This window comes from Elgaria multicarinata, chromosome 4 (genome assembly GCF_023053635.1).
Source record: "Elgaria multicarinata webbii isolate HBS135686 ecotype San Diego chromosome 4, rElgMul1.1.pri, whole genome shotgun sequence".
Lineage (NCBI taxonomy): Eukaryota > Metazoa > Chordata > Lepidosauria > Squamata > Anguidae > Elgaria > Elgaria multicarinata.
The window spans coordinates 128986507-129058595 of NC_086174.1; the positions used below are offsets into that span (position 1 = coordinate 128986507).

Consider the following 72089-nt stretch of genomic DNA (forward strand, 5'->3'; position numbering starts at 1 on the left):
CAACACGGAAAAGTGCCTGAATAACCGCCTGCCAGATCAAATGCACTTTCTCTCTGCAGACGGAACATTAGCTTCAGCCCACTTAGTCATGCCATCCTCATATAATCTGCAGTACGGTCCTGCGGTAAGAAATGAATGGGGAACCAAAGACATTAAACTGAGGCTGCAATCCTACACGCACTTACCTGCGATAAGTCCCATTGAACTCAATAGAGGTTACTTCTGAATAGACCAGTATAGAATTGTATGATGATGTTCATCAGACAAGCGTTTTATCGCTCACTCGCTACTGCCCACTTATGGATGTATGTGTGTGTCCTTAGATGATGACATCTGACTCTCATGGGCCTCCCACTCCTTCCGCTCATTAGGGGGACCATATGGAAAGGAGGACAGGGCACCTGTGTCTTTCACAGTTGTATAGGAAAGGGAATTTCAGCAGTTGTCATTTGTAGGCATACAGTGCCTGGTGAAATTCCCTCTTCATCACAACAGTTAAAGCTGCAGGAGTATAGCTAGACTGATCAGATACAAAAGAGGGCAGGGCTCCTGCAGCTTTAACTGTTGTGATGAAGAGGGAATTTTACCAGGTGCTGCATGCATACCAATGACACCTGCTGAAATTCCTTTTTCTCTACAACTGTTCAAGATACAGGAGTCCTCCTTTCCATATGGTCACCCTAATCTCAATGGAAGAGTGAAATAAATAAATAAATAAATTGTTTTTCATCTTAAGCACTAGAGGTGGAATATTGTAAGAGCCTTCAGGGACCCAGGGAAATGCACAGCTCAGTTTGGTTTTATTAAAACAACCTTAGTATCAACAAGTATTTATAGCAAGAATCTTTCATGGCTGTCCGACCATGACTAGGGCCACAGCTAGACCTAAGGTTTATCCTGGGATCATCCAGGGTTCACCCCTGCCTGAGCACTGGATCCCCTGTGTGTTACCTAGATGAACAGGTTTGATCCAAGGACGATCCAGGGATAAACCTTAGGTCTAGCTATGGCCTAGCAAGAGGTAAAAAGGAGATATTTATACATGGAGCTTGAAACTCATGACGAAAAGCAGTACTCTTTCCTAGCATCATGTGTGTTTTATGAATTCCTAGGACATACTTCACACTCCCACATGTACTGGACTGGAAATGTCACCCTTGTTTCCATTTTAGATGGGCCAGGCAATACACAGGCAGACATTCATCTGGCCAGTGTAAAGGAGCCTGTGAACAGGCTGCTGGCTACACTCCCCCCTCTTTTTGTTGGCCATTTTCCTAGATGCCTTTGCACAATTCAGTGTCCTCCACCGACCTCCTCCTCCTCCTCTTCCTCTTGCTTCACCTCAAGCTATGAATTAAGAAAGGCCGTTGGTGTTTGGGTATCATATTACTGATTCAACAACTTGCATACCTTTCCTCTGAATCGCTCTTCCTGAGTCCGTCTGCACCAGCGGCTGCTCCCACTTATGTAAAACAACCCACAAAACACAAAACAGAGCAGCAGCACCGGGCCCTATAATGCTAGGCATGGTAAGAAAAAAAAAAGCGATCTCATTCAGCTTCAGGCCTACAAATATTGACTGGGAAGCAAAATCCATTGAAAGGAATGAGGTTCACTTCCAGGCAAATATGGTTAGGATCTGACTGTAAATAATCAATGTATTTCTCTCTCTCTCTCTCTCTCTCAAGCAGGAAACTCTAATGCCTGCTCTCTCTACACAACAGCAGAATGATGTGACTGAACCACTTCAGGTGCAGCAAGGCAATGCCGTTTTTAATGTTTCTAAACCGAAAGTTTCTATCTTAAGGCTTTCCTTCCAGTTCTAAACTGCAAGAGGTCATTGTTACCAATTAAAAGTTAGTCAGGAAATATGTGAAATCATCATCTTTAATTAAACAAAATTCTTCTACTCCAGGTAGGGTGACCATATGGAAAAGAGGACAGGGTTCCTGTATCTTTAACAGTTGTATTGAAAAGGGGATTTCAGCAGGAGACATTTGTATGCATAAAGCACCTGGTGAAATTCCCTCTTCATCACAACAGTTAAAGCTGCAGGAGCCCTGTGTAGCATGACCAGATACAGAAGAGGGCAGGGCTCCTGCAGCTTTAACTGTTGTGAAGAAGAGGGAATTTCACCAAGTGCTGCATGCATACAACTGACACCTGCTGAAATCCCCTTTTCTATGCAACTGTTAAAGATACAGGAGCCCTATTCTCCTTTCCAGATGGTCACCCTAACTTTGGGTCCCTCTTTCTCTCTCCCTTTACTCTTGCTTTGTTTCCTCCTGGTTCTTGTTCCATAAGCTCACCTTTCCTTCTTTGTCACAGAGTTATCACTCCTTCCTGCATTTCTGGGCTAGATAGACCCTTGGTCTGAACCAGCGTGGCTCTTCTTATGTTCTTAAGAACAGACCTGTGGCATTATATGTTATGGTTCTTTGTGCATTGAAAGGAGAATAAGAAGGAGAAGTGGAGTTCAAGAAAGGACAGGCCCTTTTCTATAAAAAAGGCACTTCAATTTCTACTTCAACATGGCTGGTGGCCTTACTCTCTGCAAGACCAAGCTAGCTTTCTTTTTCTAGTCAATTTGACACTTCAAAAAACTAGGAGAAGGCTATCAATGGCTACTAGCACTGATGGTTATGTGCCTCCTCCAGTATCCAAGGCAGTAAGCCTGTGTGCACCAGTTTCTGGGGAACATGGGTGGGAGGGTGCTATTGCACCGTGTCCTGCTACATTGGTCCCTGGTTGACAGTTGGTTGGCCACTGTGTGAATAGAGTGCTGGACTAGATGGACCCTCAGTCTGAACCAGCATGGAACTTCTTATGTTCTTACGTTCTAGCAATACATCGCCTCTATAGAGCTGACACCTGTTTTCAAGGAAATACACCCATATTGTTGACAACAGAACTTCAACAGATATGGCTTAGCCACAGCATGTAGATGCAATGATGGAAGAGCTTCTAGAATTGTTAAAAGTCCAGAAATTCTACCAGCGAGAAATGTGCCAACTAGCTCTAGGGCCCATAGACCATATGTTGTACAGTCCTGCTCAAGCATGTCTACGGCTGAAAATGTCTAGAGCATACAAATGGCTGTCCCATTTTACAAGCCTAGCCCCAATCCTTATAAAGATGTATTTTGAATATAGGCAGGACTATATAAAATGGATCTCAGGAGCTTTGAACCACACAATAAGATTCTCCAAATGTGTAGGACATACCTGACTCTTTGTTATTTCAAACTCTGTTTCATAACCCTTCCTTTATTTATTCTGTACATCATCCTATCATGTTGGCATGGTAACTGCCTAAAATTGGTAACAGACTGAGCTTTTATTGCAGTTTAATCAAAAAGTTTTCAGTACGCCACAATGCTCTGAGTATGGAAGCTAAAAATATTTCTTTCCTTAGAGCATAAACAACTGTAGCATGCTGTACTCACAATGCAAGAGAAAAAAAGGCTGAATTTGTTTCCAAACAAAACCCCAAGTTTGCCTGAAATTTAGCAGCCCAAGATGATCTCCTGCATGCTTGCTCTTGATTATATTTGTTTCTCAATAGTCTGAAGCAATTTTACTTTTTATTTTATTTATTATACTTTTTACTTATTTTTATCTGGCCTTGCCTCTAAGGAGCTCAGGACATAGCTCCTCCCCACCCCCATTTTATCTTTAAAACAATCCTGAGAGGTAGGTTAGGCTGAGATAGTATAGCTGGCTCTTGGTCACTGTGGCCACAGCTAGACCTAAGGTTTATCCTGGGATCATCCAGGGTTCGCCCCTGCCTGTTCACTGGATCCCCTGTGTGAACAGGTTTGACCCCTGGACGTTCCAGGGATAAACCTTAGGGCTAGCTATGGCCACAGTGTGCTTCATGGCTGAGTGAGAATTTGAACTTGGGTCTCTTTGGTCCTGTTCAGATACTAACCACTACACCACAGTGGCTCTGCTGAAATGGAAAGACAATTGCTGAGGAATATTGCTTAAAATTCAGAGGTTTCAGAGGTGACTTGGCCGCTATCACTTGTGCCTTAGTAACATCTGGATAAGATTACTATACATTCAGTTAGTTGCCTTTGAAAAGTGTTTAGAAACTACAGGTGGTTCAAAATGCAGCTCCTAGAACATGAACTGGGTCTTTTCAGATAGAACATATTTCTCTAATTCGGTTCAGGGTTGGCACCAAGTGTCAGGCTTCTGGATAGGGCCCACACCCCAGCAGTGGCACTCCGACAAGAGTCCCCTGGAGTTGCTCCTCCATTGCAACCTGAATGTCCACCTGTCTTTTGCTCTAACCCAGACAACAGAGGTGGTGAGAAGAGAAGGCGTAGTTGACAAGCCAGCAAGTGGTATCAATGATGACAAAAAGGATGAGGAGCTGGTGATGATAGCAGCTGGTGACCCATTGAGGGTGTCATGTGGTGTTAGATGCGCTGGAGATCTTTAGTTGGAAAGGCGGGTTGCAATATTTTAATAAATGAATGAAATGAAGTTGCTATTATTCGGGGGGTACTTTTGGCTGATTAAAATTATCTGACTCACATACAGCACAAGCCTACACATTAAAACATAACTCCAACTGCATTCTGTGGGGTACGTGTGTATATAGGATTCCAGCCATCGATGCCATAAGCAATTCTTTCTAAACTTAGGTCCTGAAAAAAGGTGAGTAAGGGAAGTCATGATAGGGACATACAAAATGATGTATAGTGTAAAGTGGATATGGAGACATTTTGCTTCCTCTCTCATCATACTAGAATCCGGGGTCATCCCATGAAGCAGATTGATGGGAGATTCAGGACAGACAAAAGGAAGGACTACTTCACACAGCACATAGTTAAACAAAAGAATTTACTTCCATAAGATTGGTGATGGCTACGAATTTGGATGGCTTAAAGGGGATTGGACTATCAATGGCTACTGGTCTTGTTGGCCAAATGCTACCTCCAATATCAGAGGCAGTATGCCTCTGAGTGCTGGTTGCTGGGGAACACGGACAGGAGGGTGCTGTTGCATGCATGTCCTGCTTGTGGGTTTCCCATGTGAACACAGTGCTGGACTAGGTGGACGCATGGTCTGGCTTTTCTTATGATCCATCAAAGGGTTTTGTGCATTACTAATTTCCAGTTTGAAGTATTTTGGAAAAGGCTTTTGTTGGTTTTATGCATTGTTTTGGTGTTTTCCCCCTTGAAGTTCAGAGTTTTGCAGGCTTGGTTCCTTTGGAAGAGAAAACAATAAAGACCTATGATTATCTATATACAGAAGAAGAGTTACAGCAGAAGGGAGCACCATCAAGTACAGCCAGTACTAATAATATAATGCATTGGTGTGACTTCTCACCATGGTCACCTTTAGTGTCCATCATCATTCTGAACATGATGGACCAGAACAAAGGCCTTTCTAGTCCAGCTTTCTGTTTCAACAGCGGCCAACCAGATGCCTATGGGAGGCCAGCAAGCAGGATATGAACTCAATAGCACCCTCCCACTCGTGTTCCGCAACAACATCTCTCTGGATATGTTGGTCATTGGACTTTCAGGATCGTTCCTATAAAGCAAATGGTGATAGATGGCCATGTTGTGGGGGGACAGCCCAGCTGGAGCAGGCTCTGAGGTTGTATTCACCTGTCTGCTCCCTCCATCTTTCTTCTGGGATCCCTCCCACAGAGCAGTAGGTGGTCCTGAAGAGAAGTAGGATAAAATGCCTGCAGCGAGCTCTGAGATGGTCTTTGTCTGCCTCCCTTTTTCTCCTAGAATCCTGACCACAGTGCAGTTAGTGGTAGTGGCTCTGTGGAGGGGGATGGACAACCCAGCCAGAGCAGGCTCTAAGGTGGTATTCACCTGTTTGCCTCCATCTCTCTTTTTGGTTCCTTCCTTTAAACCTTAGAAAATCAGCTCTCAAAGAATGGTTGTAATATTTAAAAGTTATTTCAGTCACCCACTGAAATCATGAGCATCAGTTCTGTTAAAAACTACCCATAAATTGTGAGTCATTGTCCACCATAGAGGTAATCCTTGGAATAATTGCTTTTAAAGGCATTAACTATGTCTATTCTTCCTATTGATGGTTAAGTCTGCTTATTTACATAAAACTAAATAAAGAATATGGCTGTTCTACAATGTCTGGTGGAGTTAAGGGGATTATTCTGTAAAACAGGAACGCTCTGAAATAATGTTCCCTGCATCTCCCACGTTCCATTCCTTGCCTCTTGGTCACCTGTGCAGGTCACAATGGTGGGCTTGTCTAAAAACCATCTGAATGTTTGTGTAGATTCCATCACACCCCTAGCTGCAGTTTTACACACACACACACACAGCGAGAGAGAGAGAGGAGTGTCATTACTCCTCGTTTATACAGAGTTGCATGAACTTTCCCCATGGGGAATGCATTCTTTCTTTATGCTATCAGAGGTGAATAATTGCAACCGGGGATTCCACCACTCCTTTCCTACAGGCTGATTTGGCCGTCCAAGTTCCTCCCACATGAAATGCTTTCACTGATGCAACCTGCTGCTGAGAAACTTAGCTTGAAGCTAGTCTCTGGATGAACCCTATTAATTAGGCAAGAATACAGAAGGTGCCTTTGAAACTTGTATTCCTGGTTTCTGGGAATGCCATCGCTGTGCCTTTGGTAGGACATGGCTACAATGATATTCTTTTTCATAGGTGTGGCTTCTTGTCATGTGACTTGTTGGTCTTTCTCTATGTTCCCAGCAGAACAACGCTAAACAGCACACAACTGCACAATAATCTGGATGACAGCCGCCAAAACAGTGGGGTAAAAGAACTGATAATTTGTAAGAGTTTGAAAGAAATTATAACAGGATTGAGATATGTCAGTGTACATGTAGGCATAACAAAGTGAAGGTACAAAAATCAGGTTCATAAATTGGCAAGAAATTGCTGAGCGAGATAAGACTTAAGAGGACTCCAGATTTTACACCTGTTTCAGTGCAGCATCTTCAGAACTTTGCTATAGTTACACCACTTGTGCAGTGGGAGAAATGGCGAGGCAATGCTTAAATTATTCCTCTGCCTCAAAGTATCTTTGTTTGTCCTCCAAAATGGATTGACTCAAATCCCAAGCAAGTTTTCAGAAAGCTTCAGGGGTGGTGAGTTGTTGAGATGCTTAAAAAAATTCAACAACTCACCACCCCTGAAGCTTTCCGGACACTTGCCTGGGATTTGAGTCAATGGGTCTACACCTAAGGGTTATCCGAGGAAAATGGAGGGATTGTCCCTGTCTGCTCCCAGGATCCCGTGTGTCATTTGCATGCACAGGGATGATCCCTGGATGATCCCTGGAAAAAAGGCAGGTGTAGGAACAGCCTATCTGTTTTGGAGGACAATCAATTTGTCATCCATTGCTGAACAGCTCTTTTCTCTATAAGCCAAGATGCTCCCATCACGTCTCTCTTTGTTCATGTCACATACAAAATCCCTCCCCTGTTTTACCATTGATTTTCTTTACCAACAGCCTTCCCCAACCTGGTGCTTTCCAGACGTTTTTGGAACACAACTTCCAGCATTCCTTACCACTGGCCATGCTTGGTGGGGCTGGTGGTAATTGGGAGTCCAAAACATCTGGAAAGCACCAGGCTGGGCAAAGCCAGTTCATGCAAGCAATGTTTAAAGAACAGGGTGAGTTTCCAAAGTTTTACCATCAGTGCTCCCCTGCCTTCAACAGCTGCACATCTGGAGGAAGCTTGGGCGGAGATGCTTCAACTGTAGAACGTCTGCTTGTCATGCCGCGGTTTAAAGGCACAGAAAAATGGCCAGGAAAAGTACGCAATTTAATTCAAAGGATGTTCCAGATTCTTTCAGCTGGAACTGCCATTCAGAAATCACTGCCTACCCCACATCCTCCATGGAACTATGAACTCCATGCTCCAAAAATAACAACCCTACTCTCCTAGCAGGAGATGAAAGTGTCAAGACGAGAGCCCCTGATCTTGCCCGAGATTCTTCAGTCTCCCAAATCTCAACTTCTGATTTGACCTTTGAGTGTCTAAGCATACAAAATCTAACACAGAAGTTGAATTGAGTTCAAGGGTTGTGGTTATCCCAAGATAAACTGATCATATAATCAGGTCCATAGATCTTCGCCCCACTTTAAAGCACATGCTACAAGAACCAGCAGGGGACACAGTTTATTAAACGACAAACCATGAAGAAAGCCTTTAGTCCTGACTAGGTCTTTGCCAAAAAGGCCATGCTTTTATTTTTGTTAGAAATATTACAGCATGAGCAGAAATAATAATAATAAAAAAAATACAATGGACAGAAACAGCCTGAACGACCTTCCTTCTCCGTGGCCCAATGCACACACTGTGGTTTCTATCACAGATGAACAGGCTGTACTGATCATATCAACCAGCCCTTTAACCAGTTCTTTGTGACTGTGCAAGCACCTTTTGCAATAGCCACATTGTGGTGGCAGGCCTTTAGCTAGGAATACTGTCATTAGGAGATGGAACGATTGCAAAACAGGCAGAGAACATAAGTGCAGGTAGCGTGATCGGCTTAAAGCAATTCAAAGTGTGATCCTATACACGTTTACTGAGAAATAAGTCCCATTATTTCCAATGGAGTTTACTCCCAGGTAAATGTGTATAAGATTGCAGTCTTAATTGTATTATATATAGATCGACCCTGGGGGGAGGCGGGGGCTAGAAGGCACCGTCCCAGAAGTCCCGGGATGCATCCTCTAGCTCTTCCCCCCAGGGCCGATTTCAGTCTTCTGCTGTACTGAAGCGATTGCTAGATCGACCCTGGGGGGAGGCGGGGGCTGAGAGACGCCATCCCGGAAGTCCAGGAACATGTCTTCTAGTCCCTGCCCCCAACACCGATCTAGCCTTCTGCTGCGCTAGATCGACGCTGGGGGAGGGCTGGAGCACCTGTTCCTGGAAGTCCGGGAACACATCTTCCAGCCCTTTTCCCCAGTGAATTGGGAGCCAGTCCCGGTTGGCCCGGAGACCTTCATTTTCTGGAGGTCTCTGGAGTTTCCTGGTGCATCTGGTGGCCAGATCATTTTGTTTTCTTTGAGAGCGTACCCAGGAAGAAAACAGACCACCTTTCTCTAAGAGGTAGCGCTTCAAGGGAGAGGGTCTGTAACCCCCTTAGGAGGCCCCTTCCTGATGACCCACCCTTCAGAGAAGGGCACTCCATTTTTCTTCTGTACACAGAGAGAAAAGAGAACAATCTAGCTATGGGGGGAGAGACAGCATGGCCAGATTGCGTGCATGCCTCTCTATGTGAATGATATGTGCGTGTATCTATGAATGCGGTATATGTGGGTGTCTGAGAGAGAGTGGGAGGCTGACCTACTTTGGGCTCTGGTTCTGAGTACCCTGATGTGCTTCTGGTGCTAATATGGCCCATTGGGCAAAACAACAGTAACGATTCCCCACCCCTGGGGTAGAGTGATACAAGCATGCTGAGAAAGAATGACAACCCAGTTTGGGAACAGAATTTCTCATGGGAAACAGCATGAGAATATTTCCTGTTTCACAGTTATCCTGTTTGTGACTTTCTGTGTGCTCATTTTTTCTTTCTTTCACATGGATAATGGAATGATGGGTAATGAAATGATGGTCAGTCTTTATCACAGGATGCAGCTACTGCCGAAAGGCATCTGGATTTCATTATCTAAACAAAATGTAGAAGGAAATCAAAATAATAACTCTTTTGTGGTTCCTTATGCTCCCATTCTTAAAGAACGCAGAACGTGCCAAAATCCCTGCAGATGTCTTACGCACATTGAACTTGCTGATAGTTGTATCAACTTATCCCAGCATCTTGTCCTAGCATGCATCTCTGGTAGCTAGCCCGTTGCATCTCGTAGAACATCTGTCTTGCAGTTCCTTTACACGAAGAAGGCTCTTTTATACTTAAAACTTCTGTGTTATAATTGCTGTCTTGTGTTTGGGAAAGAATACCGCCTGATCTCCAACACAGAGAAGTTAACATGACTGGATTTAAGTCATTTTAGTACCATTAACTTCAATGTGTACTTAATTCCATTTATGACATATGAAGAGGCTTGTGGATCTGCCTGTCAGACAGACACGTTAGCTTCTATATTGTTCATTCCAGTCTTTCCATGTTGTCTTTTATCCTTGAGGCATGCTCTGTTAGAAATAAAAGTATGAAATTGGACGAGAGCCATGCTTATTAGTGAACAGAGCTGGTCTAGCCCTCTTTAAGAAAGAGAAAGAAATTCATAGATAAAGCACATGTTTTGCATCTAGAAAGTCTCAGATTCAATTTCTAGCATCTAGAGTAACCAGATACAAAAGAGTATGGGGCTCCTCTACTTCTAATAGCTGTATAGAAGAGGAAACTTTCACTGATGCAGCTTTTCTCACTCCAACAGAAGTGAGAATGCTTTCTACACAATTAGGAATGACACATGAGCTCACTCTTCCTCTGCATCTAGTCACCCTACTTATCTTCTCTCATTAGTAGGACTTGGGCTGGCTGGGAAAAGCTTTGGCCTAAGACCTGGGATAGTCAGGCCCAAGCCAAGTCATTTTTCTACCTGAGGCAAAGGACAAAATGGCGCATCCACCATTCCATGTACAGAAGTGGGCCAGTCTGGCAGCTGAATCTTACTTCAATACTGGCAATGGGACAATGTTCTCCACTACACCTGAGGGCAGCAGGCTAACTTAGAGGCCACACTATATACTGTTCTATCCTCCAATACCTCATAGCTGCTCCCAGTCACTCAGTATTTGTTGCCTGAGCTGGCTGTCTCACTCTGCCTAACAGTAGGGAACAGTACCAGCAGACAGTAATGAACCAGTAGTCTGTTTTGGTATACCTGTTTAAATTAAACCTGTGTTGTAAGGCAGATCATTATGCTATTATACTTCTCGTAACTTGGAAATGTTCCTACTATTTCGCACTAGAGTGCCAACACTGTAAAAGTGATTTTTATCTTGCCCATCTGGGGTGTTGTTTTTATCACTGAATGGAACACTCTTTTTGTATTTGATGATCTTGTCCAATCCAGAAGTCTGGGTAACTACAGTTTATGACAGCTAATTACTGCTTTTCTCAGCTCTAACATATGTTTAGCAGTCACATACGGTATTGAATGGAGTGAACTGCAAGCATATCCCAATCTGGTACCCACATTTAACCTTTTGGCTTTCAAAATATTCGATTCTGAGAGGGTTAATTAAACATATCATGCAAAAGCACACCCTGGTTTGCTTCAAGGTGTACAATCAAAACAACCAGCAAAACCAATCCTAATACACCCATTTTTCTCTGCACTTTTTCTGTGCATTTTCTGTGCACTTTCCCCTAATATACACATTTTGGATGTGTGCATTTTATTTATCAACAAGCTTGCTAAGGACACAATCGTATACTGGCTGGGGGTAGGACCTTTTTCCTGTCTAAACATGTGTAGGATTGTGCCCTAAGATACTTATAACAACTCTAACAAGCTGAATTGGCTTACCTTGAAACACCTTTTCCTTTTCACCTTTTTATGAGAGTATCAAATGTTTTTTTGTTAGCAATGAAAACCCCATTCATTATATAAAACAGCAGCTGGGAAGTAGGTGGTGGCAGAGCTGTTCAAGCTCTGAAGCAAACAGCCTGTTTTCACTAGTGTTGTTGTTTCTTCATATTTATGTCTGATGGTTGCATAAAAGCCACCTTTAATGACATCTGTGCGGAGTGCTTTTAAAATGTCATTCCCCCCCCCTTTGAGACCTTTCCTGTTTAATCTCTGAAAAAAGAACAAGATATTGCTTATTTGAATAGTTGAACAAGCCAGGTTTATTTTCTCCCTGATTATTTGTTTTCTTTCTAGCATCCCTTTAATATCTGAAGTAAATGATCTCTTTAGTATCAGCTGTGAAAGCCATAAAACCTAAAAGGAAAAAAGTAAGAAAAGAAATAATGAGCATCATCAGAGGAGCGCTTTATTGCAAGCTCACTATTGCCCACTTAAGGATGTGCGCACATCCTTTATATGAGGCTGTCGTCCGCCTCCCGCTCCTTTTTCCTTCACAAAATAGATCCCTTTTAATCTGACTTTTTTTAAAAAAACAGAATGTGCCGCGATCTCCTGCTGTGTGCAGGAAAAGCAGCATGATAAAAACAGCCCCTGAATGGGACATGTGGTCTTTGTTTACTTCCTCTTTCCTGGCTGGGAAGTAATGAGGGACAGAAGCGGGGGGCAGAGAAGCGACAGTAAGGACTTGCGATTTCCCCTCATGTGATGCCGCTCAATGTCTCTTTCTAATGAAGCCACACAGTCACTTCAAAAAATATCCAAAGCTATAGTCAATTATCTGTCCTTATTGATGTTTATTTGAAGAACAGAGAACTTGAGGAATGGTACATTTGTGTGTTCAGTTGAGAAGCTAGAGGATTTTATCACTTCATGGCATGCCACATAAAATTCTTGCAAAATGTCCTTCCAAAGACTAGAAAAACAAACTCGCGCTTGGGTTGTCACCTATGCACTGTTCATGGTGCAGAGGCATTGCTCATAAAAAAGGTAGAAAACATATTATAGGTGGAGAGAACCAGCTTCATCAATTTGAAAAGTATGTCTTGAGCATGGGAAGCGCTTCTGAAAAAGACAAGGAGCAATATCAAATACGTTTAATAAATAAATCCCAGCTTATTAAGGGTTAGGGTTTTTTTCTGTAGAAATAAAGGGTTGGATCCAGCATTAGTTGCATTTGGTTCCCATCAAAAGCAGAGGGACTTCAATCAATGAATTTATTTCAGTAGGACCTAAGTACAACTGATTTAAGTTGCAATCCTAATCACACTCACTAGGGCAGGGGTGGGCAACTTGGAGTCCTCCAAATGTTTTGGACTACAACTCCTATCAGCCCTAGACAGCATTGCCAATGGTGAGGGGATTATGGGAATTATAGGCCAACACATCTGCAGGGCCACAAGTTTATTTATTTGTTGCATTTATATCCCACCTTTTTTCCTTCAAGGAACCCAAGGCGGCATACATAATCCTCCTCCTCTCCATTTTTATCCTCACAACAACAACCCTGTGAGGTAGGCTGGGCTGAGAGTCTGTGACCGGCCTAATGTCACCAAGTGAGCTTCCATGGCCAAGTGGGGATTAGAACCCAGATCTCCCAACTCCCAGTCCACTACACCACACTGACACCACATAGTTTCCCTGCACTAGAGAGTAAGCCCCATATACAGCACAATAAAAACTTATGAGTAAAGATGTATAGGATTGTGCTGTTAATATGGAGCGAACCCATAGCGTATAGAATTCTTTTGCTTGTCATACCCCCTCTGAAAACCAGTAGTACTGTGTATGTAAATCAATATCCTTTATTTACTTACACAGTGATTTGCAGTTTTCCAACTCCTTATTTAATAATTAAAATTAATTAACAACGATGCAAGCAGATGTACTTCCTGCCCTTACAACAGATCCTTTATTGATCTGCTTTGCTCCACTTGTGTGGGAAAGACCAGACTGTCCATAATTTGACAGGCTAAAAGGTGTCAAGCTTAACTTGCGGACACTTCTTATTCTGCTACTCAAAGGATTGGCCCTGGAAGAAAGGTGTGGTGCCCCACAGAAGCCACGCACAGGTAGTTTTGCTGACATGTATAAGTTTAGTTTTGTTTCAAAGGGCTGAACACATATCCCATGCTTGAGTGGTACATTGCTCCAAACTAGATTTATTTTACAAAGATGAAAATAGAACATTGGTTGCACGATGGCACAGGTGGAATGGTGGGTTTCATCGCTGATCACTGTGATACGACAGATACAATCCAATAGCCGCCGTGTGTCACTTGCTCAACCACTTCCCACACAGTTCTCACTAATGTGATGGGCATATTTGTAGCGGAAAGACGAGGGGAATGGGATTGCATTTTCCCCCAGTGAAATAACATTTTGGTTTGAAAATTGGGGGAAATTACGTTTTCCCACAAGAGGCATGCTACAAGTGGGGAAAAGATTTACAACAACTGAGTAACAACTCTACATTCATTGCACCATAAAACCATCACCTAGAAAGTCATTAGTTAAGAGAAGCCCCTCTCCTAGGTGACCACAGGAAACAGGGCCAGCCCTACCATTACACAGAGTGAAGCGATCACTTCAGGCAGCAGATACTGGGTGGGGGGGCAGCAGGGAAAGCCTCCTGTCTGTTCCTCCTGGACTCTCCAGCTGTTTCCTTGTGTTGGAAGACAGAGCTGTGTATGCCACACCACCTGTCCTGGCCCCACTAAACTAGCCTGCTGCCTCAGGTGGTGGTGGAGGATGTTGTCCAATCAACAGTATTGAAAAGGCTCAACTGCTAGTCCACCTGGCTTTTCTACGTGGAATGGGGAGACACCACCTTGTCCTTTGGCCTCAGGCAGCAAAGTGTCTTGGGCCAGTCTTGACTGGAAACCATTCAGGATATTCTGGTAAGCAATGAATGGTCCCTCCAGTACAAGCTATTCTAAATCTACACCAAACTGAACAGATGTCAGCTCGCAAATGCAGTTGTGCGTGGCTGTGCAACATAAAGCCATATATTGCCTGTCATTTTGCTAGTACAGCCAATTAGTTCTCTGGCTATTTTAATCTGCATTATATTCTGCTAGGTCACTGTTGCTGTCAGCTCCTGGAGTTAAAATCCTTGGGCTGGCAGCAGATCATTCTTGGAGTCTTTGCAGTTCTGGAACCTACTTGTTTTGGATGTCAGCCAGTGTCACAGTTTGGCAAGGCTGAGAGTGCAGAGTTTGCTATTCACACAGGGTGTTCCCCCCCCCTTTTTCTTTAACTAACTGTTGCATCATTCTGGCAGCACAGCATTCATTACAAGGCCTCTTTCTTTTTCTCTCTCCCCCCCCCCAAAAGGATGAATTTATGACACATACATTGGGAATAAACAATTTAATATTTAGCACTTAATGAATTATTTTGACAATTTAATTTCAAGCTCTTTCTGTGACATCTCTATCGTCACAGAGATCCTCTCCAAAATCACACCGTTAATGAATTGTCGGCTTTGGAACAAGTAGAAATAATAAAGTATTTGTTTATTATTCATTTGTTTGCCATATCCCAATCACACATATGCTGGGCTTGCTCACCCTGTTTCAGGGCCCCTGTCCTGGTAGACGTCTACTTCACACAATCACAAGGAGGGAAATAAATCACCTCCAGTGATCAGATTTCCCCAATTATGCTTGCTGGTGCAGCTTGCTGTGCTGTTTGCACCTGGGTGAAATGGCTTGTTTAGGGAGGAGGGACAGCAACCCTCAAATGGCCCAACAACAGCCCGTGGCTGCGATCATGCAAACTGGGTCGGGGTCTTCATGCACAACCTGCGACAATAGCTGGTGATTCACATCTCTACTGTAGTGTGAATGCAAATGTATGGACTGTGCGATCCATACTTCGTAATGCAAACAGGGGCCACTCAGATATCTGAATGAGCCAAAACACTGGAAGGTGTAAATTGGGGAAATACCATAGTATATTGGTACAGTCTGTGTTAATACAGGTATTTATTTATTTACAATATTTCTATATTGCTCCCTATCCAAGGATTTAGAAGCAGAGAGCAAATAAGATAAAAGAATAAAAACATATTAAAATACATTTTTAAAAGAAACAAAGTGCAAATAAAACCGCAGCTTGTCATTAAGGGAAGGCTTCCCGGAACAACATTTTCAGGAGGCACAAGAAGGATTACAAAGTTGGTGCCTGCCTGACCTCCAGAGGCACAGAATTCCATAGGAAGGGGGCCACCACATTGAAGGCACTTCTGGTGGACTCCAACTGGACCATAGGTCCATATGGGACCACAAGAAACATGTCCTCAGATGACCTCAGTGACTGGGCAGGTTGATAGGGGAGAAGGCGCTGTCTCAGGTATCCTGGTTTCAAGTTGTTTAGGGCTTTGTACACTAGTACTAGAACCTTAAACCTGGCCCAGTAGAAAATAGGCAGCCGTACTCATTTTTCATCCTTGAAGAAGAGTGCACAAGGGGAGAACAAGCTTTTGAAACTTAGTTTTTGCTTACAAAATTCAAAAGAAGTTTTGACAAGATGAGAAGATGCAAAAAAAAAGAGCTTAGAAAGTGCCAGTTCACACTGCTGGTTACAATCATGCACCCACCTTCAGGGTTCCCTCAGTCCCTCTGATCATGTGCAGGTTTCGTGACATGCAGCGTATGGTCCTACATATGGTCACATGCAAATTCGACCTACAACTCTTTCAGAGCAGTTGTGGTCACAGAAATTGGCTGCATTCACATGTACAGTATTGAGGTGTGGTGAAATATAATAATATAAAGGACTCCATATGCTGCAATGGTTAGAGTGTTGGACAGCAACTGGAAAGACTCAGGTTCAAGTCCCATCGCTGGGTGACATTGGGCCAGTCACTAACTCTCAGCCTAACCTATGTCACAGGGTTGTTATGAGGATAAAATGGAAAGGAGGATTATGTCGGCTCCCTTGGGGTCCTTGAAGGAAAGGCAGAATATAAAAGTAAAGTAAATCATCATCATCAAACTTTTTTTTTTTTTAAAGTTCCATTTTTGTCATCTGTTTGGTTACTTTCTTTCTGCCAATCTCCAATAGATCATAATCTCTCTTCCTCACCACTTGTAATAGATCATGAGTCACAGACAAGGGATTTTTGTCTGTGTAAAACTGCTATTGTATGACAACCCTATTTCTATTATATAGTCAATAGCAGCTATACATCTCACTGAAGAAATAACTTTGGTTAATTTATTGGATCATCCCATCATCTTATCTCCCCAGGGCTAATCATATTTTAATAGCACTTCAGAAGAATGTTAATATGTCTTGCATGCCTTCAGAAAGGCTTGTGTACTCTTAATAAAATTTAAATTTTAAAAAGCGGGGGGGGGAATAAAGGTGTTTGTATTAACATCCATCTAGAAGCTTGATTAGGCTTGCTTAATTTTAGAATTTGTTAAGATGCACTGACCTTGCCACCACGGAACATTTCAGCATTCTTGATCATGTAGCTTTACTGAGTTTTGAAAGGATTCCAATCTGTGCTTTCTACTTGGAAGAAAATTGCTTTCACACTTTGTAAAACTAATCAAAAATTCATTTTGCCACCCATCTAGTTTTGATTTGTATTGGTTGCTGGGTGCATTTTTCTCATAAAGAAGTAATAATAGATGGTTTTTCAAACGATGCTTCGTTTTATGAAGATTTTCTTCGATATTTTTTCCCCTGTGGGGTATTCTAAGGTTCTAGTTCTTTTTACTGGCCCTGTAGCCTGACACAGAGATTGAACAGGCGAAGACTTTCCTGGCATGAAGGTTTGGTGGGTGGGGGGAATCACTAAATTAAATCAGGATACTTCTCTTAAGGATAGAGAAGCAGGGCTAATATAAACATGTGGCAACACTAGAACAAGGTTTTCTTCTTCAATTTTTCACACTGTTTCAACAGACAACTTCTCCATGCTGAACTATTTGATACAGCACCTCCACAGGGAATGGAGGTGCTGTATCAAATAGCCCCCCCATTATTATTATTATTATTATTATTACATTTATTTGTATCCTGCCTTTTGCCCAATGCTGAGCCTCAAGGCGGCCTTACAAAGTTTAAAACATACATGGAGGGGGGGGGAAACCCCCATAAAAGTTTAAAATACACAACAAAATTATAAGACATTAACATAGATTGAGGGCAAGATTACTCTCCAAAGGCCAGCTGGAACAAAAAAGTTTTAGCCTGCTTCTGAAAGCCCATCAAGGAGGGAGCCAGCCTAGCTTCCCCGGGAAGAGAGTTCCAGAGCACCGGAGCAGCCACCAAGAAGGCCCTCTCCCATGTTCCCACCAAGCGCGCCTGTGAAGATGGTGGGACTGAAAGAAGAATATTCTGCATCTTAATCAAGTTTGTTTGGTCACGAGTTAAGTTCTATTGAGTTCAGTGGGACTTACTTTCATGTATCCATGTTTAGGATTAAAGTCAATCCACAACCATGTACACTAAAGTAGAGGTGGACAACTTGTATCCCTCCAGAGTTTTGGCCCACAACTTCCATCAGCCCTAATCAGCATAGCCAATAGCGAGGGCTGGGAGTTATAGGTCAAATTATTTGGAGCTCAACAGGGTATGTGTGTGTGTGTGTCATTGCCCCCACCCCCCGCACTGTAGCAATCTGAGCTCACTCTAACCATGAAGTTTTTCACTGAGGCGGGTTGTTCCCAAGGCCAACAAGTAAGTGTAGTTTAGCTACAGCCTATTTACATGGTCATGAACAGGTTCAAGCAAGTTCCTCTATGGAAGTTCTGTAATCTGTAAAGAGAGCTACTCATTGCGTTCCATGATGCACTTTAAGAACAAAAACAAACAAACTAGCACACCATCTGAAATTATCTCCTGGTTAATATAAAGCCTGCCTAGTTTATATCCACTTCTGTTTCCAACTACCAAGGAACCTGTGTGTTTTGCCTAAGGATAAAGTAATTTTGGGGAGAAAACACCAGCTAGATTTTGTTTTTAAAAATGGATGATCTACCATTGCTTGTGTATTTCTTCTCAGCAGCCCTTGGAAAGGGGTCTTAGGTGTAAGCTGAAACCATCTCAGTAGCTTATAAAACCTAATTTGAATGTCTGCAGCCCCCTCCTGCTTTCCATTTTAAGACTGTAATCAAATGCACACTCCATGGATTTATCATCAGCTGTTTTCTTCCCCTCACCCTTTTTCTTTGTTTACTATCTTGCCTGCAGAAGAGTTCTGGAGAACCTGACACAATATTTTGTGACTTTTTGAGTTGGGCTAAAAGCAGTATTTATGCTGATATAGAGTCTAGCTTTTTTTTTTCCTTTGGGACAACACCACTACCTTTAGGAACAATGGGATGACATGTTATTTTTATTTATTAATTATACATATAGCTCACCTTTCATTTTCAAAACCCAAAACCAAAAAAAGAGACCAGCAAAGAAATATAAAGAGTAAATTAGCCAAAGCATCTCCTCTCTGGCCTTGGAGGATGGCTGGTTGCTGATAGAAGGGCCTGAAGGGTCGACAGAAAGGTCCCTGAGCGCCTGTATTCTTCTCCTGTTAAGCTGCAAAACAGCTGGGCTACTGATGGACGTGGAGAGGTATGGAGCCAGGTAGAGGCTAGTCTAAGCTGGCAAATGGAAAAAGGATGCTCCTTAAAATATAAATAACACCAGCTAGCCACAGATTTAAGACCACATTTGTTTCCTGGGAAAAGCAAGGCTTTGCTGCCATTTGACTATGATGTTGCCCAGGAGGAGGGCCTTCTCTACTGTGGCACCCCAGCTGTGGAATGAGCTCCCTAAGGAGATTCGCCTGGCACCTACACTATATTCTTTTAGACGCTAGGTGAAGACCTTATTATTCTCTCAGTATTTTAACTAGGGTGACCTAGTTAAAAGAGAGGAGGACAGGGCTCCTGTATCTTTAACAGTTGCACAGAAAAGGTAATTTCAGCAGGTGTCATTTGTATACATGCAGCACTCTTCATCGCAACAGTTAAAGCTGCAGGAGCTATACTAGAGTGACCAGATACAAAAGAGGGCAAGGCTCCTACAGCTTCAACTGTTGCAATGAAGAGGGAGTTTCACCAGGTTCTCCATATATACTAATGACACCTGCTGAAATTCCCTTTTCTATACAACTGTTAAAGATACAGGAGCCCTGTCCTCCTGTTCATATTGGACACCCTATTTTAACAGTCTATAAATTAATTTTAACTTTGCTGTTTTAACATTTTATTTTAAATTTGCATTTCTGCGCTGCTGCTAATTTTATCCTGGTTGTGTTTTTATATTGTTTTATACTATGAATGGTTTTAATTTTTGTGAACATCCCAGGGAGCTTCAGCTATTGGGTGGTATAGAAATGCAATAAATAAATAAATAAATAAATTTCCCCCCTGTTAGGGCCCCTGTACCTTTTCCAGGTGCATAAGAGAGGAATGTGATCAGGTGAAGCTTTCTCTTAACATCTACTTCCACTAGGGTGACCGTATGAAAAGGAGGACAGGGCTCCTGTATCTTTAACAGTTGTGTAGAAAAGGGAATTTCAGCAGGTGTCATTTGTATATATGGGGAACCTGGTGAAATTTCCCTCTTCTTCACAGGAGTTAAAGCTGCAGGTGCCCTGTCTTCTTTTAAATCTAGTCACTCTAGTATAGCTCCTGTACCTTTAACCGTTGTGATGAAGAGGGAATTTCACCAGGTTCTCCATATATACAAATGACGCCTGCTGAAATTCCCTTCTCTATGCAACTGTTAAAGATACAGGAGCCCTGTCCTCCTTTTCATAGGGTCACCCTAAGTTCCACTATTGGGAACAAAAGGGAGAAGAAACTGTTTCACCTGGCGACCTTCCTCCCACCATAACCACAGGAGGCTTGTGCCCCTGCTGGCAAAGTTTCAATAGTACTTCTAAAAAAGAAAAAAAAAGGAAAGTATTCGGCTCTCTGGAAGCAAGCGACAATTCCCCTTTGACCCGTCCTTTGCCAAAGATCACACGTTTTTTTCAGTGTGGTTATCGCCAGGCAAGTGAAAATGAACCCGTTTCCTCGTCCATTTCAATTCATAAAGCTGGCCAAGAGGCGACGCGGCTCCTCCAAACAAAGCAGCAGCAGCCGCCCCGTCCCAGAAAGGACTCGGGCCAAACGGAAGCGCCTCGAGGTCACCGAGACCCGCAGCCACTGTCCCTGCTAGTAGTAGCGGCCGCCAGAAGCTGCTGGCATATTTCACAGCTTGCGCGGCGGAAGGATATTTTACCTTGTTTACCCTGCAACCGGCTCATTGAGTGAGTGGAAGCAAAAAAAAAAAAAAAAAAAGGCCGGAGGGGTGGGGGAGAGAGAGAAAGAAAGAGAGAGGATTGGCAGGCAGCTCGCGTGATTGATGCTCCCCCGGCTCAATGAGGAGGCGGCTGGGCTCGGGGCGGGCCTTCTCCTTTGGAGCCAGTCGGCGAGGCCGGGGCACTTCGTCAGTCAGCCTTTTGCACTCAGGCTGGGTGTCAATGAGCTGCTACTGAGTAGCGAGACGCGGCGAGAGCGAGAATCCCAGCCACGTAAGTAGCTATTTATACATGCTGGGGAGAGATGATGCCTTGCTGAAAGGGACTGGCTCGGCCATCCCTTTCCTCCCCGTCTCCTTCTACCTCTAGGAATCAAGATCGACGCCTGGAATCATTCAGAGAGAGAGAGAGAGAGAGAGAGAGATCTATTCTGGGCTGCCCTCGTCTAATTCGCATCTCCGGACTCAGCCTGTTGGGGGAACACACACACACGCACACACACAAAGGAAACCCATCGAGAGGAGGCTTTCGCCTTGCAGCGGTGTTTTTGGGGGGGTTGTTTTGGTTTTTTGGTGCGGAGGAGCCCTTTGTGGTTTATTTCTGCTTGCATGTGCATCGCACTCCAAAGATCCGGTGAGGAACGAAGCACGGAAGGAGGACAGCCGGCCCCCCGCGCGATGGAAAGCTGAAGAGCATCGATCGCTTCTCGTGTCCTTGGTTGCACTTTTTTGGTGCGCGCGCGCGCGTGTGTCTGATCAGAGGAAACCAGCTTTGCCACGCGTGGATCTTTGTGCCCCCCCTCGCTCTTCCTAGTGGTGACGGTGCCTTTCATTTTTTTTAAGAGCATCTCCCCTCCCCAAAAGAATCGATAACCAAATAGTGTGCATTCTCCCCCTCTTTTAAATTTCTATTTTCTCTCTCCCCCCCCCTTTTTTTTTTTTGGCGGTGGAGTTTCTTACTGACCCTTTGAAGTTAAATGCGCCCTCGTTATTTTGGGTTGCATTTCTGGATAGCCCTTCCTATCAGGAAAAAGGTCCAGACGCCATCTACAGTTAAAACGTAGGGTTTTTAAAAAATAAAATAAAAATCTTTCCCCCCGTTTCCCTCTTACTGAAGAAGCAGGAAAAGGAAAACCCGAGTCGTCTGCTGCAGCACGTTGCTTTTCGAAGGGAGGGATCAGGAAAACCAAATACTGTTAACCAAACTCTTTTCCGCCTTCCAAATTTTACGGTTTTGATTCTTTATTGTCATTCTGGTAGCGGGGTTTCCTGCGAGGCCACGTTTCGCAAACGTGCACGCTTTTCGTCTGTCCCGCAGTTCGCGTGACTTCGCAGCTCTTGAGCGAAACATTCCCAGCATTCGAACCCGGCGTGGGGGCGGGGGGCGGGGGTTCGCTGGGAAGAACCCCTTCCAATTGACTTCAGCCTCCCTAGCCAAGCCGACTCCCCCTTCTCTCGGCTGTATACATTGGACTGTAATCTCCCATAAACCTGCCCTCACAGCACCCTTTCAGCGACAGCACAAAGGCATCATTGCTGGCCTGTGGCAAGCGACGGATCTTCAGCTAGCCCCGAAGGGTGTAGGGGTGTGTGAGTGATTTGGGGGGGTGGGTTTCTTGGAGGGTTTGGTCTCTCCATCCCCATGAACATACAAAGGTCAACCCCAATCACGATAGCACGCTATGGAAGACCTCGGAATAAAACCCAGGATTTCGAGGAGCTCTCGTCCATAAGACCCACCGAGTCCTGCCAGAGTTTCAGCCCCAACCTAGGCTCCCCGAGCCCGCCAGAGACTCCGAACTTGTCGCATTGCGTTTCTTGCATCGGGAAATACTTATTGTTGGAGCCTCTGGAAGGAGATCACATTTTTCGAGCCGTACATCTGCACAGCGAGGAGGAGCTGGTTTGCAAGGTAACAACTTTCCTGCCGCCGCCCCCCCCCCCCCTTCACACACTCTCTAGCTTTTCTCTGTCTAGCGAGTTTATTTTTATTGGATACTCATGGAGTGAGGAGAGGGAGGCATTGATTTAGGCACTGGTTGGAATTTAATTAAACAAACAAAACAAAAGCCTAGCATAATTAAACGGCTCTCAGCAACTTTCCAGACAATGGCCACGTTATAACAGTGGCCTAGAGCCAAAACCTGGGGGTGGAGGAGGAGGAGGAGGAGGACTGGGGTGGGTGGGAGTTGTACTTAAAGGCTAGATCACAGTGTATATAATCTAATTTCCCCCTCTGTTTTCCCCTTTTTTAACTTTCAAAATGGGAATCCCTTGCTAATTTTAAACTGTTCTCGCAGAATCCTCCAGTTTCCTGCGTGTTTTCTGAGTTGACCATCATTGTCTGCAAACTGGCAAATGCAGGCTGGTAGCTTTGTCTGTAACCCCCTAGACCCGCTTGCTCGGGAGCAAACCCCATTGAACAGACCTGGACTTGCTTCTAAGACAAAATGCGTGGGATTGGGCTGCATAGCTGATACTTAAAAATCTGCTTTGAGTACCCGGCCCCCTTGCAGTGATGGATTGTTTGCAAACACCATTCCCCCCCTTTCTAGCAAGAACTCTAAATCCTTCCGTAATTACATTTGTATTTGTTTGTTCGGAGGGCAAACAAAAGCAGAGCTTGCACTTGATAGATTACTGGCTTCCCAGGCTCTGGCCTCTTCAGCTCTTGCTTGAAGGTGAACTGTGTGGGGAAAGGGAAGTCCACATGTTCGCCCATCAAGGGAAGTGGCTCCCATTCACTCAGAGGCGATACTATTTCCTTTGTTCCGCAACTGCTGTGGTTACTCTTTTCAGTGTTTCTGGTGCGCTAGGCTTGTGCTCCATCCTTTTGAGCTGTACTCCTGGATGATGATGTGGGGGAAAATTCCTATACTTCTACTACCTTTTAAATTCTAGAATTGTTCCAAAATGTGCAATTCTGGGCTTTCAAACAGTAAAATAAATACGTGGTCCTGGGGTTGCATTGGCAGGCTGTGAATCTAACACTGCACACATTGACCCTCTTAAATAATTCAAGTGGTTGGACACAGGCCTGTTGACTAGTGGATGTTTTTATTTAGATTCATATGCAGTGGGAAAATTAAATTACACTCCCTGGTAACTCATAAAGGCTTGCTTTGCAGGGGCAGTATAAGCATACTGGTCACCTGTGAGTCGTGAACCTGAGATCTTAATGAAGATTTAGTTCTATGCAGTTTATACCTGATAATGTCAAAAAGAGCCTCTGACCTTGCAGGACTTATACTGCAAGGTGCCAGAAATGGGAGTAATGGTGCATGTTATTTAAAATGCATGCATTAGTTTTTCAAAATAGATGCAAATCAAAATATTCTTAGCCCCGTGCTGTGGAAGAGTAGTTGAAAGCCAAAGAATTAGATATTTGCTTATGAAGATGCAAAAATCTTGCAGATCTGCTTCTTTGTCTGATTTTTTTCCAGAAATTCTTGATTATATATGTAGTTGTTAACCTTTTCTCCACCTTCTCCTGCAGTCATGGTTGTATTGCATAGCAAATGCACCATGTAACAAAAATGTAGCTCCCATAAGTGTGAACATCTTCACCCATTTACATAAAATTGTAATGTCTTTTAGTTGTTTGGTAGTATTAGGATCTCTTTACCTTTTGTTGGTGCTGTCAAGCATTCCTTGTAATTGTAAGCTGAATGCCATCCTAAGAAATATTTGAACTCCATCACTTGTAAATTTGCAATAATCATTGTGTGCCTTCAAACACCTCCCCTGTCTAGACTCTTCCTGAATAAATTAAATACTGTCCCTACATATAATGCTAATAAACATTTCTGTCTTACTTATCTCTTGTCTTACTATAAAACAGACTTGAGACCATTCTCTCGGCCTGCCTGAAGGCCAGGTAACAAAGGCATGCCAATGAAGCTTTATTTAATTTGACTGGCTCCCCTTAGTGTGCATAATGTCCTTCTAGAATCTAGGTGATTTCTGTTTATTGCTCCTTGCTGGAAAGAGCTAAATTGGCGGACCTTTTAAAGTGTGTTCTGATTCTACATTAAAGTTAAACAAAGACAAGCCTTTGTGATATCAATCCAAAATGACTTCTTTCCCTCCCCCTCCTTTTTTTGGAACAGTCATTAAGGGAAATGTTGGTTGTATAAGGATTGCATATTTTAAGATGATTACATTTTTCAAGCTTATTAAGAGTGAGAAGAGTGGGGATCTCTTCCTACAGTTTCAAACATGATAATTGATATGTTTACCTAGAAGAAGTTGAGCTGTCTCTGAAGCGGGCTGTGCAGAGTGTCAAAACCTACCTGCTGTGTTCTTTTCATTTCAAATAGGCCTGATAACGTGATTGAGTAAAAGAGTTTCAGGTTTTTGCACATTTTTCAATATTCTTTAGTGTCAATAGGAAAATAACTGGGGTGAAGCCCTTCGTGGAATGCTAAAATTTGCACTTACATCTAGAAACTCTTGCTATAGTGCCATTGAACTGACTTAAGGCTGAAATCCTATCCATGTTTACCTAGGTGGAAGACACATTGAATTAGGTAGTGTTTCCTTCCAAATACATAAGCATAGAATCAGGCCGTAAATCTTCAAGGCAAGTGTCATTCTATCTCGGATGATAATGGCTTTAAAGTAGGTTTTGCATGTGTTAAGGACTGCATCAATTAATGCCCATATTGTCAAGCTCTAACCCGGGCAAGTGACAAGTCACATTTATACTTGAAGAGTGCAACATGGGTAGCTTGCGTTCTTCAGAGATAGAATTAATCTGGTTTTGTAACTTTCCGACCTTCATTTTTGAGGGACAAAGGCATCAGAAGGGCACAGAATTTACCAATAATGAAAACCTTTGCTGTGCATTGGTCATGTCTTCTTACTGTAGCACACCCACTATTCTCAATGAAGTCTTCCTCTTGCCTTGAATCCGTGTGTGCCTTCCAACTGTCTCGAGCACTGATTCATTCATAATCACTGGATTAGTGTAACATTTTTTATATTGGGAGTTTCCCAGCATGCTTTTTAGTTTCTTGCTATTCATTCACAAGAACACAGGTGACGTGCCTGCTGTTAAAGAGGCACTCGGCTGTTTAAAAGGGCACTCCTTTAAACTCTGAGCAAAATAATTAGATGCAAGGTCAAGTCCATTAGAACATTTTCTTAGATTATGGGCAGGCAACTGACAGCCCAGGGGCGGCTCAATCTAAGGCCCAAAGAGACTTCTCACCTGTCCAACAACATTGCCTTAGGACCAAAGGGCACCTGTTATGCACTCTTCTCCTATACGAGTGGTCACAAGCACCTCCACTCTTCCCTCATTGTGCATTTCAGACACTTGCTCTGAGATATGGGCAAAAGCCTCTTTATCCTCACTTCTCCCTTCTCATGTGAAAAGCAAGAGAGGCCTTTGCAGATTATCCTTTTGGCACCTCAGCTGCAGACCCTGATGTGCTAGAGACTACACAGAAAACAGCTGAGGTACATAACATTGAGAGTCCTGCCAGCCTCTGTTGGTGTTCAGAAAAGAGAGGATGAAGGGGTGGAAGAGGCCTTTGGCAGTACCTTAGAGCAGCCTTCCTTAACTTCAAGATATTTTGATATTCAGCTCCCATCAGCCCTAGCCAGAATGGCTAGTGGTCAGGAATTCTGGGAGTTGAAATCCAGTGCGTCTGGAGGGTACCAGGCTGGGGAAGACTGGGATGTGTATAAGAAACTTTGGCAAAATCCTTTCCTTTTGTTTTGAAACCAACGGAAGGAAGGGATGCAAGGGCCCTTTAGCCGGTGTCTCGGCTTACGTATCAGTGAGTCAGTAGGTGGGGCCAATATATTAGTTGCTGACCCATGGCCTTAGGTTCATTTTGTCTGACAATCTGAAAGTGAAATTGGCTTCCCTGATTATTTTCAGTGCCAGGGAATAAAGGAAAGGATGTAGAAAATGATTAACCAGCAGCAGGCCGAGATAGCGGCACAAGGTGTCTCTTCGCAAGCGATGTGTTTATAAGAAAAGAAACGTAGTGGGTTCTGCTTGCTTTTCAACACCAATGCTAGAATTGTATTACAAAGGGTTTAAGGCCTAGCACTTTCCTTCAGTGTAACAGCAGTGGCCATCAAATCTCAAAATCAAAACCTAATTAGATGCTGGGCTATCATGTAATTAGATGCTGGGCTATCATGTAATTTGTAACGTTTTTGCTTGTAGGTTGCTGTTGCTGTTCTTTAAACCTTTTATGCATTTCCTCTTATGAGGCAGGAAATCAGTACATCCACCCCACCCACCCCATATACTTCACCTAGCCTACTTGTGGAGGTGGGGGGTAGCTTTCATAAAGAAGAAAGCACTTCGAGGGTGCACAGGGCATAGTTTAAAAGTGACTGACAAAATATGATCATCTTCGATACCGTGGGCTTTATTTATTTCAAATTAGTCTGCCTGCTATATTACATTTCTTTTCTATCTCTCTAACCCTTTCTTTTCTCGCCAATCATACCTCTAGGTGTTCGATATTGGCTGCTACCAAGAATTGCTTGCGCCATGTTTTTGTCTGCCTCCTCATGACAACATCAACCAAATCACTGAAATCATTCTTGGGGAGACAAAAGCGTATGTGTTTTTTGAGAGGAGCTATGGGGACATGCATTCCTTTGTTCGTACCTGCAAGAAGCTGAAGGAGGAGGAGGCAGCCAAACTCTTCTATCAGATAGCATCTGCTGTAGCGCACTGTCACGACGGCGGACTGGTACTGCGGGATCTCAAGCTGCGGAAATTCATCTTCAAGGATGAAGAACGGTGAGGAATTTCTCTCCTCCCCAGTCCCCTTCCCTCACCAGTGAATATGTTTGGATTGCAATTTTTAGTGGGTTGTTTTTTCTGAGGGCTAACACTATTCTATAGTCCTTTTATTAATCCCACCACTGTATGGAAATAAAAGAAACATTCCTGCCTTTTATTAATATGGAGATCAAGGAAAGGGGGCAGTCCTGACTTCTGTTAGGGAGAAGCCACCACCTACCTGAAACTAAGTAGGCCTGGGTGTGGTTAATGTCTGGTTGGGAGACCCATGTCTTTCACCTTGAAAACAACATTTCCTCATTAAATAGCATTTGCACCAGACTATCTTTTTTGAAAAGAGCAGTTTTCTTCTCAGAAATGAAGCTCATGTTACTCCTCTCTCTCTCTCTCTCCATTTTGATTTACTATGTTTCCTCCCTCCTCCTTTTAATTTGGTTTGTGGGGAAGAGTGAATAATATTATGGGTCATAATGTCAACGCCATCCTAACAAGACAGCTGATTTCTAGAAACAGCCTCCTTACTTTTCTTTCCACCAAGTAAAAATATTTGTATGCACCAAACCTTTCCCTGGTTACTAAATGTTCAACATTGTGGCTGCTGTTTGTCATTAAATGTATGGCTTTTGATTTCCAAAGGGGTAGTTTTGTTAGTCTGTTGCAGTGAAAACAGCTTAGTCTTGTGGCATCTTAAAGACTAGCAGATTTATTATGGCATAAGCTGTCATGGACACTGTCCACTTCATCAAGTGCATTGTTGCTCCCTGGTTTACAGCTGGTTGGCCACTGTTTGAACGGAGTGCTGGTCTAGATGGACCCTTGGTCTGATCCAGCAGGGCTCTTCTCATATTCTTATGAAGTGTTACGCTGCCATAATAAATCTGTTTGTCCTAAAGGTACCACATGGCACGCGCGCGCACACACACACACATATATTCTATTCTAATATTTATCTGTTTGAAAATTGATAGCAAGGTTATCAAATAACAAAGAAGGCATGAATAGAAATTTTGGGGTTAGGTTTTTTTTTATGCTGTTTTTGTTTCTTAGTATAGAGATGTCTGAAAGTTTGCACAAAAAGCAGTATACAGTTGTCAATGTACACTACTTTCCACTGCATCATAAACCCTGAATCTACCAGACGTTTGACTAGAACTACCCCATCGCATGAGCCTTGTGCCAAATTGGTCATCAGGTTGCTCCCATTGATTATTAGAAGGTCTGCGAAATCTGGAATTGAAGAGAGTGTCTTCTGATCCAGGGAACTGTTGCATCCTAAAGAAAGGAATCTAAGTTGGGACATAGCATTGTATCCAATTTTAACCCTACTTAGAGTAGACACATTGAAATGAATGGAACTTAAGTTAGTCATTAATTTCAATGGGACTGCTCTAAGTAGGGCTAACATTGGATATAAACCACAGAAGTGGAAAGTCTAGATTCTCTTTGTTGTTACTTGTTTTACCCTGGCTTGGTTTTTCATGGAAATTATTTTATTTAGGTGCTTCAGTTTTGGAACAAAGACCTAAAACATTTAGAGGTTCTGTAGATAGACACACACATACACAAGCCTGCACAGCATTAAGCTTGACTTGAAGGGACCTCTTCTAATTCTTCTTTAATGTAATGAATTGGTACATGTTAAGCTGGATTCTTAAGTGTTGCTAATAATATCTGTGTAGGTAGAGGGACCAGAGGAGGCTGTGGAATGGGAGGACATGGCTTGTTTTTGTGATGGCTCATCGAAATAACAGTTAGAATCCCAAAATGTTCAGAATGTCAGGATAGCGCCCAGGGTGTTTTGACTATTGCTAGTTTTTCTTCCTCAAGTTTACAGGATAATTAAGCAAGCAAATGTGATAGACCCGCATCTACTAATCAGTTTGTTTGGGCCTTGGAAGATTAGAATTCCCTTCCTAGGTTTATTCATTTCCAAGGATATTTACATCATATTGGATATTTACATTTCTGGTGATTGCAGACATAGCACTGTGTTGTGCTAGAATGAGGATTACAAACAAAATATTGTTGACTTTTCAAGGTGACCTGCGAGGGATTTAAAACAAACAAACCAAATGAGAAAAATGGTTGCATTACCACCAGCAGCCCTTTCTCATTAAAGTATATTTCAGAAATACTTTTTTCAAATGCTATGGGTCCATCAGTGCATTTCTTGCACCTGAGTCATTTGTTTGCACAAACTGAATCAGACAATTCAGAGGAAATGTTTGGCTGTTAGAATGGTGAGCTGTTTCCCTGCTTGGCCAATGCTTGATTAATCTTATGCTTTCCCCCTATTTGGGCCTTGAAGCTTCATACATGCCCCATTGTGTGAGAAGGGGAGAAGAGGGATGTGCTTTTGTCATTGTGCACCTTTGTCACTCCTGCTGCCCTGCACACAATCGAGCTAAATGTCTGCAATGGGGAGCCTGTTGTATGTATAGAGGCTACCCATGTGATTTATTTTATTTATTACATTTATATACTGCCCCATAGCCAAAGCTCTCTGAGCGGTTTACAAAAGTTTAAAACAGTGAACATTAAAAAGTATACAAAATTTAAAACCATCAAAAACATAAAAACAACAGTATAAAAACAACAGTATCCATATAAACACAACGGTATCCATATAAAAACAACGGTATCCATTTAAAAACAATAGTTCTGGGGTCCGTTAAAAACAATCAAACTTAGCGTTGTTAAATGCTGTTAAATGCCTGGGAGAAGAGAAAAGTCTTGATCTGGCGCCGAAAAGATAACAACGTTGGCGCCAGGCGAGCCTCATCATGGAGATCATTCCAAAATTGGGGGGCCACCACTGAAAAGGCCCTCTTCCTTGTTGCCATCCTCTGAGCTTCCCTCGGAGTAGGCACTTGGAGGAGGACCTTAGATGTTGAGCGCAGTGTACAGGTAGGTTCATGTCAGGAGAGGCGTTCCATTAGGTATTGTGGTCCCAAGCCATGTAGGGCTTTATAGGTTAAAAACAACAACTTGAATTGGGCTCAGAAGTATATAGGCACATCGTATAGATCGCATCGGAGACGCCCAAGCAGAGATTTTCTCTCTCTCATTTTTTTTTATAGAAAACAAAGCAAACTGTGTTGGTCAGTAAGAAAACAAAATCACAATTCATGGTCAGGCACTACCTTTATTAGGACTGACCAAAATTGTAGGCAAGATCTCAAGGCCTCCATATCTTCATCAGTGGCAGGGAGAAGGCTGACTTGATGTTGAAGTCATGATGTCTCCATGGTCAGAGTCTTAAGAAGGAGTGGAGGAAGAGTGGAGTGGAGTAGTGCAAACCGAAGTGGATTAGACTCTACCAGGTGTCATGTTACACCAAGAGCCATTGGGACAAAAAACATGTTTGACGGTTTTCTAACAAGGGAACTTAAGGAACGCTCTGTCCCTCTTCATCTTCATAGAGTAGTCTGTGTTGGTCAATATAAGTGAAGACAGAACATTTGCTTGGGGTGTTGTTGACATTGTTGTTTTGCTTAATATTTGGAAAATCCCAAGTGCCTGACTGGCTGCATGGATGTGACAGAGTGAAATTGGTGGTGGCAATAAGAAGTGATACTGCACATTTAATTAGTCTGGTCCCCTTCTGAAGTTACATTTGCAATGTGCGTGTGGTAGCTACTTCCCTATGCTGTGAACATAACCTGAAAAGCCCTGTGTCGCATGGGAGAAGCTGAATCAACTCAAAAGGTTTTTAGTTGTTGTTGTTCATTGAAGTACCATTTATTGAGGACTTGAGGTGGGGGGGGATATTTTGTCTCATTTGCAGCTACTTAGATCTCCAGATGTGCCATAGTGTTATTGTTGTTTTCCTTTCACACCTTGTTACAGCTGTGGAGTTGGGATTCCTGGTAGGTGTTGATGTCCAAAGGCCTGGAGTGAAATACATATGAAGGAATCTTCCTATTTCTTCACTGTGTGTGTGTGTGTGTGTGTGTGTGTGTACGTGTGTGGTGGTCATGGGATGATTTATAGGACTTTTGTGAATGGTGCTTTGTGTATTTCTGCTATTCCACATTACTAACTTCCCTCCCACCTTAGTGCTTTTGCAGGCACCCTGTTTCTTGTTGTCAGTACTTTGTCTATATCTGCTCCTCAACCACACAACAGAGAGGAACTTGGGAGTACTAATATAGAAGACTGACAGAATGCTGTCTTCTCACCAGCTGTGTATCCTGGTGTGTTTGTTCTGTCTGATAATACAGCTATATGTGTTCTTTGCTGTGATGTTAGTTGCTGGTGCAGAGGTGAGCCTCAGCCCTATCCTGCAGCATGTTCCTTGGACTCTCCTTGCACTGGTGTATGGATTCTGATTTTTAGTGCTTCGGGATCCTGGTCTGCAACTGGATGTGTCTGCATGAGGGGATAAGACCGTGGGTACTGCTGGTGCAAGAACAGACTATTATGTATGACTTGACTGGAAACTCAGAGGCACCTGGTTGAACTGCTGAACTGGGGTGACGGGTAATGTGGCCTGCATCATGCTTAATGCATGCTGTTGATAGTTATAGTTCATCTTGTTTTTGTAAATTGTCCTGAAAGCTTTGCAGAAGGGCAGTACATGAACCTTTGGCTGCATTATTGTTTTACATGTGTTTTTGGAACTGCAGCACCTAGATCTGTGGATGGAATGTCCGAACGATCTTGCATTACTGCCAGCTCAAGGTAGAAACTGTCAATTTTATGGCAGTGCCAAGTTTTGATCCCATCTGATTTTCAAGTCTGTTGCTAGAGGGTAGGATCAAACTATTAGTCTGGAATGAAATAACTTTAATTTTATAAAAGTTCATTCCGAATTAAACACTATCCTGAGCTTGTTTTGATTAAGGTTTTTCCCCCCACATGGCAAGTATTTTTCCTGCCAGCAAATCATTAATTTTTGAAATGTATTGTTTGAAGAGTATTTTAAGTCTTCAATTATATTCAAGTATTAGCTGTCACAATATTTGACACTTAAATCCCATGCTTGTTAATCGGTATTGTTAATAAGAAGTTGGTTTTTTAAGACTATATTAACTTTTTCTTCCTTTCTTTTTTGCAATATTAATTTTTTACACCTATTTTTAGGCTGTCCTTAAGGGCGTTGCTGATATTCTATATGAGAAATTTGTCTCTAGGCAGGAGTTGAGAATGAGTACAATTTGCGTTTATGTTTTGTTCTAATAAAACATCAGTGCAATACTTCCTTAAATAATGTATTTTCTTAAGTATTTTCTAGTGTACAGATGCTCCTGTACAGCATGTGAAAACCTACTAGGGCTATGCGAGTTTGTAAAATTTGTTTATCAGTTCCCAACCTCTGTCTTGATTGAGATTTTCATCAGAATCAAAATCTCTGTGACAACAATAGTTTTAAGACCTAAGCTGACCAATTGACACATAACTGTAGTAGCAGAGGAACCGCTTTCCCATGGCACGGTTTCTAGATGGCGGAACCATGTGGATGGTGTTCCTTCCTATCCAAATAAAACCTGGATGTTCAGGGAGGGAACCATTTGATAAAAAGGAATCATGTCATTTCCTTTGCCTCCGGGTTCTTACGTTGAGAGATGATTGGCCTACAGTCAAGTAACTTGTATGCCATTGTGGTAGCACATGAATTGGGCTTAAGCCTTAACTAATGGGACAAGTTCAACCCTGCTGCATCTATATATTCCATTACATATCTTCCTGAAGTTGCTTAAGATCATTCTCAGTTTTGTTTTGGAAAATTCAGTGAAAGGAAACTTGGTCCTCAAAAAATGTGACCAGAGATGCAAGCTGTTTCATTCCTTACAGGTTGCCTAGTAGTAGATTTGTCATAGCAGTGAATGGCTTGGGGTTTATCCACCTGTCAGACTTCATTGCAGTCGGCTGATTTACAGGGATCTGTAGTTAGTAACCTTTTAATAATGCTTTAGGGAAGAAGGGAAAACAAACAAACTAAAAAAGGGGGGACTTCTAGGAATTATGGGAGTCCCTATGGGACTATTACCATGCATCCTAGGGCTAAGATTCTTAATTTATTGTTCCACAAGAGTCACTGCATCAATTATTAATTTCTGTAGTAATTTTCAGTCACAAAATGCTTTGCAGTTCTTGTATATATTGATCTTCTCAGCAACCCTGTAAGGTAGGCTGCTGCTATTTCCATGTTTACAGTTGAACTGAGGCTGGTAATTCCTTGCCAAAGGCCACCCAGGGACTTAGTGATGTAACAGACATCTGATCCCATGTAAAAGTGTAGTCCACTGACCACTGGATAACACTGAGTTAGTCTTAGGTGTCAAGACTAAGTAGTGGCGCTCATTGTTTAGGTACCAGCACTACACCAGGCTGAACATATATTCCAAATTCTTACATACTGATGTGTGTGTGTGTGTGTGTGTGTGAGATATATATATATATATATATATATATATATATATATGAAGTTTCTGTTAGAGCAGGTGTGAGCAACATGTGACCTTCCAGATGTTTTGACCTGCAATTCCCATCATCCTTCATTATTGGCTAGAGCTGGTTCCCCACACGTGTTAGAGTAATGGTTTTAACTGTCTTTACGAGCCTCCCGAAATCGGAATAAAGCCTGCCAAGCTTTTCTAACTATGTCTGGCTTATGTATTCTGAAATCGCTTGCAAGGGTTTTAAGATGAACTGTCTTCTTATTTTGTCAAGGAAGAATATATTTACCTGCCAAAGAGGGGCCTGGGCTGGATCTGTTCTCCCTGACCTGCTAATTTTCTATGTGCAAGCGGATCTTTTTCCTCTTCACTACCCTAGTCACAAACACTCTGAACCCAACAAGGGCTGCTTTGCGTGTTTCTGCTCATTGTGTATCACATCTCTTAATGGAATTTACCTCCTAAGTCAATGAGCTTAAAGGAGTGCAGTGAACTCCATTGTCCAGGCAGCAACAGCTCTCCTTGCGGCTGATTTTCCCCGCTAATGCTAGCTAAACAGGAACTGTGCGTGGGGAGGAAGGGATGCCATTTAGTATGGTGTTCCTTTCAGATGTTACACCATGTTAGAGCCAGGCAACCAAGTCCATATGTTTGGGACTACAACTCCCATAATCCTTGATCATTGGCTCTGTTGCCTGGGGTTTATGGGAATCGTAGTCCAAAGCATCTGGAGGGCACCTGGTTGCCTATCCCTTCCCTAGAGGTTGTGCCACCGGCCTGGATTCTGCTACTCCCTGATCTGCTATTGGGACAACCAGCGTGTCATCCTCATGTGGTTTGTGGGTTCGGCTGACTCAGTGAAACTGACACCAGGGAAACCCTCTGTTTGGAAGGCAAACCATCAGCTTGTGAGTTACATTCTTGAGTATGAAGAAAATGTAAGGAGATGGAGAAATAAACTAAAGGTCTGTACTTCGATTTGAACCAAAATGAATCACTTTAAAGGTCATGAAATATAGTCCAGCTTCAGAAATAGCATTTGGTTGTATAGGGTATCTCTAGTGCCAATTAAACAGTATTCGTAATCCCCCACCCCTATAAGATTTTCTTGTTCCTTTCCCTTTTGTGCCTTAGTCACCCTCCTCCTCGGTGTTCTTCTAGTTCCATTCCTTTGTCTGGTTCAATATCTGTGCTAGGGCCCATGGCATCCCTTCTTGTGGAGTCCCTGTCCCTGTCCCCATGTTGACAGCCATGGTTATAGACATGAAGATGAATAGACTTTATTAACTCCGAACGGAGAGGAAAGTTGCAAGGTCAAACAGAGTAGCTCCTTAGCTGTAGAAAGAGAAAGCAGAGATCAGATTTCATCCCAGGAACTAATGCTTTTCCTAATTAATTTTGAATTTGTCAATGTGCAGGAAGACTGATTTTTGTCCTCCCAAGCAGTAAAACTCATTTATCAAATGACAGAAAATGGAATAGTTAGGGAACTTCATTTGGCATCAAAGTTTGCACTACTTTTTAAATGTTCAACTTCACTTTTAGAATTCCAGCATCCCCATCATGGATTAACGATGACTCCCCACCTACATTTATATAAAATATATTTAAAATTCTGTATATAAAGGAAGCCACTCGCTTGGGTAAATTTTCTGCCAGACCAGCCCCTTAAGCCACCCAACCCACCCACATCTGTTCTTTGCATTTATTTGCAAGGATGTTATAAAAATTAGCAGATCACTGTATGTAATTTAGCAAACTTAGCAAATATATTCTCAACTGGTGCGATGCTGCGAGAGGGGCGGGGTAACATTCCATGTATGAAAATATGTCCTGGTGGGTTCAGTGACTTACACAAAAGAGCTGTGGGGTTGTAGTGGCGGCTAGTCACCTTACCACTTTTCTAATTGCTCTAATTGTCTTGAAAAAACTCATTTGCCATATATGCTTCATATTAGTTGTTGTTGTTGAGTGGTGGTTGTCCAAAGTGTTCCAACATCCAAGGCCCCTTTGTCTAGGGCAGGGGTGCAGAACCTCTTCCATCCTGAGACCCAAATTCATTTCAGAGAAGCTCTCGAAAACCTCATTTCAGTGGTGAGCAAGAATGGGGGTGGGGGAACAGGGCCCAAATATCAGCATATTTTAACTTAAACACTTATTCCCATTCACTAAACCTTAGGAGAGGCATTTCAGCATTTTAGAATGGGGGCGGAAAGCTGGGATGCCACTCAATGGATGGTGATTGAAGGAAAGGGAGTGGCCCAAGGGTGGAGCCTTCTGGGGAACCTCAGAGGGCCAGCTTGTGTGAAGTTTCACAACTTTATTTTTGAATGCATACTATTACACCGTTGTCAGGGTAGGGACCAGCTAAAAGCCACAACATAATACTAACTAATTTCTACTCCTTCCTCATTATGCCTCCAAGATCACCAAGTTTTCTTCTTAGTACTGACCCATTGGAATAAACCTATCTTAGGCTTTGGGTGACCTTTTGCCAGATCAAGTGCGGCGTTATGCTTGCGTGATTCCTCCCCCTCCCCCGCCCCATGTAGTGCTTCGCCAGCACAAGGGGGGGGGAGTGTTTAGGGGCTATCCTATTATAGTCTGGAATAGGATTCCCCCCTGTAAATCAGAAACTCTTTATAATCCTCAAATTCTTCAGGGAAGAATAATTGAACCACTGTTGGGGAAAGAAATGTCTAGAACATACTGATGGCTCACCAGAAATGGATGCTAACTCAGGAGTTTACATTGAAAGCCCTTCTGGAAGAGGCTTAATTGATCAGGTTTTGTTACATTGCTAAAGAGCCAAGTCTGAATGCACTCAAGTAATGAATGGCATATTGATAAGAAATTCAGAGAAGTATTGTTTTTCATGGGCTTCCCTGACGGTTTCTATGGGGACAAAGACGCATTTCCCGTTGAGTGCTATTTGCTGCCCTCTGATTGCACTTCTGTGGTTTCATTCACTAGTAATGGGAAAGCATTCATAGGCAGAATAGCTTCCCCTTTTTAAATAGCAATGATTCAAGCTTGCTTCTTCTTTTTTCTTCCTTAAGCATTAGACTAATGCAGGGTTCTATCAGAGATCTGATAGATGCATAATGCTATCTTTCCAAGTGCCTATTCCATCTCCACTTTCCGAATTGAAATGATATACTGTAATTACACTGGCCTTGACAAAAGGCTTTGCATTGTATAGTAAGTTCTATAAAGCCGATCTTATGTAGCTGTGGCAGCCCATATTTATCTGACCACTTTCACTGCAACCATTGCTATGGCCAGAGTCGGAGGAAAAACTGCAAGCCGCTAGTTGCTTGGAAATGTTTAAAAATGTGATGCTCAGGTTAGGAGGAATCCAGGATCAGTAAGCCTGTATACAACAGTTTTGCTGTTTGAACATGGGTGGGAGGGTGCTATTGAACCATGTCCTGCTTGTGGGTCCCTGGTGGACAGCTGGCTGCTTGAAATATTAGTTGGGGGGTTGTGTCATCCCTGCCTATGTTTGGCAGTAGCTCATAAAGCACACAGTTGCCAGAGTAGCCCTGTTATTTTTGTCAACTGCTCCCTGCACCTACCTGGGATATGTGGCACAAAGTGGTAGACTTCTTCCCCCAAGTTCTTCATACATTGCAGAGAATTTGGTGGGGTTAGGGGGCTTTCATTTTCTGTCAAGTGCGACCTCTGGCATACATAGACAACGTGGCGGAGAGATGGGCTCTTGTTGTCCTGGGCTTTAGAGGAAGTCAGAAGGGCCGTGGGTCCCATGGCTTGAAGTGCCTTCTCTCCCTGTGTCAATGACTGGGAGGCAAAGGTCAACCAAAATTGTGAATGCTGGCATTTGACTCCTATACCAAATTGTAAGGTTTAGAATGTTTTTGTTTCTTTCACTGTTTGTCTCTACCAAGTAATGCCAGGCCAGTTTTAGGAGGGCCATGGTACTTTCTGGAATCTCTCGGGAAACAGTTCAATAATTTTACAATGGATGAAGTGTGTGAAAGCTACACAAATGTTGATCCTCTGGGTATTTGCTCTGGTCTAATCCATTCAGCAGGATGAAAACATGGCTGCTACTCATTTGCTTGATCCTGTCAGAGATTATGGTGGAGCAAGCAGATAAAGGCCAGCTGTTGTTCAACGGCCTAGTTTAAGCAAAATCTGCTTGCCTGAGGATGCAGGTCCTTAATTCTTTAGTACAGTTGAGGGTGGTTTGGCGTTTTGTTTTCGTTTTGTTGGTAAGAATTAAATGTGTATACAAGCTTGGTGTTCCAGGCTGCTTTGTGGGAGGAGGATTAAATATAATGAAGGAACAAGCTTTCATTCAGTAAACCTGCAGTAATTTGGTATCGAATATCTCGGTCTGACCTTGCAATGTCAGATTTCATTCATGAGGAACAAAAATGGAAGAATGCAGGCATGGGAAGTTCAGGAAACCTTATTTTGGGAAAGGAAATCAAGGCTAGGATGAAAAGCATTGTATGCTTTCTGAGAAATATAATGCTGGTGTGATAAATGTTCTCCTTTAAGTTAATGAGGTGTGTCAAAGATAGCCTGCTTTGGGGGTGCTCTTTTTTCTATATATAAGTCTGGGGGGCAGTGAGAATCTAACTCTTACAAATGGTCTCATTGCTAAAGAATTGTTGTTGAGAGACGACCAACCATAATAAAATGTGTTTTATTCAGCATAAGTGGTAGGGACTTCACAGATACTGAGCTCATACGATTGGATTTTATGGGCCTCACATTCATAGGGACTGAGGAACGAAGGTGCTTCCTGAGATCTCAGGCATGAGGAAGAGCAGTAGTTTAATTGTACAGCACATGCTTTGCCTGCAGAAGGTCCCAGGGCCAATCCCTGGCATGATCAGGGACGACCAATGATCTGATTCAGTACAAGGCAGCTTCGTACGTTTCTAGGAGGCAGGCAGAGAGTGGTTTGTTTCTTATCTAGAGTGCACATGAAACACACTTGGAGTGCCATCACACAGGGGAAAATCACATTTCCTTATTGTCACTTCTCCGCCAGTGCGTTTGTCCCTCCTTACTTCCTCTTTTGAAAGAGGAAGTAAACAATGTGCACATGGTCTGTTCAGTGGGCCGTTCTGATTATGCTGCTTCTCCTGCACACAGCAGGCGATAGGCAACTTCCATCTTTAAAAATAAGTTGGACTTACTGGGGTGGGTTGTTGTTGTTTTGTGGCATGAAGAAGGGTAGAAGGGCTGGAAGGTGTGCGTGAGCAGACGACGTCATGAGAGGGCTCTGCTGAAATCCATGAGTGCCCAGTAATGAGCGTGCAATAAAATGCTCACCTGATGTAGCTCTTGGAGACTCACACCTAAGCAAACTGTGCCTTCGTTAACATTTGGTAAGAAGCAAGGTCCAGTCTGTTTGTTGCCAGTGGGTTTTCTGTAGTGTGAGAACTATTTGGCATTGCTTTCGTCAGGTAGGGAGACTATGTACAATAATACTTTATCTCCGTGTTTTCCTACTTTCACATACCTCTTAGATCTGGTTAGCGTGTTTACTATTCTGAAAATACTGCAGGTACAATTTACTGTCTACCCTCCATTTTACTAAATGTGCAACTCAGCATGTGATAACAGCTGTACTTGTGATGGCCGGGATTTTTGCAAACCTTCCACCTATTTTTGGAAGTGGGAGAGCAATGGAAATGGGCCATATAACTTATATTGCATATTAAATTTAATCAGGATACAGGGTACACATGGACCCAGTGCTTTTTGGTTCCCAATGGGTTGAATCCAATGCAAGCATTCTGCAAATGGAACTGTTTCCATCAGTGGACCAGAAGGGGGTGATCTTCCTTGCCCCCCAATCCCTGTTGCTCTCCATCTACCTTCTGCTCTGGAAAGCTGAGAAACCCTTTGAAGCATTTTTTGGGTGGCATAGAGGTCTGCAGGGGGTGGGTGGGTGGGAGAGAGCAGGAGTTAGTGCCATTGCACTAGTAGATGTTCGCTTGTGTAACATTGGATTTAACCTGGTATTTCCAATTGATAAACATGAATCAGCCTTCAAGGTGACAAGGGCAGCTTTTGCTGGAGTTTACTTTTTTAAAACAATCAATTACTTCCAGAAGTCAGGTTTTATGAGCATGGCACAAAACTAAAAGAGGAGGTAGGAGGCAGTGGGGGTTTCCTGTGTCAGTAGTGAGATACAGCTAAGCCAAGGGCAAGGAAGCAAGTGTATTTACTTTTCCTTAAGTACACAAAAATGGCACTAGGCTAGGGATAGAGATTTTGTCATTGGTCTGTCATCTGCCACTAGCAGTAGCAATCAATGCTGTGACTTGTGCAGCACTATCAAACAAGGTATATGCATTTTGGGGAGAAAAAACAGCAGTTTCCCAGGACCTGAATTTAGTGGTTTGAGGGCAGGGAAACTGTTTCTCTTCTACTTCTGCAAGCATTCTCTGGGGCATTGTTGTCTAGAGCAGTGGTTCTCAACTGGTGGCCAACCGTACCCCCGGTGGGACATAGCAGTAGTCTAAGTGGGACAGGGTTGTTGGTTTTTTTTGCAATAGCAATTAAGAATTTTCTCTCTCTGAATCCCCCCCTTACCTGCAGGTGTGATGTGCCGTCTCCTACTGCCTTGCCTTCCACGGATTATCCATCTGTGACCTTTTAGTATGCCAGTAGTAACCTTTTTAACTGCTTGTGGAATTATTGAGATTGTTTGCTTCTGTTTTAAACCCACAGCAATAAAATTTACTCCAACAACACCATTGCCATTTTAATGCCCTTAATGGTGCATGACAGTGCTCCTCCTTAAATATCATTTTCAGAGAAAAATAGGTAGAAGGGTTCTAGCTGTGTTGCTTGCTGACATAGCTGTATTATTAAACCTGCTTATCTTCATGCACAACGTAGGGTGGCCATATGAAAAGGAGGACAGGGTTCCTGTATCTTTAACAGTTGCATAGAAAGGGGAATTTCAGCAGGTGTCCTTTGTAGGCATGCAACACCTGGTGAAATTCCCTCTTCATCACAACAATTAAAGCTGCAAGTGCCCTACCCTCTTTTGTATCTGGTCAAGGGGGCAGGGCTCCTTTAGCTTTGTTGTGATGAAGAGGGAATTTCACTAGGTGTTGCATGCCTACAAGAACATCTTCTGAAATTCCCTTTTCTGTGCAACTGTTAAAGATACAGGAGCCCTGTCCTCCTTTTCATATGGCCACCCTATACAAGGGGGCTGTGGAACTGCACTGGATAGTCCCACCTCCAATGTTACCCATGCGTTGTCGCCTTCTACCCTGGACATTAATGCATACCGCACAAATGCCTGGGGGCCCATTATCGTATAGGTGATGTCAGGCGGGGCTACATGCTGTGGCCCTGATTCCCATTCACACGTGGAGGTAAGTAGATTGAATAAGGCCCAGATAGCTATATTAGTTTTCTAGATGGAAAGAAAGGACTTCGTTCTCTGGATGAGCATTCAATCACATGAGACCTATTAGATGTCTGAAGTGATATAGCCCTGATACTAGTTTAGGTCATAGGCAATTAGGCCATAGGCAATTTCAGCTCTCTACACGAGTATCTACAGTATATCATTCTTATCTTTTAAATACATGTTTGTCACATTCACACTCAAGTTTTTTTTTTTTTTTTAAATAAACTTGAAAACATAAAGGTGTTAGATGTGTTAGGATATGTAGCATGACATGCTGCCAGGCCCATAGAAACTCGTGGTAATAGGAGTCAGAATTGGCTTCTCCCACACTTGTATGATTAACTAGCTTGGGCAGTAACAAATCAACCTTACTACTTCCTCAGTGACACTTGAGAACAAAATAAATAACGTGAAACTGAGAATTGGAGGTTAACTTCTTGTGGCATATGATACCAAGTATTGCTGATACTGGGAAGGTTTGGGGAATTTACTACGGTATGCACCCTTTGTACGCTATGCATACCAACTGAGGGGAAGCATCAACTAAGCTGCTTAAATTGAGGAAGTGCTAGCTTCCATCGTGTTAGGTAGGAGCTAGTTCTTGTGAATTATGTATTTATGACTTCTTCATCCAAGGGCCTTTGCCAAAAGGACTTTCACCTCTGCTAGTAAATGTGTCTGGATGTTAAAAAAAAGTTTGATGTGTGGCTGTTTTTCTTTAAAAAAAAAAAAAAAAAAAGACTAGGCTTCTGGGTAACAAAATAAATCTTGTAATACTTTCCTTGATGCTAATGAGCACATAGAACTGAACCCTTTGTTTTCTTTCAGTTCTGTGACACTGACTAGGACAACTACAGTATTTTCTGGCGTATAAGACTACTTTTTAACCCAGGAAGATCTTCTCAAAAGTTGGGGGTCGTCTTATACGGCCAGTATAAGATGACTTTTTAACCCAGGAAGATCTTCTCAAAAGTTGGGGGTCGTCTTATACGCCCAGTCGTCTTATACGCCGGAAAATACGGTAGATTTTTCTTGGCTCTTTTGGTTTACTAGGTTACAACACCAAACAAACACATTGTCAGTAATGTTCTGAACTAGCACTCGGTTGTCTGTGGATACAAATAGGCATGGATGAAACCCAAAGGGGAGATTCCAGTAATAAAAAGAAAATGAACTTCCTTCTAGACTTTGAAGAATTTCCAGAGCACTGTCCAGATTCTATCTGAAACTGGAACTTCCCAGGCACCTGATGGCTTTGTGAAGCTATTGCTACTTTCCTTAAAAAAGTGGCATTGAATCCTGTTGTATTCATAGTTTGTTCTTTGGTCTATAAGACTGATTGACATCTGAAGCATATCTATATTTAATGTGCTTCTCACAGGTGAAAATGTTCCTGGTGTTGTTCAGTCTCTGGTCTCTCACAAACAGGCTGATACCATCTTGTCCTTATAAGAACAAGATTTTTATTCAGCCTTCCGGTACTTTCTTAACCACAGTGTGTAGTGCTCTTTATTGCCCCCTCTGGTAGTCTGAGAGAATGCATCCTTGACTATTTCTATGTATTACACCTGTGTAATATATACCCAGTTCCTGAATCTAACAAGATTTGTCTGTAATCCTTGAAAGCGATGTATGCTTAGTTGATCATTGGTGGCCACTGGCAAGAAGAGACTGTTAAGACTTTGGCTTATGTGGTACAGATGGGTTCTTGCCATTGATCCTCATAAACACCTGCTGCTCAGAGGTCTCATAAGGATCCGTAGACCTTCCAAAATCAAACAGAACCCTTGATAGATTTGCAATAACTTCCTGTGGAAGTCTGCAAAAGTTTTGACGTCCATGAGATTCTGTTTTAAGTAGAATTCAAAAGCAACTTAGATTCCACCAATAGTAACACCAAGATGGGGGGAAAGCACAGTCCAGGTAGTGTTCCTAGAAGAAGGAAGGTTTTTACAGCATAGTTATTCCTATGCTTTCCTGGAATAGAATGTGAGTGCCTGGGAATCCTGAGGCTTTTCCCTCCGTTTAAAGTAACATATTTAGGGCAGTGTGTAACACATTTAGCTGTTTTATTATGCTCTTCGTGGTTTTAATTTTTGTGAACCGCCCAGAGAGCTTCAGCTATTGGGTGGTATAAAAATGTAATAAATAAATAAATAAATAATCTGTACAGATGTGGGTTTTCACCATCTGTCAGAAACTTTTAACAGTACATTTCATTTTGGAAAGAAAGTCATTTCAGGGTTGTGGAAGGTTGTGATGATTCACCCTCCTGTAAAGCCAAGTTCTTCACTGACATTATTAGAGTTATATCTTTAAAGGATATACCAATTCTTGTAGAAGGCACAAAAATCTCTTTGAGTTTTTTTTTTTTAATTATTATCAGCAAACCAGATGGCATGATAGCTTGAGCTAACTGACGTTTCTAAAGAGGTGTCTGGAATCAATGATGAACTGGATGATAGTGAATAAAGTGAAAAGCGAGACAAGGATGAGATATTCATTGTTGGTGCATTGGGATGGCGTTGGGATAGAGATTCAACCTGTTCTAGATATTGTTGTGCCCTTCCTTGAAAGTCAGGTTGATGCTCTGGTTATGTTCTTGGAATTTAACACACTCCTAGATCCCCAGGTGGTTAAAGAGTCAAGCAGTTATTTTTATTAGTTTAGGCTAGCATGCCAGCTGTGGCCCCTCCTGGGCAGGAAAAATCTGGTCTCTCTCATTCATATTCTTATTAGACTATTGCAATGCCCTGCATATAGGGCTACCTTAGTAGTTCAGAAACGATAAGTGGTCCAGAATGCAGAAATGGGTTTTTTGGCCATGCCTGCTGCATGGAGTATATTACTCTGGTATTACAACAACTTCATTGATTCTTAGTTGGTTCACAGGTACAATAAAAAGTGCCTCTATTAATCTTTTAGAGCTTTAAATGGTCTAGAGTGAGAATAATTTAAGGACCATACTCTCCCATATGAACTTACCCTGTTCACTCAAGTTGTCATCCAGGCCCTGTTCTATATACCTGCATAATCAAAGGTAGGAGGTATGGCTACAAGAGACAGAACCTTCTTATTAGTAGTACCCAGACATTTGAGGTCCTTTCCTAAGGAAACTATATGGCTGCTTTTATTTCGACTGCCATTCTTTTCTGTAGAGCAAAGGAACAACTGGGTTTGATTTCTTATTGCTTAGTTTTTTGTTTTGTTGTTTTTCTTTACTGTTTGTCTGTTTTGTTTTTGGGGGTGGGGATCATCTGAATAAAAATCACCAATGTCAATTTCTAAATAAATTCCTTAAGATTTGAGTAGTACTGGAGATAGGATCTAATCAGTAAATTCTTCTACTCCTTCCAATTTGAGGAGAGTACTGGTTGGTAAGTGTGTTCTCATTGTGTGTTGGGTTATTTCTTGATTGTATTGATGTCTTTTTAGTATAATTGTTTTAAAATGTTATAGATTGTTGTGCAGCACTTTTGTATTTTGGTTTGTGTGTGTGTGTGTGTGTGTATGTGTTAAACAGGTGTTTATACATAAACAATGGATTCAGTAAATCTACACATGTTCTTGATTCAGGTAATTAGCTTCATTCAGAATCCTTCATCTTTTTTAAAAAATAATTGTTCCATAAAATTATTTCCATGTTCATGACTGAAAAAATCCCATATACTTGATTCCACATGTAGCTGAAATTATTTTGGAGCCTAGGAATTTGAAAACTTTTTTTTCAGTCTCCCTACGTCTGTTAACTTTTGGTTCTTTTAATGATCTTGGGCGCAATTCACAGAGCTGCAACGAAGCCCAAGTGAATCTAATTTAAAAATTCAGAATTGTTAATTTTTTATTGGTCTTGGTAGCCTACTCCAGCCCTAAAACCCAATTTACAGCAGGAACAGAGTATTTTCTGTTACGTCATGGAGCATTTCAGAGGCATTCAGAAGAAATAAGTCTCGTTTGTCTATCTCTCACTGGCCTACTCTACACCAAGCAGGATATTTCACTATGAAAGCAGTATGAAAGTGGTATATAAAAGGCAGGAGCCACACCAAGCAGGATATAGCACTATGAAAATGGTATATGGTATGTGTCAATGGGCCCCAACAGTTGTCAGTGCATTTCAATACCACTATAAAGCAGTAGTGTGGCTCCTGCCTTTTATATACCACTTTCATAGTGAAATATCCTGCTTGGTGTAATTCGGCCACTTGGATCCACTCCCTGGATATGCATTTGTCTGACTAGTTTCTGACATTTTGGCGAACATGATGGTGGATTCTCAATTTAGTTATGTCATGTGTCTTCAGACTGCTTCTTTTCATTTGTAACATATGGCTGAGAAAAGTCACAGTTCCAGCAAGATGGTTGCCACTGGGAACCAGGAATCTCTTCCTTGTAACCATATTTTTAAACAATCATGATATGGGAGAACTTTTATAGCCCTACATTCCGGAGAATTCAGAGTGGAGAGGGTTGTTCTCTCATTTTGCGTTGGGCTTTGGGAGTAGGCAGAAGTGGGGTGTGCATTTGTGTGCTGACTACTCCCAAAGCTCAGTTTGAAGAGGCTGAATGACTCTCAAGGCCTCCTGAACTTGGGGAAAGAGTAGAGTCATTTGGCTTGCACTGTGCTTTCAAGGTGAGTGAAAGATGCTTGCTGCTTTGGAAGATATTCCAGCCCATTGCGAAGTGAAAGGCTGATACCTTTCCCCTCCTTCAAACCCCTGCCCCCCTCAAATTCTCTGTGCTAGACAACGCACAGAGAGCATGACAACGTTAGGAGCAACTGCAGATAATAGCTGGCTAGCCCAAACTTGTAGATCCGAGGGCAAAGTAACATGCACATTTATCATGTGAAAATGGACTTTTTCCTGGACTGCAGAAAGGCAATCACTTTTCAAAGTTGAACAGAATTTGAAAGAGTAATTGCTCCTGATGGAGGCATGTATATTCATTCGTTCTGCTTTTGTGCCTGGTAAACTATGTGTATGTTTCAAAGCTATAAGCTTTGAAAAGAGAACATTGAGATAAATACATAGGTACATTAGAGGCAGCAAAGGCTCTTTTGAACAACTTTCAGCTCCCTTAAAAGCTATTCTTTCCTTTCAGCCTTACTGGAGGGAATATGCACTCCATGCCCATGTATATGTCATCTCTCTGACAGGCTAGGCTAAGAAGCCGTAAAGACTTCCTTGCATTCCTGTAAATGTTCCTGCATTTCCTTTGTTTTGCCACAAAATGGCACAGGTAATTGTCAGTGTATCTAATAGTTGCCTCTCTCTTCTTGCCTTACAGGACTAGAGTAAAATTGGAGAGCCTTGAAGATGCTTACATTTTGCGAGGAAATGACGACTCCCTTTCCGATAAGCATGGATGCCCAGCCTATGTGAGCCCAGAGATCTTGAACACAAACGGCAGCTACTCTGGCAAGGCAGCAGACGTGTGGAGTCTAGGAGTCATGCTTTACACGATGCTCGTTGGACGCTATCCTTTTCATGACATTGAGCCTAGTTCTCTCTTCAGCAAGATCCGCCGCGGGCAGTTCAGCATTCCAGAGACTTTATCCCCTAAGGCGAAATGCCTTATACGTAGCATTCTGCGCCGAGAGCCCACAGAAAGGCTGACTTCGCAGGAAATTCTGGACCATCCTTGGTTTTCCACAGATTTTAATGTGTCTAATTCAGGATACGGTGCTAAGGAAGTAACAGATCAGCTGGTGCCTGATGTCAATATGGAAGAGGACTCGGATCCATTCTTTAACTGAGCATTAAGACTAGTGTTTGGGTGGTGTGCAGTTCGGAAAGGATAACATGAAGGGAGTCCTTTCTGATCATGCAGAATTATATCTGTGTCTCAGCCTGGCTTGATAGCAAAAAGACAAATTGGAGGGGCGATGGGGTGGGGCGGTTGGTCGGAGAAGGAATGCCCAAGAAATGAGCTAACACAACAGATGTAGCATAAGAATGGTTAGATGGGAGAAATTGTTGCTATCAAGTTAGATTGACATAGAAAAAGAAGGAGGCGGCAGCATGGAACAACTGTAGCTTCTCGTCTTTATGGAGCCAAGGACACTGCACTCTCACGCTCCAGTGCAGCCACTAATCCACTCCTGATTCCGTTTCATTCAAATACTTACGGTTCCCAGTGAATAAAAACTTTTGCCTCAACTTGCATCTTGGCATCGCACTGTTAGATATTTAACTTCAGCCATTATTCAGGGAAGGTACAATTAGCTATTATTTCATTCTTTTTGTTTCCTGTTTTTAAAATCCAATGTTTCATAGTTGCCGTGGGATCCATCATTTGGGATGGCGGGTGGTAGAATGCACAAAGGAAGACATGAGAAGTGGGTGCTAAGCAGGACACATAGTTTCAAATTCACAGTTCTCCTAAATAAACTATTTTAGTTCTTACCAGGAGAAATGGTATTTGAAATATTCTGTTCCCTTAAGACAGGAAGGGACTGTCACCTATCAAGGTGCATTGTATCTAATTGGATTCCCCGCCCCCTGACAGAATGCTTTTTAATCCGGCGTAATCCAGTGGAGTCTTTCCTTAACAGAAAGGCAAGGGAACACAATTTGGGGTGATTTCCCCTTGCTGCTTCCTGCCCCCCTCCAATTTGCTCCAGAGTGTTGGAGAGGAGGCTGGACTTTGGAACAGCATGGGAGCTGGTGCTGGGATGCTACAAAAGAAAGGGGGACTTTTTAAAAAATCACCTCTTCTCCCAACCACCTTTTGTGCTTGCTGAAGCCTCCACTGGATCAAGGAACCTCCTGTCAGCAGATAGGATACAATTGGATGCAACCTGTTCTGGGTTGGGTATGTTTTTTGGTCAAATGGTTTTGTTGCAGGAAGCAGTAACAAAAGACTTCCAGATGTGTCTGAGTGCTTGATTAGCACAAGAAAAGAACACATCTATATTGCTTTTTGATGGTGTGTTTTTTAAGGGTTGAAATACTGGCTTCCACTTTGCCATCTGCACAGAAATTTGACCACATATGAGGAGGGGGGAGGATCATGAGAGAGGGGGAAGAATTCCTTTTAAGTGATCCAAATGAAACAACAAACAAACCCTCATCCTTGAACTAACTTTCCCACTGAATGTCCTGAACATGAACAGAGGGGATCTATATTGTTGAAGAAAGAAAATACGGCATTCTTCCCCCTCTAAATTTGTGGAAGGGTTTTCTTCGGTTTTCTTGCTTTTGTTTTTGTTTTATAAAAAGGATGCTGTTTTGATTGTCTTCTCATTGACCTATCAATAAGCTGAACATTACTAGGACACAGATCTGTCTCCTAAAAAAAAAAAAAAGTACACAGTAATATGCACCTTTCGTATTGTCAAGATTTTATTTATTGATGAAACTGTCACGGTTGTGATGAATTAAGCCAGTACTTCAATTACGGGTTGACTTGGGGTGACATGTTACATGCTGTAGTAAATACACTTTTTATTATTATTTTTCTCTTCGGGTATTCCTGTCCCTGAATGACATATTTTTTAATTATTATTTTACACCCCCAACATCCCCACTACTTCCCTTAGAGCTTTCGTTTTGATTTAGACTGGCAAATGATTTTTATTACTGCTTTTATATTGCTGTATGATATCGGGGGAAACAAAACAAAACAAAACAAACAAATCTCTTGGCATAAATATTTGTGTTTCCAGTACCTCAGTTGTTCTGATGTTACTGCCTTGTATGCGTTTTTTGTGAAGTGGTCATGTTTTTTGGATAGGTACATGTGGACTCTGTAGTATGTAAATGTTACTTGAATTTTGTGCTTAATTATGTGGCATGTGCGTACAGCTACTTGGCATTTGACGTATGGATGCTATTTGCCTGCCCTGCAGGAAGGTTTTCGATCCCACTCTCAAGATGATGGTTCAAGAGACAAAGCACTGCGGCTGACCTGCCTTGGTTCTATTTTGGTATCTAAGAATATAAAGGAGTATGTTTTTACACTCTGAAGATGGTGCTGTGTTGAGGGACTCCCCTCCCCCCCATGTTTATTTTATAAACTTGTAGGAAGAAAGATTGGTGATGTGCATGGTGGGATGTTACTGCCTCTGGTGCTTTGTCTTGTATTTGGTTTAATGTTTTTTGTCCTAATCTCTTCAATAAACAAAATTGTGCATATTTAACTAAATTTCAACTTGTGAAGCCTCTTTTTCCCTCCTTCTTCATCATTTCTTACTGCTGCGGAAACCTTGTTCATTGCTTATTTACAGCATAAACATGTTTACTTGAATGTAAGTCCCATTGCGTGAATTACCTTCGAGTTGGTGCGCTTAGAATTGCAGCCTTGAGGCATCATCTAGAAAAAGTGAATACTTCCCTCAGAGAGGAGGGTGTGGACCCACTCCCATGCATGCTTACTTGAAGAATGTTTCGCTCAGTTTGGTAGCCTTCCTTCCATGAAGTGTGCACAAGGGACTGCAACCTTAAATATGCACTTCATTCTAGGGCTTGGTCTGAAGCACATGAGGCAGCCATCTTTCTGAAGCTAAGCAGGTCTAGGCCTGGTCAGTACTTGGGGGGTAGGCCAGCTGGGAACCACATATAGTAGGCTGACCATATGGAAAGGAGTTGTATAGAAAAGGGAAATTCAGCAGGTGTCATTTGTATATACGGAGAATCTGGTGAAATTTCCTCTTCATCACAACAGTTAAAGCTGCAGGAGCCCTGCCCTCTTGGCCAGATACAAAACAGGACAGAGCTCCTGCAGCTTTAACTGTTGTGATGAAGAGGGGATTTCACTAGGCAGGTGCTGCATGAAAATAAATGACACCTGCTGAAATTTCCTTTTCTATGCAACTGTTAAAGATGCAGGAGCCCTGTCCTCCTTTTCATATGGTCACCCTAACATATAACCACCTTGAGTTCTACGGTGGAAGAATGGCAGGATATAAATAAATTAGGGTGACCAACTGTCAGGATTTCCCCGGATTTGTCCTGGTTTTTGTTCTTTCCATGGTGTCAGGGGGGATTTTCTATAATTTTCAATAATGTCCTGGAATGACACACCTTCCTCTTTAAGGCTGCCATTAGCATGGCAGGAGGGAATGACATGCTTTCTTGAGGCACATCATTCTCCCACCCCGAGCTCCAATTGAGGTCTTAAAGGGGAAAGTGGGTCATTCGTGGACATTATAGAAAAGGCCCCAATTGGAGTGGATGGTGGTGGTGCAGAATGAAATCCTTTCCCCTCCTCCACTCCAATCAGGTTCTTTAAGGTGGCGGGGGAATAACATACTTTCTGCAGGACTCAGAAAGCTGCTTCCCCACACACACACTAGGTGTCCTCTTTTTTGGTTTCCCAAATATGGTCACCCTAAATAAATAAAATTCTCCCATTGAAAGCAATTGGATTTAAAAGTGCCCAACTTTGGCTGGGTAGTGCTCTCAATAATAGGCTTCTATCTCCATACATATTACTTAAGGCATGATTTATATCTCTTTCTCAGCTGAGGATAACTGCAGATGCTTTATGGCAGGTTTAGAGAATTTCCTTCAGCTTGAGAGCCATTTTCCATTACAGACAAGCTTAGGGGGGCCATGGAAGGATGGCCTGAAGGCGAACGGTTTAGGGCCAAAATACCAAAAATACCAGTGGATTTTAGCTTCAAGCTGTTACTGCCAGTAGAAGTCTTAAGAGAGTCATTTCAATCTTTTTAGAATGCGCGGGGAGGAGGGATGACGGATGGAGGGACGACTGCCCCAGAGCTAGGAAACCACAAAACAATCAGTGGTTGGAGGAAAGTGTGGGGCCAGGGAAGGGGATGTGACCTGGGAATCCCCAGAGGGCCACATTGGGACCCTTGAACAACCTGATTCAGTCCCTGGAGCTGAGGTTCTTCATCCCTGCCTTATAGGGAACAACATGTAGCAGGTGTGCAACACCTAACTAAATTGGTCCAACTCTATAACCCAGCTTCCTGTAAGTTTTAAAGTAACAGTTCTAGCCGCTGTAATTCTTAAGTCAAATTTGAATACTAGAGCAAATTGAAATATACAATCCCAAATGAAAATGTTGAATTTTAACTCTCTTCAAAATATTTAAGCTTGATGTGCTTAGGTGCCAATAAAAACAAAACAAACATGAACCACAACAGCCTCCCCAATTTAGTTTGAATTTCACACTTCAGCCAGAGGTTCAGGATGCTTTAGCAAAATGGGTTAAATATTTTGGGCATCACATTTTGTTAAAGAGATTAAATTTTTGAATTGTTGGTTTGGGTTGTTCATGGCTAGGTAAACCAATAACTTAGGGTGACCATAGGGAAAGGAGGACAGGGCTTCTGTATCTTTAAGAGTTGTATAGAAAAGGGAAATTCAGCAGGTGTCATTTGTATATATGGAGAAGCTGGTGAAATTTCCTCTTCATCACAACAGTTAAAGCTGCAGGAGCCCTGCCCTCTCGGCCAGATACAAAACAGGACAGAGCTCCTGCAGCTTTAACTGTTGTGATGAAGAGGGGATTTCACTAGGCAGGTGCTGCATGAAAATAAATGACACCTGCTGAAATTTCCTTTTCTATGCAACTGTTAAAGATACAGCAGCCCTGTCCTCCTTTTCATATGGTCACCCTAAATAAGTACTCTTCCTCAGGTAATGACACTTCCTCACACACCCCTTTTTTATTATTTGCAAGGACATATAAACATACCACTTCCTCTGTGGTGGCTTTTGGCTCAACTCTTGTTGTATTACACTGTTTCATATTGTTCCTCAGAGTGGCAGCATAAAAACTTCATTAATATGTAAACTTGGAGAGAAATTCGTTCTTTTGAATACAGCCAGAGTTTAAATTACTTGAAACTCTTTCCAATTAAACTCCTACAATAAATGTGCTTTGTTTTTAAAAGCCAGACTGTGATGCCTTCCTTCTTTTCAAAAAGCAGCTTTGGCGAGAGCATTTTAAATTCCCCCTCTCCCCCCGCCCCCACTCCATCTCCTCATCTCCTCTTAACTTCAGTCCACCTCCTTCTTTGGAGCCCTGTGTGAGCAGCTTCTGTTCTGTTTGGGTGGAAATAGTTAGACGTGTGCATGTTCCCCCTGCGCTGCCAATAATTATATAAAAATGTGGCTGACTAATGGTTGCTCATTTGCAGTGAATTATATTAAACACTGAGCCCTGCTTTATGCTGGTGTGAAGAAAACCTTTTGGCTCAAGGAGCCAATTTTCTAATCTGAGGCAGATTATGAATGCCTTGTCCTGACACAGGCCTCAACATTCCTACTTTGACATATTAAGTATTCTATGCTTTTATTTTTTTTAAAAAAAATATCTATCTATCTCTATCTATCTATCTATATCTATCTATCTATCTATCTATCTATCTATCTATCTATGCCCTTTGAGAACTTTTATCATACACAACTATGGTATTACGATAATGTTGAATGCTCCTGATTGTCTTCCAGCATCCTGTCAGAAATGCTTGAATGCATGATCCAGCATTTAGGGTGTAAATCCCAGGCATGTTTAGAGAGTACAAGAAGTCCTACAAGTCCCAGCATTCCCCAGTCAGGCATGCTGGCTAGAGCATGCTGGGAGTTGTAGGACTTTTCTCTCTCTAAACATGCATGGGATTGCACCCTATGGCCTTCATTAGTTTGCAATGGTGTATAGAAATGTGTTCTGGTGGAAGACAGATATATTGTTTTGGTTCCCAGCCCACCAAGTACAAAGGACTTGGGTGTGGGAAGTAGAAGTAGATCTGCCCCAGATCTACAGCAGCCTGATGTAAACAGTAACTTTAAATGCAAATTAAATTACTTCATATCTGGTCTAATGTTCACCATTGAGGAAGGCAAAAGCCAAGCTGGAAGGCCGTGTTGTTCTCAAACGCCTGAGGGCTCCTTCTCATTACCTCAGTAAGTGTGTGTATTCTGGAACTATATGGTGGGGTTGGATCTCTTCCATCTCTATCGTTGCCCTACTTCCAGGATAGCTGACAGGTGAGAAAGGTCCACTTGACTGACCCTGATCACATATTTCTGGAGGACAGCAGGAGCATGGCTCCCATTATTGCCAAGAAGATATAAAAGCTCCCCCACTTCCAGTTTCTTGGTGTCCCTTACTGTCGGGACCTGGTAGGCAGATGCCACATTATAAAGAGCCCAAGCTGTTGTGATGATACGCATTGGGTGCAGAACCCAGTGGAAGCTGATGACTCTGATGTCAGTGGAGTGGTGAATCTACTCCGGCTTTCAGTCAGAACTCTAAAGGTGCTCTTCAATGTGCTTTGCACAAGAACCTTGGTTAGCTTCTTTAGAATTCTGACTGGTTCTGGGTGAAACCCGGAGTGGGTTCACTGCCCCACTGACTTCGGAGCCACCAGCCTCCACTGGCAGAACCTCAACCTGAGGGCCAAATTCCATTTTCGAGATGTTCTTGCAAGCTGCATTCCAGTGGTGGATGGTGCCGAAGGTAGAGCCAAAAAACAAAAATACCAGCTTTTACTGTCAGAAACTCAGCCTTAGGAGAGGCATTTCAACCTTTTAGGAAAAACTGCACAAAAACTGGAAAAGCACCAAACAAACAATTGTGCAGAAGGAATAAGGCCTTCTAGGGATTTGCCTCCCCACCCCCAGCCTGAGGTTCTGCACCCTTGACATACTTGATGACCTAGCTCCAGTAGGTGACCTTATCTTGGGAACCAGGCAAAATAAATAAAAGAGATGTGTTACTGTGGAACGGTTCTAACCAGAAAAAATTGTTTACTTTGGAATTGTTACTTTTTACAGATTACTATGACCAATGTTTTGAAAAAGAGACTTCGAAACAAGGAATAGCATGAACCTTGTTAACAACTATTGTGACTAATTTGGTCTTATTATACTGTCTATGTTATTTGGTGAAACTACGACCAATTTGGTGTAAATGTACAGGTCATGTTATTATGTGAATTGGGCTACTGACTGTCTATATATTGTTCTTATTTAAAATGGGGTCTTATTTCAATGTATTGACTGTCTGAGTTTGGTTTGAATGATTGTTAACAATAATTGAATGCTACACAGAAATGTAATATTTATTTATTTATTTATTACATTTTTATACCGCCCAATAGCTGAAACTCTCTGGGCCGTTCACAAAAATTAAAACCATGAAGAGCATAAAAACAACCAACAAATTTAAAACACAAATACAAAATACAATATAAAAAGCACAACCAGAATAAAACCACACAGCAAAAAATAATATAGGTTAAAATATGAGATTAAAACAGCAAAGTTTAAATTTAAGTTAAATTTGGTGTTAAAATACTGAGAAAATAAAAAGGTCTTCAGCTGGCGACGGAAAGAAAACAATGTAGGTGCCAAGCGAACCTCTCTGGGGAGCTCGTTCCACAACCGAGGTGCCACAGCAGAGAAAGCCCTCCTCCTAGTAGCCACCTGCCTCACTTCCTTCGGCAGGGGCTCACGGAGAATTGAATGTGCACTGTTGTGGTTAGTGAATTGTGATTGACTTGTATTATTATTATTATTATTGTATTGAATGTATTTAGTTTAGTACAATATAATTGCATACAATTGGAATAATGATTTATTTCACTGGTTTGACTTTGGTTCTATGGTGGTCACCTTTGGGGTTCCAAACTGTTCATATTTTCACCACCACTGCCTTCCTTACCATAGTTACTAGCTCCAGTGGTAACAGAACAAGGAAGCCTTTTCCTTCACTCATTCCATTAATTTTAATCTTCCTCCTTCCAAAACCTTCATACAGCAAAACCTGGGATCCTTTTGTGTTTGCTGGCACACTGCCCAGTGCTGCTCTAAGCCCTGTTGCTAGTAGTTTGAGCTCAAGGACCTCGCTTTGTATTCTGGTGGTTGAAGATTGTGGACCATGTGTGGAACCGGCAGAAGGTTGGTTACTAAATTAAACTATGCCATAATTACTTTAGGAAATTATCTGAAGCAATGAAAGACGTCTGCACGGTGCTGGTGCTATTGGACTTTAATAGCAAGTGTTTTCGCAGAACTACTGCTCTTTTAACCACAGATGGCATGTGATAATTTGTAAGGGCTTTCAAAGACAGCAACATAAGCACACTGGCTTATTATTATCATTGCTTTAGTGTATGAGCTGTGAACTCCCCGCTTCAGAGGTTCCCTCAATCATGATTCTGCTAGTTGACTTCAGGCAGGGGTGGGGACTATACGGCTCTCTGGATGTTGTTGGACTGCAATTCCCATCAGCTGTAGCCAGCATAGCCAATGGTGCGGGATGATGGGAGTTGCAGTCCAACAACATATTCCCCATCCTTGTGATAAGGTAAACCACTATAATTTCAGGCTTGATCCTTCCCACCACCATGCCCCCGTCTGTAAATTGGGGATAATGTTGGCCTAAAATACCCATCTGTAAGGATTTCTGATATAATGTAGGTGAAGAACTTTGAACACTCAAGAAATGCCCTATAGACAATTCACCTCAGAATCCAATATAAACTTCTCCTGTTAACCTACAAAGCTTTTCACTATCTAGCTCCTTCCTATCTCTCCTCTCTCATCTCACACTATTGCCCCGCTCGTGCTCTTCGCTCCTCTGATGCCATGTTTCTCGCCTGCCCAAGGGTCTCTACTTCCCTTTCCTGGCTTCATCCATTTTCTTCTGCTGCCCCTTATGCCTGGAACGCTCTTCCAGAACATTTGAGAACTACAAGTTCAACCGCAGCTTTTAAAGCTCAGCTAAAAACTTTTCTTTTTCCTAAAGCTTTCAAAACTTGATTTTGTTCTGACTTTATACTGTTAGTTTTACCCTACCCAGTGCCTGTTTACCCTACCCTGTGCCTGTTTGCTTTCTCTTCCCCTCCTTATTGTTTTATTATGGTTTTATTAGAATGTAAGCCTATGCGGCAGGGTCTTGCTATTTACTGTTTTACTCTGTACAGCACCATGTACATTGATGGTGCTATATAAATAATAATAATAATAATAATAATAATAATAATAATAATAATAATAATGAGAAACTAAAGCTGGCCACAAACACCTGAGAGCAGGGAGAAGTCCATAGCTCAGAGAAGAACATAGTTGAAACTCAGTGAGGCGGAAAGCTATAAAAGTCTTGTTTTAGAGGTTGGGGTTTGAGAAGATGGAACCTAAGAGAGCCCAACAGGATACCCAAGCCCAGAGGGCCAGTGTGGTATAGTGGTCAAAGAATAGGACTGAGGAAATTCAGGCTCAAATCTCCACTCAGTCATGAAGATTTGGTCCAGTGACACCCTCTTAGTCAAAACTCCTCACAGGATTGGTGTGAGGCTAAAAAATGAATGGAGTACATAGACCACCCCAAAGAATTAGATATAAGTGCTAATAATATGCCACCTCAACTTATAGCTAAACTTGGAATTGAGCTCTAGGTCTAGCATTATCAGATTCATATATCTGCAGATTTTTGTACAAAACCTTTGTTTCTACCACCTCTGTTCCTTATGTGCACATCGGAGACTGAAATCTCCCTGTGTAACTTCTCTTCCATCAGCTGATACTGATTCACTAAGACTGTGCCTTATGCATTTAATACATATAAATGGTCCACTTGTGTGAGCAATTAAGTACGAGGAGAGCACCAATACAATCAGTGTTCACTAGCAGACGTTTCTCATGGCAATGAAAGACTCTGGTAACAGTAACTGAGCAGCAAAAATGTAACTACCCTCTAGCTCATAGACAGATTACTCTGCTCAGGCATGTAGAGTAGGGATGTGCTCCGCTCCGATTAGAAGTGGAGAATCAGAAGCGAATTGGCCTGCTCCGCCTTGCCCAGAGGCGGAGTAGAAGCGGACCGGGGACCCGTAGAAGCACGGCGAAGAGAAGCGGCCATACGCGGAGCCCTTCTCTTTTCGCGGACCGATCCGATCACCATTTTGAAAAATTTCGCCCATAGTATTGCATTGCGGAAAAGAATAGGGGATAACTGTGTTGTTTTTTAAGCTATCTTTCTGAAAATTCTTGTGCTTAGAGAGTCGTGGCTGGGGGTCATTTTGAGCCTACTCTCAGCTCTCTGTGTGCTGCGGTTCGCTTGCTAGAATTTTTGGAAAAATCGGGTAAAACAGCGGGAAAATACCTTTTTCGAAGTGCTGAGAGGCAGAGTCAACTCCCAGTCATGATCACATGATCCCAAAGTTGGAGGAGGGGATAGGCAAAACGGGTAACTTGGGATTCTGGGAACTTCTCTTTCTTAGTCTGAACGAACTTTTCCCAGTGTTTTTTAAAACAGTAGCCCCACCAAATGCACAAACACAACCTACCCGGTACACATATGTACCTACCCGGACCTTAAGATCATCTACAGGGGCCCTTCTCCGTGAGCCCCTGCCAAAGGAAGTGAGGCAGGTGGCTACTAGGAGGAGGGCTTTCTCCGCTGTGGCACCCCGGTTGTGGAACGAGCTCCGCAGAGAGGTCCGCCTGGTGCCTACACTGTACTGCTTTCGTCGCCAGCTGAAGACCTTTTTATTCACTCAGTATTTTAACACTTAATTGTAACTTAAATTTAAATTTTACTGTTTTAACTCTGTATTTTAATCTTATAATCAACTTTGTTGTGTGGTTTTATCCTGGTTGTGCTTTTTATACTGTATTTCATAATATTTAGGTTTATCTCTACTCCCCAATTCATGGCATGTTGAGATTTCCTTTGAAATGGGCCCATTGAGCTGTCTGCAGCTTTAAATCCCTGAGATACTGGGGTGCCCGACTTTCATAAATTCCCCCAAAATCCGGGGATGATGGGATTGGCTTGAAACTTGGCGTCCGTGTGGACACATGGGTAAGCTGTCATGGGACCGAAGGTGAGGTTTCTGACATGCAAATTGATGTAGTTGTAAAATGGGACTTGATTTGGGGTGAGTTAAAAGGTTAGAGCCCCGCCAAAAATCAGGGGATGATGGGATTGCCTTGAGTCTTGGCATGCATGTGTATCCCTGGATAAGCTATCATGGTGCCGAGATTGAGGTTTCTAACATGCAAATTGACGGAGCTATCGAAAGGGGTGTGAATGGGGTGCCCGATTTTCAAAAATTCCCCAAAAATCAGGGGATGATGGGATTGGCTTGAAACTTGGCGTGCGTGTGTATACGTCCATGAGGTGTCATGGTGCCAAACTTGAGGTTTCTAACTTTAACAGAAAAAAAGTTGTATACTTTTTTAGCTTTCAATGCAAGCCTATGGGGGGGAAATGGAGCTCCGATCCGGATCCGGAGCTCCGCAGCGGAGCGGAGCGGACATAGGCGGAGCGGGGGCGGGGCGGAGCGGCCCGATCCGCAAATCGCGGATCTGGAAGAGAAGCGGAGCGGGGGGGTCCGTGCACACCCCTAATGTAGAGTACTTATGGGGTATGGTCCCCCAATTCAGAGGCAATGGGGTTCACATTAACTTTTACTGGACCGTTGTGAGCCCTACCTATTAACCTTGAGTAAAGAGATGGCTGAATTCATATTGAAGTTAGTGGGGAAAAGATGAGAGTTGAGCTAAGTTGACCCCTTCCAATGGCAAGGGGACCAGTGTGGAGGAAGGAGAAATTTCCTAGATTGGGAAAGTTGGAAAGTTGCCTTGATGTTTCATCACAGTGAATTAACATGCAACCACGATAGGATTGAGTAGATTCTGTGATGGCTTCTGTGAAGAACAGAGAAGGTAGGTGTTACCCAGCAATGCTGAACAACTACTGTGGGGTGATCTACGATTCACCTACTCACATGGCTTGGCAAAGCTTCTAGCCATTCCAGTAGCTCAGCTTAAGCCAAGAATACAAACAAGACAACGCGACTGGAGAGTGAGACCAATTCCCATGTGCACTTCTGATGGAAAGTTAGAATCTCTACATTGGTCCTAGTTTTGATATACTTGGCTTGTTATATGTTAATAAGGGTTTTCATCCACTTAGAAGTATCTGTGTCTTTATTATTTCTTTCCATGAGAAGAGATTTCTTAATGCACAATTCAACCTGCTCAAGGCAAGTGATCTAATGTATCAATTCCCTACATTGGAGATTACACTATTCACACAAATAGAACACTCATGCAAATTATAAATGCACCAAGAAATAACAGAAGGAAATATACTCATCACATTGTATTAAAATGTGGTGGTTGATTCATTATTGAACTCCTTCAGACAGGGGGAAATCACGCTTCCCTATCGTCGCTTCTCCACCCCCGCTTTAGTTGCTTGATACTACTTCTTTCACAAGAGGAAGTAAACAACATGCATATGTCCCATTCAGTGGGCTGTTCTGATCATGCTGCTTCTCCTGCACACAGCAGGAGACAGCAGCAACTTCCATTTTAAATATATATATCAGACTTTCTGGGTGTTTTTTTGTGGCGCGAGGAAGGCCAGAAGGGGAGGGAGGTGTGCAGGAGGCAGACGACGTCATGAGAGGGACCCGTGAAAAACCATTCGTGCCCAGCAACGAGTGTGCAATAAAGCGCTTGTCTGATGGAGCTCATTATCTTCGTTTGGATAATTACACCTTGTCCAAAAACAAACAAACAACTAATCAGAACATGACCAGCAAATTTGACTGCTTTGGTATCTCAACATTGTTTCTGCCCCACATTCTCATGGCAGGTTGCAGATGAATTCAGTATGTAATTTTGAAAACACTCAGGATGCAGCTGAGTTTACTTTATATGTAGAAGTGCGTGCCACTAAATAAATAGAAAGAGATGATGGGCTACATCCAAACCAAAACTCCCATATTTTCCAGGCAAATGGAGAAGATGGGAATGTAACCTTAAGCTAATGAAGGAAGTATTGTGCAAGGACAGGGAAAATGCTCTTCAAGATCTAGAAATAATTCTGTGTAAACTTGAAAATGGCTGAGTGAGCTGTGACTAACAGCATAGCGAATACCAAAGAAGTTACTAGAGATCAGTCCTTTGCTAACCTTTGGTGGAAGTCTGTGAAACATTAGCTAACAATAAGTGTTCCAGCTCAACCAACAATGTTTGACTCATTTGTGCTTTTTCTATCCTCTGCTGTTGTAAAAGCAGTTCAGCACTGCTGGAACAAGCTGCTGAAGGGAAGTTGTGAAATCTCTGTTCTTGAAAAGTTTCAGGGAAAGGATGGAGATACCTGTGATGGAAGCTATAGGAAGTTTAGGTGTATAGAATGTGTTGTGTGTCGGTGTGTGTGTGTGCTCTATTGAGACATCTATGATTTACAGTGGATACAAATATTAATGCGATTACTAATACAAGGAGATTCATCGAAGACATTGCCCCTACAAGATGACGCCTGTTTTGCTCCTAATCCAACACAAAATTAGATATGTTTAAGGCTATATGCCTTGATATCCAGTAGGATTACTACCTAGCCAGAATTTTACTTCCTTGGCCAGTTCACAAAATGGAAGGTTGCAAAACTATAAAGCAGGGATGGGAAATGGGTGGCCCTCCAGATGTTGGATGGCAACTCCATGATCCCTTGCCATTAGCTATGCTAGCTAGGTCTGATGGGAATTGCAGTCCAACAACACCTGGAGTGCTACAGGTTCCCCACCACTGCTATAAAACCCATGCAAGTTGATTGAAGTGTCACCTGGATATATTGCTTACATTTTCCATGTGGTAGACATATGTGAACTTTGTAAGCTATGTGTTGCCCATTCAAAGACATGAATGCTTCCATGTAAAGCAGTCTTCCCCAGCCTGGTGTCCTACAGATGTTTTGGACTTCAACTCCCATCAACCTTAGCCAACATGGGTAATGGTCAGGAATGCCAGGAGGTATAGTCCTAAACATCAGGAAAGTACCTGAGCTACGTCCCCTTATGGACCTCTCCACACTGGGAATAGCTCTACCTAATGAATTTATCTGGTGAGAATGTCATTTCAGTTCATTTTTAATAAGAATTTACAACAATTCACTAGGTTCTTCGTATTTGGGAGAGGACAAACTTGAGATTTTTTTTAAAAAAAAACCTTGAATGAAAGCCAAACTATCTCTAGCCATAGCCCTCACACCTGAACATTCAGTAGAACACCTGAAGGCGAACTCTACCTGCACATAGTCATATGTATTTTGGGGCTTCCACACAAATGGGAATCCCAATCATGCAGACTTCTTCAATGTGTAGAAGATCCTACATATGTACAGCTGTACATGTTTGTGTACCCCTTTCATATGTTCCACTGAACGTGTGGACATCAGAGATATGGCCAAGTGAGCATGATGCTGTTGTACATGCTGGTGCGGCCCCAGTCATATGCTCAGTGAATGCATGAACACTTCCTATAAGAACATAAGAAGAGCCATGCTGGATCAGATCAAGATCCATCTAATCCAGCATTCTGTTTACACAGTGGCCAATTAGCTGCCCACAGGAAATCCACAAGCAGGACAACAGCACCCTTCCATCCATGTTTCCCAACAAATAGTGTATATAGGTATACTGCTTCTGATACTGGGGGCAGCATATAGCCATCAGGACTAGCCATTGTTAGACTTAACGTCCATAAGCTTGTCCAATTCCCTTTTAAAACCATCCAAATTGGTGGCCGCCACTACATCTTGTGAAAGTGAATTCCATAGTTTAACTATGCACTGTATGAAGAAGTACTTACTGTTATCTGTCTATGCATAATTCTGTACACCTCTATCATGTCTCCGTTTACCCAGTTTTGCTAAGCTGTATACTGTAGTCTCAGATATTGTAACTTTTCCACATAGGGGAGTTGCTCCTGCCTCTTGATTATTTTAGTTGCACTTTTCTGCACATTTACTAACTTTACAATATCCTTTTTTTAGTAACTGTACAGTATTCTAAGAGTTGTTGCATCACAGATTTGTATGAAGGAAGTATGATATTGGCAGTTTTATTTTCAAATCCTTTTCTAATTATGCCTAACATGGGATTTTTCTTTTTTAAAAAGCATCTGCACACTGGGGGCCTTGCTAGACAAGGCGTTAGTGCGCTTTGAGGCCCGGTTTCCCTGCTGTGCGTCCAGATGACACACAGGGGAATCCGGGCCCAGGCCGCACCGAAGCCTCCCCTAACGCGCCATAAGCGAAGTCGCTTATGGCACGCCTTTTCCGCAACCCCGGCCTGAGGCTGGGGCTGCGGAATGTCTAGCAAGGGCCATGGCTTTTTGCGGCTACTCGCTTACTTGCGAGTAGCTGGGTAAAGCCACGGACTGGGCTGGGGGGGGGAGATCCCGGGGGGGACATGGGGGGGGGGAAGGCCGGACCGGCAGGAGAGGGGAATGGCGGAAGCTGGCACGGGAGACGGTGGAGGAGGGCGAAGGCTGGCACAGGAGATGGCGGAGGAGGGCAAAGGCTGGCACGGGAGATGGCGGAGGAGGGTGAACGCTGGCAAGGGAGACGGCGGAGGAGGGCGAAGGCTGGCACGGGAGACGGGGAGGGAGGGCGGGGAAAGAGTGGGCAGGAGGCATGGGAAGGGATCAGGAGCGGATGGGGGGGTTAACTAAAAAAAACCCGCTTATGTTCTCCGGAGTCTTCGGGGCGCACGTGGCCCCTTTAACAACAAAAAATGGCCGACGCTGCAGGGCTTCCGCAGTCCCTGCGCGTCGGCCGTCTAGGAGGCGGGGCGGCGCACGCTAAAGTTAGCGTGCTGTTGCCCCACCTCCCTGCCGGCTTATCCAGCAGGGTCTAGCAAGGCCCTGGGTTGAAATTTTCATTGAGCTGTCCACCACAACCGCAAGATCTCTTTGTTGGTCAGTCACTGCTAGCATAGATCCCATCAGCATATACATGAAGTTAGGATTTTTTGCCCCAACATGCATCACTTTATACTTGTTTACATTGAACCACATTTCCATTCTGATCCCCATTCTCCCAGTTTTGAGAGATGCTTTCAGAGCTCCTCACAATCCCTTTTTGTTTTAACCATAACCACCCTAAATAATTTGATGTCATTACAAAACCTGGCCACCTCACTACTCACTCCTAATTCCAGATCATTTATGAATAAGTTGAAAAGCATTGGCCCTAATATAGATCCCTGTGCGACCCCCTGTTTACATCTCTCCATCGGGATAATTTACCATTTATTCCTACTCTCTGCTTTCGGTTCTTTAACCAGTTACTGATCCTCAAGAGAACCTTTCCTGTTATTCCATGACTGCTAAGTTTGCTCAGGAGTCAAAGATCTTTTGGAAGTCTGAGTAAACAGTCTCTACGGGAACATCCCTGTCCAAATGTTCATTGATACTCTTAAAGAACTCTAAAAGGTTAGTGAGACAAGATATACCTTTGCGAAAGCCACGTTGATTCTTTGTTAGCAGGGCTTGTCCTTCTATGTGCCTACTAATCTTATTTTTAATATGCTTTCAACCAGTTTACACAGAACAGGTAACTATCCTGTAATTTCCTGGCTCCCTTTTTAAAAATTAGTGTTACATTGGCCATTCTCCAGTCTTCTTGTATAGAAGCTGATTTTAGGGACATGTTATATATTTTTGTTAGAAGATCAGCAATTTCCCATGAACAGGGCTCCTGTCAGGAATAAAAATGTTTGAAAAGGTCACCTCTAACTCTGTCTATTCATAGTTTGGCTGGAAGAGACTTCAAAATGTCCTTCATACACTTACATTTACAGGTCGAAATCCTTTGGAATAGAAACAATCTTAGCCTGTCAGCTGAATGAGAGAAATTAATGTTTTTGCTCTTTTGCAATGAATAGGAAGACTTCAAAGGGCTTTGGTTCAGGGTAATTGACTGTTGAACTTCTATGAAAAACAAAAGGTTACAATTTCAGTAAGAATACCTTATTCTCCCTTTCTTGAGTTTGCTTGCTCTCTTGAGTTTGCTTGGCTCTTTAAAAAAAACAACAGTTTTTCAAAAATGTTGTTCATGTGCCCTTCATAAACTGTGTCTATATCCCAGAAGATATCCCCCAACTCTACAATACATAGGGCAGTCTTTCCCAACCTGGTGCTTTCGAGATGTTTTGGACTACATCTTCCATTATCCCTCACAACTGGCCACGTTGTGGTGGGATGGTGGGAGTTTTAGTCCAAAACATCTGGGAAGCCTGATACAAGGCTTCATGGCAGATGCTTTAGGGCTCGACGGCAGACAAGACTCATGAGCTGCTAGAGTTGCTATTCTTTAGATTTTTCAACCTCTAGAAGCTAAGTCTCTGAGTTTTAGGTGGATATATTTTCACTCTAGTACACATGCATGCTCTGATTGCCAATTAATTTAGGTAGATTATTGTTTTTAACATTTTCTTATTGTTAGCTGCTACATTTAGTCCCAGAGATAAAGTGGGATAATTTAAATGAATAAAATGCATGTAAATTCATGCACACGGACACACAATGCCATTCCAATGCTGCCCTTCCATCTCATGGTAACTGCCTATCCAGATTATATATATAGCTGAATGTGTGAACTCTTCTGTGATTAGGATAATACCAAATTTATCTGTTCATGAGCAGGATTCTAAACTGGAGGAAGAGGATTATAAACCACCAGAAGGTGGGATTTTACTCTCTATTGGTACATTCTCTCCAGCTACTAGGTAAAGCCTGAAAAATTAATAAAATCTCATTTCAGCCAAGAATTGGCAGTTCCTGACCTTAGCATGTGCCTGGGGCTGCAATTCTATACCCAGCTTCCTGGGGGTAAATGTCACTGAACTTCAGCAGACTGCACTGTGAGCTGCGTCAAGCAAAGCATTCATACCAAAACAAACAAACAAACTCACCTTGTGTCTTCAACCATGTCATCATCACTTTGGAATGGCTGCATGGAATGTCTCCAGCCTCTTAGATAAATGGTAGAATTTAACACAGCACCACTGCTTGGAAGTAGACCCTCAATAAGGTCTTACCTGTCCTTAGCATCATCCCAAAGTGTGTGTGTGTGTGTGTGTGTGTGTGTGTATAAAATTACAGGGTTTGCTCTAAAGCCATCTTCAAAATCCAGTAATGGTTTTATAGGCCTTGTAGTTCAGCAGATCATAAACTCTAGCTCAAGCTGAGCACAGTGATTATGATTAATGGTTAATATGAACAACCAATGAGTGGGCAGCACTGAGGGCATTCCACCGATTTGTAATGTTTTTTCCTGGAATTTGAAAAACAACATCAGACAGATTTAAGTTATTGATTTAGCAGAATTCAATGGAAGCTTGATATGATTCAGTTGCTGAAAATGTTACTAATAAGATTCAACTGCAATTCCCCCCACCCCCAACCATGAGTCACTGTTGTGTCTTCATAGTATTCTCCCTTTGTGTGGAGAAGAAGATGGGCATATTTTTCCAAAATGCTTTTGTTATAAATGGCTTTCTTTTGGATCTAGCAGAGCCCACTCTGTTAAATCCTTTGGTATTGGCCTCATCCTCCAAAGTCTAAGGACCTTGACTCCAATTCTCTGAATCCACTCCATTTTACTTCAACTTTCAGTTGTCGTTATTAATTCTATTTGCCAGCGATGACATCACAGAAAGTGGTCTCATTCAAAATGTACTAGGAGATCCTACACATTTCATTGCACCTTAACTAGCTTTCCCGGACCTCTTTTGTTGTTCCTTGCATGACAAATGTTTCTCTTTATTTTTTTCTTCATACTGAAATTTAAATGCTCAGAGAAGGAGAGAGAGTTACTAAGGATTCAGGTTAGACATGCAGAATTCATATCCCAGTTGGAAGTGTGTTTGGTTTAAAGCAACTGGGGAATAGTGGTGTGTGTGTGTTTACTGCTAACCTTTAGCTAACAGCATTCCTTCCTGACAAATATGTCCATAAGCCATTTCTCTCCTCCTTTAAAGTCAGCCGTGGTATGATCCTGCCTGGGGATTAGGAGTTACTTGCTCAGTAAAGATCCTATGGCAACCAAGGAGTGAGAGCTAAAATATGTCACAATATTATTTCAGAGGATTCATCAGCTTATTTTCCTGCTAGTCTTGCATAACCCTCCTTTATTTTTGAACTCTGCCTTCTCTCTCTCTCTCTCTGTATGTATAAGAGTTCCACTTTCAACAGTAATTCACAGAAACAAATGACTCACTAATACTTCCCCTTGGTGATGTTATCCTGATCTTTCTGTGACCCATGGTTTTGTGAATTGTTTTAGAAGAATACTTTCTATTTCTGAAACTATGGAGCAAATTTCAGCATATGCTGAAGGCACATGTTGAAAAACTGAGCTCACATATTGCATAAATAACTTGATGTACCTTCTCTTAATTTTTTGGGAATTGTCTTTGCTTTGAATGCGGCAGTTTGTGGTTAATTTTTTTTTAAAAAAAGGCGGTAGGATCTTGCTATGAGATAATTGACTAAATTGGTTTTGTTTGGGAACAATTTTCTTATATATTGGTCATGTGTGAAGATCTTGAATTTGGGCCCGAACAAAGCCTTTGCTATGGTCACTCACCTGGTTGTCTGAGTCCAGTTTTTAAAAAGTGCCTCTCCAGTCAGACAAATGCAAGAACTCCAATTCCCTGTTTCTTTTGTTCTGAATGCATTATAGAGGCCTTGTAGTCTGAGCGTTGGCAGCTCTTTGAACATTCTGGTACCTGAGCAGGGTCCTAGAATGCAAGGGAGCTCAGATGGCTTAAAGAACAGCAACTTGTACCCCTGGGGTGGAGACTAAAGCTAGGCGCTCCATCACACCAGTGTTTTATCGCACTGTCAGCCTGCCTTGAACTTCACACAACCTCATCCCTGTCCTGCAGTCATCTCACCTCTTCCTCTCTATTTTCCGTATTTTTCTAGGGTGGGGAAAGTGCAGCATTTTTCTCCACGAGTGACAAAAATGCCCTTCCGTCCCCATGTATTGCTGTCCTTGTGCTATGTTGCAGAACATCCCTTCTTGGGGGCGTGTGTGTTAAAGGGCGGTCTTGCTGACAAAAGAAGAAGGCAAGGGAGGTTCTCCTCCAGTGCGCTGAGTCAGTTGAACAGACCTTTGCTGCTCCCACCCTGTTCTCATTGCTCTATCATCCACCTGTTTCAACTTCCCTCTATTTTTGCCTGCAATACAAGGTGCCCAGCCAATGAATCACTAAATCACTAAACTTTGGACAACAAAATCAGAGTGAATTGGGGGAAGGCACCCACGTCCATCAGAATGTCCATCAGCCACAAGAACCAATGAACTGGAGGGGGAAGGAGAAAAGGCGGGGTGGGGCGGTGATACCAGGAAGTGCGAGCTGGCACAGGTGAAAAGGTAAACAAGGCGAAATAGCGCAACAAATGCACACACGTGAAAGTGACCGGCTCTTGACATGCCAGGAAAAAAAAAAGTAGTTGTGATGGAGCTCTAGATCTACACTATTGCTTTATAGTGGCATTGATGTGTACTGTTTGTTTATTTCGGTCATAGACCAGCACAACAGAAAACATCATCACAATAATATTAAAAGTCCCAATATACAATAAAATACATACATAAAATCCATAAAAACCCCAATATACAATAAAATACATACATAAAATCCATAAAACGTGGCAGTCTCAGCCTTAGTCTAAGGTGCAATTGATGTGGCATTGATGTGTACTTATAATTGTTGGGGCACATTATACATGCCATATACTGCTTTCATAGTGTTATTATCCAAAAATACTACAACAAATGTCACTGTGTGTCCTACGTGGTATAAATGCACAAGAAGGATATAGTGTCACTATGACGGTATCGTAATGACATGACACAAGATGTAGAACTGGCCTTAGAGGTGTATCCATGTGAGCAATGACCACAGGGTATTCACATCTTCCTCCAGGTGTTGGGGGGGGGGAAGGATGAATAGAAAGGGTTAAGAGGTTTTCCATTTCAATTGTGAAGTCGTGGTTGAGAGTTTCTAGTCCAAAAGTCAATTTATCATATGAAATTTATCATATGATGGCTGCAAAGCTCTTGTAGTACTTCCGGAATTCATTTTTTAAAAATCATTAAACTTCAGAGGGAATGACCGAAAAATCACAAAATCCATTTCTCACAAAGCCTAAGAAGGATTTAGCCCAGCTCTTAAGAGGAAAACAAAGTATTAATCTACCTCAATACCACAGCAATAACACTAACATTAGGCTGATACTATATTAAGAGTAAATGAAAAGGCTTTCCTCCTTGTTGTAATCTCAGTCTAAAGAGGTCACCTACACATGCAACAAAGCTTTCTCATTTTTCATCGCAAATTCTATCAGTGTTCTTTGACCAGTGTTTAAGTTGTGCTATGCATATGTTTTGCACTGCTTTATCAGACGGTGAAGTTCAGGAATATGGCTAGAAGGGGAGTTGTGGGGGCAGTGAAGAATTTTTTTGTACGATCTCTTTCTAATATATGGCATGTTCCAATTTTGAGAACTGGGTGTGTAAAAAAGCTTTATGTGTTTATATTTTGCTCTTTATTTTCTTAACTCAACTAAGGGAAAAGGATTCCAAATGGCATCCAAATATCAAAGTGTTAAGAATCATTAAAAACAAGAACAACCCACACATTTATTATATAATTATAACTACCGTATTAGAAATGCCTTTTGCCCAATACTGGGTCTCTGTTTTTCCAACACCTCATTTTCAGATATGAGAGTCAACTGCAGAGCATTACTTTATTATGTAAAATATAAATTTCTCTCCCACCTGCCACCGTCCATCACCTAGTTTTCCTTCTCTTCTCACACATGGAGCTGGATCCAGAGAAAAATGTGTATAATGGGGCTCGTGGAAGCTGGCTTCCTTCACACCTCATTCTCCATGGAACTCCCACCCCAACCTAGGCACTCCTCAAGGGTCAGGGACGCTGCTGAATAGGGTGCCATGTGATGTGTGGAAAAGAGGGTGATCCCTCTAAATCAGGCAGAGGCAACTTCTGTGAGCATTGCTTGGAGTCCAGCAGTGATGTGGACTCTGAGGCTGAAGAATCAGTGGTGCGAACAGAGGAAATTCCAGGCCCGAGCACCACTGCAGAACTGCCAGAGACTCCTCAGCCTGAGCTAACAACTCAGCTAACAACCTGTGCGCTGACAACTGTTGGGGCCTATGACACATACCATATACTGCTTTCATACCACTTTCATAGTGTTATATCCTGCTTGGTGTAGACATGTCATGGGCCCCAAAAGTTGTTAGTGCACTAAAGTGCCACTATAAAGCAGTAGTGTAAATCCTGCAGTGCACTTCAATACCACTATAAAGCAGTAGTGTGGCTCCTGCCTTTTATATACCACTTTCATAGTGGAATATCCTGCTTGGTGTAGATGAGCCCGAAGTTTATTCTGGGTGCTGCAATTTTTGCCCTGTCTTCCGCTCAGTCTGGAATAAAGCTCCTGCTTGTGGAAATGTTCTTTCCTCTTTTGTAAAATTGTCTCTGTCCAAATGTTGGCGATCTCTTTACCCTTCAGCCTGCTGTGCTGCAGCCCACTTTATTCATTTGGGCCCACTGACCCACAAGGGGTGCCTGCAGGGGAGATGGGTGAGTCGGCATGGAAGTCCATTTCTGCCAGTTCCATTATGTGTGCTTTTCTCCTGATCCAACCCACTATTTATTGGTTTCCCTTTCCCTGACATTTTTAGAAATGAAAACACAGCCAAAAAAGAGGTGCAGGGTAAACTAAATCACCTGGCTTTTAAAGAAAAGACCAAATGAGGGCTGCTCCCATGGTGGACTGCAGGCCTTGTTCAGGGCAGGGTTGTCTCAAGACATTTTACTGCCCTAGGCAAAAATGGTGCCCCCTCCCCATTCCAAATACTGAAGCCAACTGGACTGGCAGTTGAACCTTTCTTCAACTCTGGTGATGGGATAGGGTCCTTCACCTCGCCTGAGGCAACAAACCAGTTTTGGGGGCACAGGATCAGATTTATGACATACACAGTACTGTCCTCCAATGGATGGGGCCCCAGGAGGAACAGCCAAGGGTATACTGCCACTGAGAATCTGTTGCCTGAGGCAGTTGCCTCACTCAGCCTAATGGTAGAGCCAGTCCTGGCTCAGGGGAGTTAAAATGGACTGTCTACACCTACTTGGAATAGCTTGCAGAATCCATTCCTGCTTCCACAATTCACCAAAGCCACCAAAAGGTTCCTTTCCTCCCAAATTTCTGGCCTTGACTTCTACATATGGGCCAGATCTACACCAATCAGGATATAACACTATGTAAGCGGTATATAAGAGGTAGGAGCCACACCAAGCAGGATATAGCACTATGAAAGTGGTATGAAAGCAGTATATGGTATGTGTCATGGGCCCCAACAGTTGTCAGTGCACTTCAATACCAGTATAAAGCAGTAGTGTGGCTCAAGCCTCTTATATACTGCTTTCATAACACTTTCAAAGTGCTATATCCTGGTTGATGTAGGGGCTCATCACACCTATTTCACCCTCTGGTTTACTTCTGTGTTCTTTACCTCAGTTTCAAGCGCATCAAGGGCTCCATCACACACAGTCCCTTTCACATGGGTTTTTGCTTGTTTGCTCTTCCACTCCACCCAACCCTTCTCCTTCCACTTCCAGTTCATTGGTTGTGGTACTCTGATGGGCGTGGCCTCCCCCTCGCTCTGGCTTTGTCATCTAGCAATTACTGATTTAAGGTTTCATCTGGGCTCTGTTTCAGTAGGCAATGGGGTGGTGGTGTTTGGAGCACTAAAAAGTCCATTCAACCGACTAACAAGTCCCTACGATGACATGCTGGAGGAGAACCACCCCACCGTCCCATTTCATCAGCAAGACTCCATTAGCACATGCCCCTGACAAAGGAAAAAGTGAGAGGGAAAATAATCCAGACTTTCCACACATCAAAATGAAATGCAACAAGGGGGGAAGGGGTGAGATGAGTGCAGGACAGGGACAACATCATGTGAGTACCGCACTGCAAATCCACATACCACGCATGGCGAGTGTGCGATAAATCGCTGATGTGATGGAACACTACATCTGGCCATGAATGCCCTTTGAAGATACTTCCTAGACTCTTTCAGAACATACCATAGAATATATTTTCAAGCCATATTATTTTGGGGCAGGTATGGGAGAAAAATAGCAATCTGTGAGTGTATGTTCATAAAAGAGAAAATGATCTCTAACTGAGTCTTCTTGTCCCACCCCAGACATTTATAGACATTAGTGAAACTTGGCTGAGTAATTTTTCACATGGGTAGAAGCAGCTGTTGGCTACCTCATTACACACAACTCACAATGGAGTAGTTCATTTTCCAAATAGTGGAGCTTTTGTGGTAGAAGAATCCTGAGAACTGAGGCCATGTTAGCTTTTCGCAGTTTGAGTATACTGTGCGGCTTTATAATCACAGGATGATGTAGAAGGTACCCATTGACTGTGAATAAGAGTATTTCTCATCCCATTTGTTTCCAAGAAGCTGAGGCTGGTGTGCATAGGGTTTCTCTAATTTCATCCTAATGACAACTCTGTGAGGCGAATTAGGCTGGGAGAGCGTGCTCACACATAGCCACCAAACATTTCACAGGTAAAAATAGAACCACTTTTTGTACACATAAAGCTGAGCTGAAAATTCTCATGAGAAACCTTTTGGCTCAAAATTGGTCAGGGGCAGTAGAATCAGAGAAAAGTAGAGTTGGAAGGGGCCCAAAAGGCCATCGAGTCCAACCCCCTGCTCAATGCTGTACCTACCCATGCCTCAGCTGTACCTACCCATGCCTTAAAATCCTCAACTGAGGCCCTTCTACAAAGACGCCTTCCATCTGAAGTATAGTGGGTGGCAACGAAGAGGGGGCTTTTTCAGGCTTCCCCAAC

General features: G+C 42.6%; 1 protein-coding gene across 1 annotated transcript; it reads left to right on the forward strand.

Annotated features, from left to right (window-relative positions):
* Positions 1 to 20998: 20998 nt before the first annotated feature.
* TRIB2 (tribbles pseudokinase 2) lies at positions 20999 to 49560 on the forward strand. Its single transcript, XM_063125179.1, has 4 exons — positions 20999 to 21075; positions 21172 to 22713; positions 27281 to 27573; positions 46681 to 49560. Exons 2-4 carry the CDS (start codon positions 22444 to 22446, stop codon positions 47147 to 47149), a joined length of 1032 nt encoding a protein of 343 aa, XP_062981249.1. The 5' UTR covers positions 20999 to 21075; positions 21172 to 22443; the 3' UTR covers positions 47150 to 49560.
* The last annotated feature ends 22529 nt before the right edge of the window (positions 49561 to 72089 follow it).

Coding starts and splice junctions, on each gene's coding strand:
- TRIB2 (XM_063125179.1), top strand. CDS start 22,444: ATGAACATACAAAGGTCAACCCCAATCACGATAGCACGCTATGGAAGA. Junction 22,714..27,280: donor AGGAGGAGCTGGTTTGCAAG/GTAACAACTTTC, acceptor TCATACCTCTAG/GTGTTCGATATTGGCTGCTA. Junction 27,574..46,680: donor ATCTTCAAGGATGAAGAACG/GTGAGGAATTTC, acceptor CTTGCCTTACAG/GACTAGAGTAAAATTGGAGA.